At 42.4% G+C, this 72,089-nt stretch overlaps 2 protein-coding genes across 2 annotated transcripts in view; both read right to left on the bottom strand.

Annotated features, from left to right (window-relative positions):
• Window positions 1-26,691, bottom strand: part of BCL2 (BCL2 apoptosis regulator) — a 97,228-nt gene extending 70,537 nt beyond the window's left edge. The window contains exon 1 of the mRNA XM_071553406.1: window positions 24,702-26,691. Coding sequence (XP_071409507.1) covers window positions 24,702-25,289 — 588 coding nt within the window. The 5' untranslated portion in view covers window positions 25,290-26,691. The remainder of the gene's footprint in view (window positions 1-24,701) is intronic.
• Window positions 26,692-33,582: 6,891 nt separating this feature from the next.
• On the bottom strand, window positions 33,583-60,176 carry KDSR (3-ketodihydrosphingosine reductase). Its single transcript, XM_071553405.1, has 10 exons — window positions 59,876-60,176; window positions 51,415-51,504; window positions 50,266-50,322; window positions 45,027-45,092; window positions 44,775-44,870; window positions 43,525-43,716; window positions 41,713-41,796; window positions 39,095-39,178; window positions 37,324-37,425; window positions 33,583-36,961 (listed from the first exon to the last, which is right to left on the bottom strand). The coding sequence occupies exons 1-10, from the start codon at window positions 59,981-59,983 to the stop codon at window positions 36,842-36,844; spliced, it is 999 nt and encodes a 332-aa protein (XP_071409506.1). The 5' UTR covers window positions 59,984-60,176; the 3' UTR covers window positions 33,583-36,841.
• Window positions 60,177-72,089: the final 11,913 nt, after the last annotated feature.

The raw sequence follows: 72,089 nt of genomic DNA, 5'->3' as shown, positions 1-72,089 counted from the left end.
AAAGATTTGAGAAGGGCTCTCCCCACGTCGGTGTGCCCTTCAAGCCTGTGCAGTGGAGGTTTTAGGTGAGGCACAGCGTGTGCAGAACTGGCCCCACCGTTTAAGTCCTAAGGTCCATCTGCCATGGCCAAGCAAGCTTGGAGACAGTGACAGTGAAGTCCTCGGGACTGTCTACAGCACCTGGTACTAACCAGGGCTGACCCTGCTGAGCATCCGAGATCTGATGGGATCGGATGGCAGGGAGGCTTGAACTGCCAGGGGATGGTCCCCACTGAGAGTTGAACTCAGGTCCTTGGGATTCGGAGTCCAGAGTGCTCTTCTTTACACCACGGGACCCCCAACCCCTAGAGGAAAAAGACTGACAACATCAACATGGGCTCCACCTGGTCCACACCACCAGGATCAAAACCTAAAACACAGCCACTGCATTTGCTGTGGCACTAAAGCTTTTCTGCTTGTACACCACAAGCTGCTTGAGTTGCAGAGTAACTGGGGAAAAAATGTCCCATGGAATTAATTTGATTTTGTTAAACAGCTAAAGGGAACACAAAAGACATGTAAGAGCAGCTTCAGACATAAACAAGGAGCGTATCCCATTCTGGACAGGCTCACGCGCTGTGTATGGCACAACACGTAGTTTTCTTCTTTTTGTTTGTTGTTTTCAGTTTAGGTTTTATCCAATTATATATCTATTGTGTGACAGGTCTGGCATGAGAGATCCCATTTACAGGAAATATTTCTGAGATCACAGGCCCTGCAGGCTAAATGCAAACACTGGAGCAGATGGTAACTGATCCAGTAGAGCTGTACCTAGGGGTGCTAGAAGGGGGAAAAGACTTGGAAAGTAAAGCCGCTAACAAAATAACCTCATGTTATTAAAACCTACAACCAAATCAGCCCAGCGAGCAGCTTGGGACCTCATTAGGGATGTCTCTGACCACTGCTGCAGACCTGCTCACGGCAAGCGGCCGGGGTAGGAGGGAGGATGGGCAAGAGACAATGCTTACAAAATGACTTGCTACCTGCCCAAGAGGAGAGCAAAGTGGGTCTTTTGCCCATTGAGTAGTCACCATTGGATAGCAGTGGAACTCTCTGAGGAGAAACAGGAGAGCTAACAGTCGTTCCCAGGCTCTCCCTTTGGCACTGCAGGAGGATGTTGAGGTTAGCCCTGAGAGACGAGCTCCCTCCTGTTTCCAACAGACTCCTCTGTGTGTGGTCAGGCCCACTGATGCTCCCACTAAAGCAGGTACCCCCTAATCTGCAACACCTCTTGTGTTGAGGCTGGGTCTGCACAAGAAATAGCTGACCACGGTAACCAGCAGCTTCACTGCACAGGTGAGCTCAGGTGGTGCAACACGATTACCCCAGTGAAGCGTGTGGATTAAGGAAGGAAACTTCCATCACTATGCTCCCTCTAGCACTTTCTTGCAGCAAAACCCACCCTTTTGATGACAAATCTGCATTTATACTGGGGTTATAAAAGTGCTGTGACAAGAAATCACAGTCCTAAGGAACCATACTATAGCAGAAAAACAATTCAACTGCAGACCTGGAAAGGCAGGTAACTCTGCCTCCCCATGTATTTAACCAGCATCTGTCACAGTGCATTTCCAACCTCAATACCATGACAGTATCCCAGTATAATAACAGTAACTTTGGTTTTGAACACATGAGGGGACGTTCAGAGGGACAGGATGATAAAAGTGAGATTCCAGACCAGTAAATGGGAACAGCTGACCAAAGCACTTGAGAAACACTGACTCATTCACAATCAGTATTTTAAAGGTTGGTAAAAGTTACATCATTTCATAAGGCAGAGTGAAAAATATCAGCTTAAGTTACTTTACCTACTTTATTTGCTGGAGAGGGACTAAGTATGACCACTTAACACACATTAATTGTAGTGTTTCATCTTTACTAAGTAAAGTTTCATTAAGCTAGTGGTGATTTCTCAACTATGCCTATGTATGTTTTTTGACAATTCTGCTCTTTCCCTTTGCTCTGTGTCTGTTTCTCACTCATTTGATGACTTATTTTTCCAACCTTTGTCTTTCTGCTCTCTTTCACAAAGCAAACAAGCAGATTTGCTCTGATTTCCCCTGAGGGTAATGCTCCCCAAGCCACAGGGGAGCCCCTTAGACTCCCTCTGACTGGTCAACTGCTTTTTTGTTTGAAGTGGGCACAGCATCCAGCTAAGGCTTCCCCAGTGTGGAGTTGCTGTATAAAGGTTTCTTCACACATCTTGCATCTCACTCCCCTTGTGTGACTTTTTCACCCTTTGGAATGCAGAAATAAGCTTTGATTTACATGAGCAGTCCAATTTTACCAGGATCCTCTAACACAAAGCTCCCTGCTATTGTTGAGCCCTGTTTAAATCAAGAGGCCTTCACATGGGTGAAGACATCTTAAAGAAAGATCGGGATGTAACTCTGTCACAATTATTATGATTTGGTAACATTTAGCAGCTGTGGTTTTTTGCTGTAGCCATCAGTTTTACAGCTGAAACTGTTCCTTTATTTTTTTTTTTTTTTGCAAGACTGTTTCACTATTTTTTTAATTGTTGTTTCCTGGACTCCTAAATATAGCCAAGTGGAATAACTAGCACCTCCGTAAACTGTTGGTTAAATGCCACACTGAGTTTCATTTTGCGCTCTGGAAGGCCATTTAAAATACATCAGACTTGTACAGCTCAAAATTTAGGAAATTATTTACATTCTGGGAATAACTTCTAACCATTTCCTCAGGCTTTTCTGCCTTTAATACACATTAATGCTATTCCCACCAAATAAAAGCATGGCCTGAAAAATACCAGGTGTCAAAATAAATGGCACTTCAAAGTTTAAAAAACGCAACTGAGAAATAAAAAACTGTAAAGGTTGCTTTGCTGTCACAAGGTGTTTTGTCACCAGGATGTTAAACAGCAAACAGTCTGCTTCAGGCTTCATGGGAAATTTCAGGGAAAACCAGAGTGTCAAACTCACTGGTGCCAAATGAAGCCACTGCTGCTCTTAACCCTATGGAGCTGAGTTAATTAATGTCATTGTTTAGTATAAAGATACACTACTTCAAAACTAAAAACACCATGGAATTGAGTGCCACATTTCTGCCTGACAGGGAAGTTAGACATCCATCCAGGTAGTGCCTACACACCACAAGGTGTAAGATGGTGAATGACACCGCCCCTCGAGGCAAGGCATAAAGCCATAGAATCACAGGTTGGAAAAGGTGTCCAAGATCACCCAGCCCAACCATCATGGATCCCTCACTCCATCCTGAAACACAACCACACACACACACAGATGTAACAGAAAGCTGAGGTATGGGGATTGACACTGGAAAACATGCTAAATCCTCAGTGACCCAGACGCTTGTGCTACATCCCTTTACTCCGAAGTCATTTGAAAGAATGGAAGCTCTGAAGTCCCTTTGAAAATAAAGACTGCTTGACCCACAGAGAGTAAAACTTGTTTATTTACTCAACTTTCTGTCAACATTTCAAAGGAATTATCATCCCCATTTTGCAGCAACTAAGCTGTTTGTCTAAGGTCAAAGAGCGAATAAATGCTAAACTAGATTACAGAGTATCGTGGTTCCCATTCCTGTGGTCAACCAGCTACCATCTGATTAGGTCACCTCAGCACATTTAATTTAAAAAGAATGTTCAATCTAACACTCTGCTGAAGAAGTACTCGGGTCTTCAATAAAAAGTCATGTGCAAGTGAGGGAGGGAACAATAAACAAGAAAGCTTCCTACGTCTCAGTAACTTGCAAGCCCGAAAAGACAAAGAGTAATTCAAAGTACTGTACTGAAAGACTGTAATTTGCTGCAGAAGAAGTCACATAAATACTCTTGGCTTTTGGGGCAGAAATGCAGCCCGCAGGGTCTGACCATTGCTGCAGCCCAGGGCCAAGGCGAGCAGCTCTGGGGAAGCTCAGCAGTTACTCTCCCATAGCCCCAGTACTCTGTGTCAGTAAAGGCATTGCAGCCTGGCCAGAGGGAGAGGATAATGAAAATTAGGTAGAATAAGTACCCCTCAAAATGACTTCTTGAATTTTTCAGCTTTAAAACAAGCAGATGGGCTGCAGGACTTGTCTAGATATCCACATGAAGAGAGCCTTTTTCAGAAACATCAACCAGTGTGTGCTGGAAGGGAGACCAGAGAGGTTTTAAATCATGAACTGCATTCCTCTTCCAGGTGCCGATGAAATCCATAACAACAAAACAATGAGGATGTTTTCTAATTTTTTTTTTGTATTTGTTGAAAGGGCTGGAGATTCTCAGAAGAGAAACACATGTTTTTGAAGACCCAGCTATTGCTCCTGTTACCACTGGCAAGCCAGCAAATAGCTGTCTGCCCAAACAAAACTACAGCACTTCACATATGACCATTTGCACCCCTGTACTTTCAATATTCTCAAACCGACGCCAATTTCTGAATTTGTACTTTGAAGCAGCAGGAAACCTAAAAAGATTTTGTGGAAAATATCTATTCAACATAATTTGCTAACAAATCCAAACATCAAATAGCCTTCTGTACCTGTTTGGTTATTTAAACAAAGCTTGTTCAGTTTACATGCCAAGCTAAATGTTTCTGAAATCACCATTCAGACAACCACTATGGAACATAAACTGTGAAGACAGGTCTTCAGCAGCCTCAATCCAAGCCCTGCAGCACATCCACAGAGCCCTCTGAAAGAACAGAGCTCAGCTTCATGTGGAGTTACTGACGAGCAGCTATTTGTGAATTCTTCCATGAGTTGCCACTCTGCTCTGCAATAGGAGTGCTCTGTTCCTCTTTAGCCAAAACCAATGCTGCAATACCCTAAAGACTGCTCAGGAGCAATTCAATCTCTTTCCAAAACCCCAAAAACGCCCTACTGGTTCATGGACTCATTCAGGAACAGCTGCTCCTCCATACCTATTTCTGAATAACATGTGAGTAGAGAACTCATGGGAAATCTGCATTATCAAAAATGTCAAGCTGCAGATTAATGAGATATGTTAGCCACCTATGTACAGGTCACTGGGTGTCAAACATGAATGGCAGAGGTTAACTAACTCTCCTGGATGAGCTGTATAAAAAGCTGTTAAGAAATCAGACCAGTCACCACAAAACCTTAAAGATCAAAGACCAGAGTCTCTGCTGGCAGAACCACCATGCATTTCCCAAAGGGTTTCTGTGAAGCTCTCCCTGTGGTATCACCTTCCATCATTGGTAGTATATATACATGTATAGGCTTGTGTTTCCAGCAAAGGAACAATAATTGTGTACTAAAGAAGCTTTTCTAAATGGGCAGGCAGCAATGAAAAAGAATGTATTCATGCATCTGTGCAACATGGTCTCTGTCCATGAAAATCAGAGGTTTTGTAGTTGCATGAGGAGGATGTGGGATGGCTTTCCTCCTGCCCACTTCCCCTGGCTCACACACTCTAAAAGGTCCTACCTTCACCACTCTACAGCTCTGGTGGTAATTTTGCTGACCAGTTTAATCAAGACTCTCCTCCAAACTCCCACACAGCAGAAGTATCCAGCTTGCACTCGCATCTTGTATGCTCGCATGGAGGAGAGCTTGAGAGCTGCTGCTACACCCACAGCTGTTTTCCGTGAATCTGAAGAACACAATCAGCTTAAATGTTTCTTTGAAGATAGACCATTCTTTTCCTGTGTCCTAATTTAGATTCAACATTAAAAGCATATAAAGCTAAAACTGGAAAATCAGTCATAATTATACTTGTAAAATATTGAATCTATTTTTCATGAAACAATTTCAAATTCTACTTTTTTTTTTCCCCTCATTCAGACAGTTTCCTACTTCAAATGGAAAACATTATAGCAATGACCTACTCAGTTATGAACTCCAGCACTTCTGATCTGCAGCAAGTAGGACACAACCCGAGGTGAAAAAAGATGGCTTCGAATCTGACTGAAATTGTACCAAGGTCAAGTGAGAGCCTGCTGGGACTGGGATCACACCCACAAGGACTGCAGACCTTCTGAGACAAAAGCAGTACATGACAGAAGAGTGCAGAGGCAATAGCAGGAGGACAATAAACATTGCCCTTTGCATGAAAATGAGCAGCTGTTGGGTGTTATGATAAGTCGCTAAAATAACGCTGCTTTACCGCCAGTGAGTAAGCAGTTTCAGAGCATGCTTAGTGGAGGAAATGTTATACTAGCAACGGGCACAATTTTGAAACATGCAACATCTTCGATGTAGCAGGAGAAACCAAAGTTGTGATGTACTCCATAACCTGTCTGACTCGGACCTCATGGCCCAAGTTGTGCCCAGATGATGACACCCCTCCACACAAGGGCCGCTGTGCAAGGAGCTGGCAAAATGCCCCCAAGCAAGAAGCCTTAAAGGGTCCTTGCAAAACCTGGGAACTGTGCTATCCATTCTTCAGCACCATCTGCTGGTACCGTACCTTGCATCAAACTAGTTATTTGCCTGCAGGCCATGGCCAGCTGCCACTTGGCCATTCCTCCAAGAAAATCATGGACCCCACTGGTCCACTGGGGCCAAGGTCCCTCTGTCATTAACAACAGCCCTTCATACATGGTGGATACATCCCAATGACACTTCTGGAACTTAGGAAACTCTGTCCCATGCTGAGACATCTAAAGTTTAGACTTGAACCATCTGTGGTACCAGGGGCTTGGATTAAGGCTGTTCCAGCTCAAGAGATGAGATGATGTACTCCCATGACCAAGGCATTCCTGATCAGATGTGCGACACTGACCTATTAATATCCTTGGCTCTGCTGACCAGAGTGCTACCCGACAAGTGCTATCTCTCTTCCTCTTCACACCTTCATTGCCTTTTGGACTTCACTTGCATCTAAGTGGCACTATCACACTTGAGTGACTTGGATGCCACTGCTCCACTCATTCATTCAAGAATGGCTTCAGGAGGACAAGAGACCAAGCGCAAGCCACGGCAGCATCTCCAAGGATAGTGCCCATGCTAACCACATGCAAACATACCAGACTTGCCTGGGGTAAGTACAGACCACCCCAGGTGAGCCTCCCGGAAATGGAAAAGTGCGTGTTTCTCACCAAGTCTCACCATTCTCTGAGCAGCACTTGTAAAACTAGCCCCCAGCAAATACTGGAAATGCGGGTCACAGCTGGTTAGGTTGCTACTGGAAAGCAAAGCAGTTGAAGGAAATATTCTCGTTAATAAAAAGAGGCTTTCTGAGGCCACATGGATAGTTCTGGAGAGCGGAGTCAATGCAATGCACAGGCTCTCATCTCTGCTTCAATGTCCCCATGCTCTGTTGTTTCACTGCTTTAGCTAAGGTTGGGAAAGTGCTGACAGGAATTTCAAAGAGAAATTTCTGGTCTAAACACATTGTTGAATTCAGGCCCTTGGTAGTTGTTTTGTTGCACAAGAGAAAGGAGGGAAAACATTAAATAAAAAAACCACTGCAAACACTTTCCCAGAGCACAGGCACAATCCCCAAAGGGCTGAAGCCTGGCTGGTCCTGCACCCTGCCACCCCACCCACCAATTCTCACCATCCCTCTACTCCTACTGCACTCCCTGCCAGCCTCAGGGATACTCTGGGTTACTTTGTAGAGCATAGTCTGAAGAGAAGATGAGAATTACCACTGGCAAAATTGATTCCAACTGGGATTTTTCAGCCTGTTTTGGGAAGACACAGTATATGTTGAGACCAAAAGAAAAAAATCATCTTTCTTATCTTACTGCCTAAGAAAGCACCTTTGAAGATTCAGAACAAACAAAGTTTTCCCAAATGGGGGATAAAGGAGGACCCAGATAAATAACTACAGACATTCTACTTTAAGCCGTATTGTTAGATCTGAACATGGAATTTAAATATGCCATACATAATCCAGGCAGAAGTGAACTTCAGCCTCTGTTACCCGTGCTTTTTTCCTGTTTGGTTCAGTCATTTAAAGGACAACTTTCCCCTTGAACTCTAATCATTTTTGAATGAATTATTAAAAAGCCTGACTTTACAAGCAGATTTCCTTTAATATACAACAGTGCACAAATAGAAGAGGAAACTGATTAAACAGGGAACATGACAGTATTCACTTGACAGCATACTTTTAAAAACCAAATTGGGCATGTGTGGTGCATGTGTGCAGAGCTGCGGGTGAGGAGGGGTGGGTTTTCCTCCAGTCTTCCTTCTTGTTTTAAAGAACTGTGTGCTGTTGTGGCACTTTCAATTTTAACATATCCAGCTAATTATGATCTTCTTTTTAAAAGCTGGTAGTGCCTCTTGAAAGAGATAAAATATTTTAGCTTGCATTTATATTAATTTCTATAATTTTATTTTGAAGTAATGGAGCTTAAGTTGCATTCCTGAATGGCTTGCATTTCATCTAAAAAAAACCCCTAATAACTCTGGAATATATAACTTATTCCTTCTTGTTGCAAACAGACTCTATTATATCCATAATAAAAACTGAGGGATGCTGCCAGTTCTCTTTTGGAAAGTCATGGCAATAAGAAGCATAGGTTCTACAACTTCATGTACTCACTCAAGATAGATGAATACTCCTTTTGAAGTCAATTATTAGTGTGCAGTACCTTGAAGGGGTTAAAAAGGAGTAAAACAGCTAAATACAACTATTTTTTGTGTGAAAGCAACCACATCTATGACAGCAAGGACATAACAGGAATGGGAAGAGTTTTCCTCTATCTCCACACACTAAAACAAAGCTGCTTTTAAAGTGGGTGGGCACATGGAACCAAGCATGGTTTCATGTTCAGCCACTGCTTATGTTGAGGCTTTCAATGATGCCCAAGGAGCCACAGACATCCGACCACTTGCATCCATCATTGTGGCATTTCTCACCTGTGTTACCTTTGCAACACGGACTTTGCCTTCAAAGACTCAAAACATAACAGGCAGAGTTCCCTTAGCTCTGCCCTTCCTCCACAACACATCTCTTTTTTTCAGGTCCTTTCTGTACATTTCTGCAGGGGGTATACCTATCCAATAAGTTCCATGTTTGTCTGTAGTAGATACTATTAGCTTCCCACATGACTCTCATTAAAAAAAAAAAAAAGTTTAGTGAGGAACATGAACATAACAGCCAGATTACTTTCAGAAAATTACAAATCCATGCAAGAACATGATGACAAGATGATTTTGAATGAAAATAACACCAGTATAATCCAAGCCTAGTAAATTAGCCCTCTGAAATCATGTTCACAAAAAAATAAGTCTGATGTTTTGGGTACAAATTGGACTGTGAATCTCAGCCTGCATGGCTAGCCAGAATGACATCAATTATCTCTGTGAAACCCTCCTGCATTTCCCAGGACCAGCACAAGCCCACTCATCACCTAATGCCAGCTGAGGCACACTGGCAGAAGAAGCATCTCAATGTCGATGCCTTGCTCTGACTCTCTGCCCACAGTGAGGAGGGGACCTGCTGCCGTACACACGACACCAGGCAGCCAGATCACATACCCAGTTACTGGCTCCCAGCACAGAGTACACGGCGTGAATCCTCTCCAGCGCGCAACCCTGCAGCCTCGAGTGACGCTGACGTCCAAGGACTGTTTGCCAAGATACTGACTGCTGCACTGGGCCCTGGGGTCATACATCAAATGTTCACATGCACTGACAGATGTTTATGTTGGTCATCCTGATTTAACTCCCATTACATCATTTACCAAGCTACTGATGTTATCATAAACGATTAAACAAGCCGGCAAAGGAGACTCGAATACAAATTTGATTCCCTCGTGGTATGAGGGCATTACACTCCAGACTGCATCTTGTTCTTAAATCACATTGAACTGCACAGATTGTTTAATTCATTTGAATTCTGTATGAAAAAGTACCCTTCTTTTTTCAGGAGACTTATCTCATTCATCATTTGACCATCATGGGATGAATGAAAGGTATTAAAAGGTAATGGGGGGGTCAGACTTTGAATCACAAATTACTGGTATAAAACTAAAAACCGTTTTGTCCTTTAATTAAGGAGCCATTCAGGCTGGGATTCATTTCAACTACCCTAATTCTTGAAAATCTCCTGCATTATTTAGAGCTTCCAGGCACTTCTGGTTTGTGTCTGGACTATTTTAATATACTGAAAATAACTTAAAATTCTGAGGGAGCAAAATTAATAAGCAGAGGAAGTTCTTGATCTAGTGTGTATATAACATGCTTGTTGCCTGCCACTGAAATAGTCTTATTATCAAATACAAAGGGTTAAATTTAAACTCCATGACCACCTCCCTGCTTGCTTGGAGTGTGGGGAGGGAATAGGAAGCACTTCACACATCTTGTTTTCCGCTTCTAATATATTTTTTGAGTTTTCTAGTGCAGGCTTTGCTTGGATGTGTAATCGCTGTGGAATGGCTACTATACCCTTGTTACACTGCATAATACTTTCCCTTCCTCCTTCTGTAGGATTTCTCATGAAAATAGGCACTTTGTGTTTTTGGCCCTAAGGACAGAACATAATGTACTGTCTCTAGGAAAAAATAATAAAAAACCCCCTAATCATTAAAACATTTTCCACCACTTTAAAAAAAAACCCCAACATATGAAGTACTACTGTATTTCTTTTAGACACATGACCTCATAGATAGATGTGTGCATCCACACACACAAATGCATTCAGTTTTCAATTTAGCTATTTATAGTTCTGTAATTTTTCCTGGCTCAAGTTTTAGCAAGCCTTCCCTGATGGGGTTCAGTTCACACGGTTTCACAGCCCTTCATTTTGTCTCAAGTTCATATCCACAGAACACCCCTCCCCGTCCCTGCCTCCTCCTAGAATCCCATTTAATGTTTTGCTGATTAAATTGGCCTACTGCTTTACTGAACTCACCACAAAAAACAGTAGGGCTTTTCTTTCCTAGGGATCTGTGTGTGTTTTTCTTGCAATCTCCTGGTGGCAAAGCTCAGGGATGTAGTTGCTTCCACCTACAACCATTCTTTTCTTGATGATGTAACATTTGATGCACATCTAGGAGGTCTTGGCAGAGAGCCACTCAAAGGTCTTCCAGCCATGCTGTTGCTCCCTCAAGTAGGAACAAGGGAGGTTTGGGGAATGTTTGAGAGTCATGAAGCCTTTGTGTAAGCTGGCAGCAGTTCTGGAAGACGAGCATCCATATGATGCTGTTTGCTTGCTCTGCTTCCAGTGAGAGGAACAAGAACAAAGTGCTCAGAGACCTCAAGGCTGGGAAAACTTTCTCTCCCCTTGGAGTCAGTCTACAGTCTCCTCATATTTCAGCAAACTGGTCTGTCCCAGGGAAAGGATGCTTCATGCTGACCTAAGATAGCTGGGTCTGGTGGGACTTCCATCTCTTCCCATCCTCCTTTCAGCTCACCAGGCTGGAGGGCAAGGCTGAACTGCACTGAAACCCCATTGCCTGAATGCCCACTGAGAGCTAAATGCCCATTTGTGTAGCTTCCAGCTAAGCTCTGCTTTGTTTTGGTAAGAAATCACCCTCCTGCTGTGTCAAGGTGCAGTGCTGGAGCACACAGGCACACAAGAACAAGGGGGAAGCAAATAATTGCCCCCTCTCTCCACTCTCCAGAGCTCAGCTTACTTGGACAAGGGGCATCCAGTCTGCATAAAGGACAGAGAGGTAGAGCTCAGAAAGTAGTCATTAAAGTGAAAACCCATGAGGCAGATAACAGCTTGCTGCCAGACTTCTCAAAATTTAAGTGTTGATTGTTCAGAATTTATGTCTAAATTTTTCTTAAGAATGCAATTTCCTGGCACATGGTACAAGTTGCTCTAGACCTGCATGTCAGCACAGCAGGCATCCTGTTGCAAAGGTTATTATGGAACTATTGAATGTTTTCATGCCAAATTTGTCCAAATTAAGCCAAGGGGAATGGAAATACTTTCCCTGGATAGGTGGTGGTTGCATTAGGTGGGTTTGTTTATAAGGAGAATAGAAGTTATAGCTAAATATAAAAGCAGATATATCATAATATTGTCCGAGAACTTGAATAACATGCCATTCAGCCTGTGTGCCGTGGAAAGAACACGAAGGTCAAGTCTAAAATAAGATCAGTGACTGTTTGACAATAGAAACATGTAGGAGGTAGAGCAGGAGAATTTTCCACATTTTTTCAAATGGCATTTTTCTTTCAAAAACTATTCTTGCCTACCTTGCCACGAGTCTGATGCAAAAAACCTGTTGAACTTCGTGCAAAACATACTGTTGAATTCGGTATGTTTTTGATCAGCCTCCTGGCAAACCTGCATTAGTCATTTGTGCCAACTGTTTACTTTTTGCATTATGCTCACTCGGGAAAATGAAAGGAGGCTGCTCTGCTGCATTTTTGTTTTTCAAGAGTTTCACTTTCTGCTTCAGCCCTCTCATTCTGCTTCCCTGGAAGTCAGAGATGTGAGCAAGTCCATTGTTACCTCTTAAAGGTAAGCACTTCTGAGTTTGCAGCACTGGGAAGTGCACAGAACCCCTGGCAAGGTCAAACAGAGAGGTGGAGGGGGAAAAACCTTAAACAAACCACTACTTGAAGTACTTTATAAAATCTAATGTGTTCCTTTTTCATTTTGTTCAGCCACCAAAAGCCAGGGTGAAGACATGATGCCAAGAACTTGCCACTTCCAAAAGTGTAACTGAGGCAGAGATTTCAGCCCCTGCCCTGCAGCAGGAATAACCACCCCTCAGCAAACCTTGGAGGAGAAAGGGATCTTGCAATCCCAGTCTTGACAGAGGCATCCAATGTACTCTATTTTTACTTGAGTCAGTGATGTCAGAAGTATATTTCTCTTTTCTCCCCTACATTCACTTTTAAATATAGTTCCAACCACTTCCCTGTAAAATGTGTTACAAAAGGACCTTTGCAAATGCCCTAATCCCTCTCCCAACAGCTCCAGTGACAAAATCCCATGACTTTAAAGCAAAGGCAAGTGACAAAAACCAGCCCAAGGCCAAGGCCTGAAGGCAGCTGCTCTTCCTTTCCCTCTGAACTGTGGCACACAGTCCATACAGTCTATAAAGGTAAGGTTAAAACATTCATTGCCAGCATGTCCCTTCATGGAAGAACTTTCAGGGTTCCTGCAAGAAAGGGTCTGAGACAGAGGAGGGACATATGGGGGTAAAGCATCCTCTCCTCAGCTCCCCCAGCCTGCCTGCAGCAAAGCTCAGGGTGGATGTGGGCTGCAGGCTGCCCTTCAGTGAGTGCAGCCCCACAGCCACTCTTTTGCTGCCAGGCCATATTTCAAGTGGAAGCCCACATCAAAACCAGCCATGTGGTGCCTTCTTATTTCTCAAGAACGAAGATGTGGAGCAGCAGAGAAGGGGAGACAGGAAAGAGGTTGGCAAGGTCCCTGTGCAGGGGAGGACTCGGCTCCTCTGAGGGACCTCCAGTGAGGCTGCAGGAAAGGTGGAGTGAGAAGCCCATGGCTTGCAGCACATCAGCCTTGCCAGGGGGTCAGGAGAGCCCCCAGGCACAGCCTGGCCAGAGCCTGCTGTAGGGCAGGGGGCTGCAGGGACAGGTTCTTTTGGGTCTGTGCTTCACAGCCCCCTTCCACTTGCCCTCCAAACCCTGGAGCAGACACAGCCAAAATTCGTATCCCACTGAGGGCCCTGGCATGTGATGGCTTTTACCCTAACAATCCCACTGGGAATGCAGTATTGTTCTGTCCCTATTAACAATAATTTGCATGTTGTCTAATGGCCCCGGGAGTTAAAAAAATAAAAATAAAAAGGGTGGCAGGCCCGGAGGGAGGAGAAGAGGAAATGGGACTGCTGCCATTTTCTTCTGAGAACTGGCAAAATAAGAAGGCTGACTTTCTTAAGGAGCCAGAGGTAAAACCATTCACTGCAGAATTATTTAATATCTAACTTAATCATCTAGCCTTCATTGCTTCAAGGCAGGGTTTTGAGAACCCAGCCATTTAGCTGTTCCAAAGAGCTCTTGTCAAACAAGCCTCATAGGGACCTTGATCATGGGAAACTGATTTTAGCAGGACTCTGAGTCTCTCCCAAGGCAGTGGTGAAAGTGGCCTTTCAGAATGAGGAGTTGCTCTCAGCAGAGAGGTCTGAACTAGAGAGACATGAGACGTCTGCACACAGCATTTCCCCATCACACTTGGAGCCTTACATACAAAGAGCAGTCAGGAACACTGAGCTGCCACAGTTCCAGTCATTATTTTTTTTGTTGAGAGGAGTTTCTTTAGGGATCAAAGTGTCCTCAAAACCAAACAAGCTGCCTGTCCATCCCTTCCAAAAGAACAGGTAGTTTATTCCAGCTGTCAGCGACTGCAAACCAAACAGCTCCTCTCCCACTGTCAGTTTTAGCTCTAGGCCGGTTATTAAAATTAAACAGTTGTGTTTGCAAGAATGATGTATTTGTGTCTGCAGGGGGGAAGAGAAGGGAGCAGAGAGAGGGAAAAAAAGGAAAGCAAGTTTTCTAAAACAAACCCTAGGCCAGTTTACACAGCCTAACAGTGTGCCAGTGTTGCCATTAAACTCCCACAGAAGTCCCAGCCTGCAGGATGTACTAACATGTCACAAGCATCCTTCTCACTGCGCTGGGGAAAACAAAATAGTTTTTTTTAAAAACACAGGAAAATTCCAATTGCTTGCAAAATAAATACACTATTCCCTTGTGAAACAATCAACTACAATAGATATGAAAAAAGGTACAAAGGGATGGCCTTGGCAGGTTTCCCCACCATTTCTGCACCCCAGGCTGGAGAGCAGAGTGGGCAGCTCCCCCTCTCATGGTCCTGAAGCACCAGAGACTCACCAGCTCACCCCTGGGGCTGAGTCATAGCTTTACTGGCCAAAGCTGGACAGAACCAATTTCCAGGAAACTGCTGTGGTCCTGGTGGGACACTACCATTCCTGGCTCACATAGGCACAGTCAGAAGGACATGTTTAGCATCCTGGGCTCCGCTTACAGTGAGGATGTCTGGGGAGGCTGAAAAGCGCTCTCAAGACAAAACCCAAGGCAACTTAGCTCCAGTTTTCCACCACTGCACAGACCTGCCCAACCATCCGCTACAACCAAGGCTTTACAGACCCCTTTCTGGGTCTGTCCACATGCTCACCACTATGCCAGGCTAGATACCACTGGTTTTAGCATCCACACTAATTGACTCCAACTGGGCAAGGATTTCACACATTCAGTCCAGAGCCAAATATATGAATTTTCTACTGCAGGAAGTTTTTGCAGACAGCCATGAGCTACTGCAGAAGCCTGAACATACTCCAGACTGGCTCATTTACTTGCAGACTTGATTGCCACCTGACATTTCATGAGGCTGGTTTATTTTCTTCCTTGCCCTGCTATAGCACTCTGGCCCAAAGAGGAGTAAAGCTTTACCCTCAGCCAAGCAGGAACCCAGAAATTACATGGGCATTTGGCCTCCTTTTCAGCTGTATTTGGGACCTTTTGCATCCAGCAGCAGACTCAGGATTAGATATTTAGACAGTGATGTGCCAGATGACTTCAGGTGAGGGACTTCAGATCTGCTCAGCTTGAACACAAATTTGTGGACACTTTGAGTACAATGTAGAATTTGATTCTGTTATGAATGAGGGAGTCATTACTTCAGTTTTTTTAATTTTTTTTTAACTTAAGCTGGGTGTACATTCTTGAGTATTATTCTTGAGTATTATTCTTGAGGTTTATTGATCTACACCTTATTCTGCTAAGGGAAATACCAACTCATTTACTATTGCTTTTGCCTTTATTTCTGACACTTTTTTTCTCTATAAAAAATAAGAGATTAAAAATAGAGTCCTCTACTACATTTTATAATACACAGTTTGAACATGTGAAGAATATTCTTATGAAAGGAGTTCTTTCCTTCAGAGACAAAGCTGGCAATAGTTATTCTGTCACAAAGACAGGCTACAGGACTGTCCCACAGGTTTCTCTGGCCTCCTATCTGTGGTCCTATCCCAACTTTCTAGTGACTCATGCAAGCTTCTGCAGAGCACGCAACAAGAATTTTGTCTCCTAAGCCTCAGTTCAGTAAAATAGTTTAAAGTAATTCCAAGCTGATGGTTAAGGCAAAAGGTTTGATTATTAGTCATTTTTTTCAATGTTTTAAAATTGCTTTTTCTGCCTGCATCTGAACGCTTAATGAAGCTCATGTATGGAAGCAAAAAAACCCAAGTGTATGAAGATACTTCTTACAGCTCCATGTGATACACCTATGCTGTTCCTTCCCCTAAGTGCCAGACAGCTTTTATATATGGTGGGAACGGAAAAGGAAAGACAAATTCCTTCTTGAAACACCCAATGGACTGTGCTGATACATAAAGGCAAACACTAAGACTGTCAGTTGCCATTTCTCACGCTCCTCAGCCGTTCCCTATATAAAAACCAGAAATCAACACCTGAACCTGATCTCTTTAATCTGTTTCCATCACAAGCATTGCTAAACACATCCAAACAGTGGAGCTGAAAAGTTTAAGCTTAATTTCCATTTAACTTTTATGTTTTCTTTCTTCTACCTTCTCTCTCCACTCAAATCTAACCCCAAGATAGTTTCACAATCTGACTCACTTTGCTCTTTCCCAGGCTAGCAAGCTCCAGCAATGACAAAATGTAATGCTACATATTTTGAACTTTATTCTAAGCTCCAAATTACTACAATGGACATTTTGTACCACTCCTTTTTTAATGACAGAACATCAGCTCAACTTATGACAGCATGAGGGGCAACAATAAATTTCCCAGACCTGGTATGCCGTATAGTTACCAAGAATATCTATTTTGTAGCTGGGTTAATTAAAAAGTATTACTGATTTGCCCCATATCCTATTGCGTACCCAGTAGTAGAGCCAAGAAGAGGAGGTCAGTTTTGACTCTTGGTTGCTTTCCTGAACAACTGTATGACAGTCTCTTTCAATGACCACGTAGGAAAAATGGGGCCTTTTCTTTTTAATTGTACCTGGCTCACATGCATAAATTACTCACTGAAGTAGCTTTTACAATCAACAAAGTGGAATCATTCTTTTTATGCTTTCTAAATAAAACAGCAATAAAATTATGTGTGCACTAAAAGATGCTGACTATTTTTTTCAACTAACTCAAAATCATAGAATCATTTAGTTGGAAAAGACCTTCAGGATCATTAAGTCCAACCATTACCCAGCACCTGCTTCTTTTCACAAAAGTTTGATGACAAATACAAGGAGGATGGGCTTGAAACATCAAATTCGAAGTTAGGTACTTGTGTGGCAATTCATAACAGATCTCCAGTCAGCACAGGAGTAAATTCAGTGATGTGGGTGCTCTTAGAAACACAGCTAGTGCATTAACAGTTACCTTTACAAAACATATGCAGGAATAAGTGGTTTTCCCTGGATGGATGAGATTGGCAGCACATGCACCCCAGTGTGCCCAGACACCAACCAGCAGCAGCTGCTCTGGGGTAGAAGCAGTGGAAGAGATAATTTTGAAACAGCATTACCTGGAGAAAGGTCTACCCTCAGCACTTGCTGATCTAATTTCAGCAGCTGAAGTTAAATTTACCCCAAGGTGTATGACTGCCCTTTCAAACAATTTGATTCAAACATAAGCATAGATGTTTTCCTTACCCTTATGAATACCTAACCTTTCCTGAATCCAACTGAGTACTTCCACTCACAGTTCTCCCATGAAAACAGCTCCCGAAGGTTAATCATGTGTTGCAGGAAAGGCTGTTTTTCTCTATTAGCTGAAAATCTGTGGCTTTTTCATTTGATCTTATTTTTCCTGCTGCATATACAAAGTAAATATAACTACAATTGTCCAATTAAGTTCCTCTTCCTGTTCCTATTGAAGTCAATGGCAACACTTTCTAATATCAGATTTGTTTTCTTACTTGTTAACTGTAAAATCCAGAAACCCACAAGGAACTTAGCAAGGGGGAATTTAGTCAAGTCTATCAATATACAGTAATTATGACAGCAAACTAGCATTAAGATAAAATAAGAAAAAGTAAATTGCAAACTTCTAAATGCCTTTGGAAAAGTTACCCATTTTCATAAAGCCAAAAAAAAAACCCAAAGAAAAAAAAGCCATCAGATTTTAATGAGACTGAAAACCAGACTAAAATGAAAATCCCTCAAGTCTGTCATCAGCCTTCATGTTTGCCAAGAAGGCCTAGATGTTATCCTGCTGGGGAAGAGAAGATTTATGGCCCTGCACACCTACATCCATCCTATTATTATATATGAAATGGAAAATAAAACAGGTCAGTAGTGCCCTTAGAAATAATCAGTATTTTGCTGCCACTGGGTAACAAATGTTGCTATTATTATTCCTAAATCAGCAGGAGAGCAGCCACGAGGTGCTCATAAATAAATTATTTTTAAAAAACCAACAAACCAAACAGGGCTGGGCTCCGCCCTTCCAAGGGTGTGAAGGAAAATAAAACAGGGATGGTGGTGGGAAGGGCCAGACCTGGCACGCACAGTGCCCAGTGGCCATGTGGCAGCACCCAGAAGCCTGGCTGGCACCCAGTGCCTGGTGGTGATGGAAAGGGACAGTCAGAAAGCTGGGGACTGCCAGCCCACCACAAAGCAGAATGAGGAAAGAGGCAAAGAACTAGAACCCCTCATCAGAACCCTGATCACCAAAAGCGATGGAAATGAATAGCTGAAAAGTAAAAATTCTCTCTGCTACAGGAGAGTCATTATTCAATCAGTTCTATTACACTGTTTTTTAGTTATGGCTCCTCAACTGCTCAGGCTGCTGACCCACTTTGGGACTACCTAGACCCCAGGCTACTGCCTTGCCAGCAGCCCCGGGGTAGGACCATGGTGCTAAAAGGCTTTGGGATAGGTTGGCATGGCAGCTGCAGGGCACGGTGGGAGACAAGGACACAAAAGTATTGCTGGCAGCTGGCATCAGCGGGCAGAGAGACACCACTTCAGCCATTCTTGCCCTGAGACCCTGACCCAGCACCCCTTGGTGGCAACAGCAGAGCACAAGGCTGGCTTTCCGTGCACCAGGCACAAACCATCGCATGAGACCAAAAACCACAGCAGAAGTTGCACAGCGATACCTGAGAGCTGCTCCTGCTTCTACATCCACTTCCCACCACCATCCCAGGTCCAACCCACTGAAAGATGACCCTCTCATCGAGGACGCCTGTATTGAGCACAAGGGCTTAATGTTTGCTGGTGACGCAGTGCAAAGTTCCCGTGCTGCCTTAGGAAGCCCAGGCCCTGGGATCTGCCCGCTGGGAAAATGCTTCTGCTCCACATGCAATTTCACACATCATTGCATAGGTCTTGTGATTCTTGTGCTAGAGCCATGCTTTGCCATCGCAGAAACGCTTGTGCCTCGGCAGAAAAATTCAGCTGGATTTTCTTCATGGATTACCAACTCTGAATTTCAAGCTACATACTCAAAAATACTAAGCTCCTTAATGTCCAGCAGAGCTAACACAGCAGCTGGAGAGGCCTATGTTAGTGCAGGCACAGAACAAACTTCTTTCTCAATACTGAAAGTAAAGTAAAACGTTTTAATAGGATTGCTGTTTGAACTTTACAGTTCTTTGCAAGATCAAGGCAAATGACATCATCTCCACAAGTGAGACCCCTGGTTCTGAAATTTTAAAGGTCACAGTCAATATATTTTTTTTTATTTTTTTAGAAAAAAAAGACCAGACTTCTGAGAATATACACAGCCTAACATTGCTACAAGTTACAGAGAAAGCTATTATAAATGAAAAGGACTAGAGCACCACAATCATTTTCTCTTTCTGCCCTAGCTCTTCTCCTCCTTGCTTCGGCACAGATCCTCCACAGAATGGATTTCTTGCTTTTCAGCAACAGCAAAAAGAAAAATATTTAGATAATATTTTGAGAATTCGATTATAAACCCACAAAGCCACAAAAACTGGCAAAGGACCTAGAAGGTGCTACACTTGAAACTGCCAATTCATTTATTTAAGTGAGTGGATTTCAGACAGTTTCCTTTCACCAGTCAAACAGTGACTTGGGGTTAGCCCCACTGGGGATTGAGTCGTTATAAGGCCACACATCGCCGGTAAAGAAAGTCAAAGCGCCTGTGCTGCAGCAAATGGCATCGCTCTCCAAGCAAGGTGAAGTCCCACATTGAATGAGCACAACGCTTTGGCTTGCGACTTGCAACAAGAAGCAACGTGCTGTGCAGGTGGGTGCCTGGCAGAGCTGCTGGGAAACAGCTCCAGAGCCCCAAAGGGGTGAGATTTCGGTCAGTGGCCCACACACAAGCTCAGGAAGAGCCCTGCACCACACTGATATCCACTGTACCCGGCTCTGTCCTGGAGGCAGATGCCTCTGCCATCCCTCACCTTCATGAAAGGGCCATGGACCACTACAGGGCACGGGACATCCTCCAAACTTCCTTTCCAAGGCATGCCACCAAGCAAAGAAAGGTAATGACTTTCTAGGCACAAAAGAAAAAAAGCTCAGTGATGAGGACAGTCAGCTTAGGAGAAGGGAAACCTGGGGTCTACTTGTTGGTCCAAGAAGCATTTACTCATTTGGCTGCAGACAGCCACCTGAGAAACCACATTGGTCGGCAGGAATTAAGACACCCCAGTTCTTCCTCCTCCACCAAATGAAATCTCACCCCTGCAGACGGAGGAGGAGCCCTGTTGCCAAAGTGGAGGACACCTCAGCAAAATCTGCAGCCATCTGGTAGGTGAAATGTTGGAGATGTGGGTGTACACTCCCTGGCCAGGCTGAATAAAGTCTTGTCAGCAAAGCTCAGGAGAGGCCTTAACTAGGGAGCCACCAGGAAAAGCGAGGGCTTCTCCTCAGATGTGTGTGAGGATGGCACCTGAGTGAGAGCAGCTGGGCCAGAGGGTGCCTGTCCACTTTGGGACACAGAATAAGATAAAAACACATGACCATTGCATTCACGGTTCAAATGCAAATATGGTCATTAAAAATTACATGTTCTTGGCTGAATTTTCAACACAATGCTGCTTCTCTCACCTGGGCTTCTTCATTCTTTACATCAAAAATGTACTTGTCTATGCAAATAATGAAGGTGCCTGTGTCTCCTTCTGTAGTTCTCACGCTCATTTTTTCTTGAACAGCTTGGGGAACAAGCCATATGTTGGACTAGAATTGCCCAGAGCTAAGCATGGCTCCCACGTCTGTTAGGTTGTATGCCCAAAGAGGGAACCCATCACTGCAAGATAAACACAGTTACTTCCTCCCACTTCGACTGCATCACTTCAATGTTCCCTATGCCAGTGTCAAAAGTTGCCAAGTGCGACAGCTCACTGCCAAGCCACTCCTTCTGCAGCTCTGGAAATCAAAATGAAGCCATTAAGTTGTTAATCAGAAAGCATACATTATACCAAGTACCACAAAATTGCAGAGATGAGCTGGTTCTCCTCTTAATTCTTCTGTAATACAATTGAGATGTTATCAAGCCAAAGCACAGTATTGCGGTATCCTGGCCTAAGTGAAAATCTTTGAAAGCGGCATTTATTTGCCACCAGAACCACAAGCTAATAATACAGATTCCATGCAGTCCCCATCTGTTGCTTTTTCTAAGTTTCAAACAAACCCGTGGTGCCATGTATTGTAAAGGTATTATCAGTCCCTAGACACTATTATCAGTGATGTCTAGTGCCTAAAATTTATGGTCCACCAGCAATATTCCCTCTCCAACCTGCCCTTCAGTATTCTTCCTTCCTTTATTTCCTTGCAATCTGAAGAATTCAAATCCTGAAAACACACTGCCAACTGACACAACTGATTCAAATCAAACAAATAAGAAAAACATGTCAAACAAACTTCAGACCTGAGTTTAAGACACAGGTCCATACAACAGACATAAGGCACTTGCTGTCCAACTTAGCACTGCGTAACATACGCTCATGACTAACTCTCATGCTCTCCTCTCCAGCATATGCAGCCTCTAATAAACTTAACACTCTACAACATACCAGGAAGCCATAACATAAAGGAGAAGGCTACAGCAGCTGGAGCCCCTGGTTATTGTAGCAACCTGTGTGACAAGGAGATCTTGCAGGCAGCCGTGCTGAAGTCCTACCAAGCATCACCAACCTACCTACAAGGCTATTTCAGAAGAGCCATTTATGAGGCCTTAATAAGGTTCTTACATGGGGTATGTTGCAACAGGCAAGTTGAAGACTAAGTGCATGTATTAAAGCCTCCTTCTACATGACAGATCCTGAAAGTCAGAAGAAGTAAAAAAAAGAAAAATCCACTACCCTATGCTGTCCCTGATTTCTGCATAAACAGATGATCCCAAAAGCTGCATTTGCAACTTCATGTTAGTCTTTTACTCTTTGTAACCATCTAGAAGGCTTTCCCTGTGTTTAATACAATCCCATGGCTCAAAGTACCAGCCATGTACCAAACAGAGAGACAAAAGCCACCTTCAAGTAGTATTTTGCACATCGTCTCCCATGTGTACATTACAAATAACATGTGACAGTAAACAGCATCACATGCATCCAAATTCTGGAGCATTTGTTGATGGGAAACCTCAATAAAGAACTAAATGGCTATCGATAAGAAGTGTCCTTTCCTTTTAAAGGCAGTCATTGTCTGCAGTCTGAGTTGCTTATATTTCTAATTGTCAAGAAACAGCTCCAGAACTCACCTCAGCCTGGTAACACCTGTCTTTTCACATTCTCAGTTTTATTCGCTATTAATGTTTCTCTTTACACGATACACCCACAGGACAATACATCTCCAGCATTCTTACGATTTGATCCAAAGCTCACTGGAGTCAACAGAATGACTTCACTGGCTCTGGAGCAACTGAGGGCCCCAGCTCTGCTAACAGGCTCCCAGCCTGAGGAGGGACTTACGCACAAGTTAGGCATCCCAGCCCAGAAAGTGCAGTCACAAAATCCCTAACCCTTTAACTGCTCGTGTTTTAACCAGACAAGGTCTGCAAAAGCTTGAACTGTTTGCAGTTTGGTTTTTTTTCCAGTTACCTGTTTTGTGAAAAAAACCCATGCAACAGCAATAAACCCTGAGGGAATCAGGGGATAGACCTCCCTCTCCCAAGTCTGGTCCCAATCACTAAGTGCTGCAGTAATTTTATGTGTGTGTGTATATACATATGTGTGTGCCTGTGTATGTGTGCATATTTGTATATACATATGTATATATGTAAATAAATGCACAGACACACGCACACATTTTTTGCTCCCCCTTCTGGCCCCATGAATCTTGGATTTTTTTTCTTCTTGGTGGAAGCAGAGCAGAGCAGGAGAACAATTCTGCCTCTGATGTGACTCGTAGCCAGGGACCAGCAGCACTCCTCTGGAAGGTGCACAATGTGGATTCCTGCCAAGAAAAGGGCCCCAAAGCCTTGCTCCCTCCATTATGGCAGCAGGGAGATGTCCTCTGGGTCCCTGGACACATATCCCCTTTAGCCAGATGGATTCAACAGCAGGAAGGCAGCATCTTCATTTTTTAACAGAGATGATCAATGCAGGCAGGACATTATTTAGCATAACACTGACTTAGTAACGGACCCAGCGCTAAAAATTTCATGTGACAATGCTTCACAAACACCAGACTTGTGAAACATGTTAATTGGGAAACATATACTGTATTTTATACTCTTTTACACACACCTTTTGAAGGTGTGCTGTGCAATTGAGTCAGCTCTCTGTATTTCATAGGGGACTGGACCTGAAACTGATGGTGCTCTACCTAGCTGACCTCCATTTCCAGGTGACTTACACCAGCTCTCAGCCCAGACACAAGGTTTCTTCTTCAGTATAACTTGACATTTCTTCCTCCAATGCATTAGTATCATAAGCTTTACACATACAACAGGTTTGGTTTGTGGGAGAGCAGCTGGGACCATATTTTGTTCCAGTATATCAATTAATCCAGGGAAGAAGGGAACACCCTTCCAATTTCAACACAGTCAATCATTTTGGAAAGAGAGGGAGAGAGAAAAAGAAAAGGCTTTTGACTATCACTGTAAAAGCCATCCATTTTCCACAAGTTGACATATTCCCTTTCTATATGATGCTAAAGTCCACCCCAGACAGAGGCAATCTACCCCAGAAACACATTCAGATATCAGATATTAACAAATACTCACTTTCCAGAACAATCCCACAGACACAGCTCCCAGCACCTTTGTTTCATCTCAAGACAAAGAGAGATTTTTTACACTAGACATATCCTATACCATAAAACCCCACTCCAATCACTACCCCATGTAAATGCTGTCACTGATGGCCACCTCCTCACCAGTAACACTGGGATCCCATGTGTGTTGCATGCTAGTCCAGTGCCTCACCCCAACCAGGTGGGAATGCCCACATAAACACACACACACGTGGTTTCTGCTGCCCCATGTCTGGGACCTACCAAGATGTGACTCTCCTGGGCAGCTGGATGGGCACCTGTGCTGCCTCCTCCCACCCCGCTGCAGGACTCTTCCTTGTCCAGGAACCCATCCTGGTTCTGCCCATAGGCAAGGGTGGACAGGACCAGGAAAGCAGAGACTGCAGATGAAGCCAATGCCTCACTCATCCCTTTCACTCCTGAGCTGTAGCTGTTCCCCCATCTCAAACCATTTCACTCTACCCTGCAATGAGATGAAACTCAACAGCTGGCAAAAGGCCCTGTGCTCACGCCAGTGCAGACACCTCCCGGGCAAACCTTTTGTTTCCCACAACATAAGCACAACCTCCCTGGAACAGCCCAGCCAGGGGTCCCACCAGCCCTGGGCCGAAGCTGGGGGAGGAAGCGAGCAATCACTGGACGTACCCAGCCTCCGTTGTCCTGGATCCAGTTGTGCAGGTGCCGGTTCAGGTACTCGGTCATCCAGGCAGCGATGCTGTCTACCAGAGGAGACATCTCCCGGTTGACGCTCTCCACACACATCACACCGCCGAACTCGAAGAAGGCCACAATTCTGCCCCAGTTAACCCCGTCTCGGAAGAGCTCCTCCACCACCGCCACGAAGCGGCTCCTGGCCGTGAGGGGCGTCAGGTGCAGCTGGCCAGACATTTGGGCAAAGTCCCTCTGGTAGCGGCGGGAGAACTCGTCCCCCGCCTGGCGCAGCACGACGTGGACGAGCTGGGGTGCGGGGCGCAGCCACTCGGCCGGGGGTGCGTGGCTAGCAGCAGCCGAGCCAGGGGGCTCGGGGTGCGGAGACACCAGCCCAGTGCGATCAAAGGAAGTCCCAGCAGCAGCAACCGCAGCAGCAGCAGCAGCAGCAGGAGAGAGACCTGGAGGCAGAGGTGCCGGGTCCTCGCCGGCAGCCCAGTCGTATCCCCTCTGCGAGAGTTTATAGTGGATGTACTTCAGCACTATCTCCCGGTTATCGTAGCCTCTTCTCCCCGGATGAGCCATAATTCCCAAGAGGAAGCAGCAAGAGGAAGGGAGAGAGGAAGAAGAGGCGCAGGATGAACCCAAAAAAGTAAAGCAGCCAATAATAATAAAATTAATAATACCAAAAATTATAATCCAGTTACTGTATTGGACACGGTTTCATTCATGTTGTTGTGGGGGAGTTCTCGGGGTCTCGGAGGTACTTTTGTCTTCTCAGTGTTTCCTCCTCGGTTTGAGATGCACGTCATAAATAGGGATTTAAATGCCGTAAAGACTTTACTTCCAGGTGCACATTTATTACTTATTATAAATTTACTTTAGGACCATTTCCTCCTCGGTGTTGAAACACATCTTAAGAGATATTATACCGATTCAAAATCAGGTGCATTTTCCCCTAGGTGCTGGACTACCATGGACATGAAGGAGCAGACGAACACACACCGTAAAAAATGCAATTCAACACGATTTGCTAAGCAGCCTTGGATGGACGTTAATCCAACACACTTTATGCTAGAAACCTCAACACTAGGTTTTGGGGTTTTTTGTTAAGTAACACAAACTAAATTTCCTCTGTAAAGTACTTACTTGGACTATAAATATGTTCTTCTGTCAAGTTTCCTCTAAGAGAAAAATAGCAACAATAAAATCCAAACATCACAAGTCTTCAGAAAGGTTAAGTTCTGGCTGCTTTGATGCTTGAAGTCACCAAGGGGATAGGAAAGGGACAAAAAAATATTTCTACGATTTCAAATGTTTTTTCCCAGACTTCTGTTTAACAGACATCTCCAAAAATGTGTCAAAGCTCAGAAAATCGCGCCTTGCAGCCCGGGAAGGCGAACAACCCGAAAGAGACGGAAAATCCTGGAGACCAGATGAACCACATTTGAATCCAAGCTCTCGCAGAAGTGCTCTGTTTTTCCCTCCAGTGCAACGTACAGACATATGCATTTACGTAGTTTCATTCAGACACCGATCGCAGGAGCCCGGTGCTTCCACACACACGCACGCACACAGCAAAAAAAAAAAAAATTAAAAACTGTATGTATTTAGGAAATTAATTCTTTTTCACGAGAGAGCAGGAAAAATTAATTAAAAAATGAAAATAAAAATAACGAAGGAAAACAGCTTTTGACTGCTGCCATTTCCCGAGCAGCTTTGTATCGGCGGAGGAAGAGCCCCTGGCGCTGCCGAGGAGGGGCGCGAACGGGGCGTGTGTGCGGTGTGACTGGTGCCGATGGGGACCGCGGCCGCGGCGCCGCTGCCCGCCCGCCCGCCCGCCCGCGCAGCCCCGCGCACCCCGCCGGCTCCGGGCGGCTCCTCCGGGCGCTCCGCGCTGCTGCTGCCGGCGGCGGCGGCGGCTCCGGGCGGCGGCCGCGGCTCCGAGCGGCGGCGGGCGCGGGCGGGGAGCTCTCCCGGCGGCGGCGGGGGGAGCGGAGCGGAGCGGAGCGGCGGGGGCGGGGAGAGGCGGGGAGGAGCGCAGCCCGAGGGGGAGGCTCTGGCTTCGGCCCCGCGCGGCGTAGCCGGGCGCGGTGGTTTCCTAGAGCTCCGCCTCACGCTTCATTCAAGAAAAGGGGGAAATGAGGGGGGGGGGCAATCCAAAAGAAACAAGGCGGCGGCGGGAGGCGAACAGTCCCCCGCGGCCCGGCCCGCCTCCATCGTGGCGCGGAGCTGGGGCTGGGGCCGGGGCTGGCGGCGGGGCGCGGGGACGCCGAGCGGAGAGGGCGCAGGGCCGGTCCTCTGCGGAGGAAGCGGGCGGCGGGGGCGAGGGATGCCGGCCCTCCGCGGGGGAGCGCGCCCCGCTCCGCCCGGATTCATTTAGATAAATGAATATTTAAAAATAAAATGAAATGGAGAGTGAAGACGCGAGGAAAAAAAAAGAAAAAAAAGCCCGAGTGCCCCTTTTAAAACAGAAAAGTGGCCCGGAGCAGGCGGGCAGGGCTCTGTGCGAGGTGGGTCCGGCGCAGTGCGCTGGCCAAAGCCCCTGCGCGGCCGCGGAGCCCGTGCGGGGCCGGTACCGCTGCCCCGGTGCTCCCCTTGTCCCGCACAACTGCTCCACGCGTGCCTGTGGGACAGCCTGAGAGTTGGGGGTTATGACTTCTTGTAGAAACGGGGCTCAGGTTTGTCCCTGCGCCCAGCCTGAAGAATTTTTTTTAATATATTGAAGAGGGGCTATTGGAGCTCTTTGGAGGTGAGTGTGGACCTTAACCAAAGAAGAAGAGTTAACCTTCAAAGTAGGTTCAACCCACAGCGCTGGGAAATATCGATGGCTCAGCCCCCCTGTCGCCCCGACCAGCGACATCAGTGTGATGCTGGGACTGCCCCAGCTGAAAGGGTGAGCCATCCCAGGGAAATGCCAAGACGAACGGGACATTCTCGGCACCTTTCTCTGCTTAATACGGGAGAAAGAGACGGAGTGGATCAATTCTAATAATTTTTGTTGATATAAGGGTGATTGGGATGATAATCTCATCTGTACACTACCGCGAACCTAAAAGAAATAAATTGCATACATAAAGCCGTGACCGTGACTTTGTTCACACAGCGGGCACTCGGAATGAATGCGCCCTCCCCTTCAAGTCTCTGTTTTCAGGATCACGTTTCCTTCACCCACGGACCTCTCACGCGTAGTTCCCAGGTTGGCAGCTCCTCTGCTTGAGGAAATGCCACTGGTGGGGCGAGCGGGATCAGTTTTCCCTCCATCCAGAAGAGGAGGTCCCAGCATCCAAAGGGTAGGATTCCCCAGGCGCTAAACGGAACTCACCTGTGCCCTCGGTGATCCAGGGATTTGTTTCGAGGACGCACCGAGGAATTTATGTCTGACATGTACAAACCACCGCCTTTCCAGGTACCTGAAGAGGCGTTCAGGGTGCTTAATCCTTCTGTTTTCTTATATTTAGCGGGGCACGGGAAGGCACTCGGCACCATGTCTGGTGCCAGCATTCTCATCTCTCCTCAAACCCTCCTCTCCTTTCTTTCCTCTCTTCTCTCCCCCCTCTCGTCTGCTCTTTCTCTCATTCTCTCTCTTTTCCTGCGGGCAGCTGTTGCCACCCAGCGGCCGCCGCTCGCCCCCGGCTCCGGGCTCTGCCCCGGTAGTCGGGACCCCTTCCCGTCCCTCAGGCTGGCGGCAGCGAAGGGCTCACTCGCCTCAAACTGTCCTGTGTGCACTCCCGCCCGCTGGTGTGTGAAACGAGGCAGTTTGGGGCTGGTTGAGTTCTGGTTGGGTTAAGTGGGACAGAGGTTGCAGGACGGCAAGTGGAATGAGGTCAAAAGATTGATGATGCTCTGTGCAATCATGGGTCAAGGGCTGTACACCACCAGGACCTGCGTGCAACTCGGGCAGTGCAGGAACACAAACGCACCTCATCTGCATCCGTATGAAAGACTCTGGAAAGTAAGGTGCTTGCAGTGAGCTGAGGGATGGCTCCTGATGGCAAAAACGCAGACAAGGGATCTGTCAACCAAGTAACATCACCACCTTTATATTCTTGCATTGAAAGAGAACAAAGAAAAAAGGTCTCCTCTGAACACAGAAAGCAACCAGACATTTCCATGTAAAATGCTACGGTTTAAGTGGAACAAGTGATACAGAAAATCAGAACAGCCATAACCAGCCAGGCTGCTGACTTAGTCTGTCACTGTGCTGGCGACTGAGTCAAATGCACTTGGTCCCGCAACTGAAAATACATCAGACAAAGATGTTAAGTGCCACTGAAAAACTGACTAGGTAAGCTGCACAACAAATGTCTAGCAAGATTTGGTTTAAAGCTCAGAGGATAAATCGATGTGGGATTGATGCAAAAAAAAGAGATGCATATAAAATTAATGGGCTTTTGTAAGGAGGAATTGAAAATATCACTGGTTTTGCTTATGGTATTTAAAGGTATTTTGTATGCAAAAATCAAAGTAAGAACAACTAAATGTACAGAGGACATATAATCAGAAAAATAAAATAGTTTCAGAATTCATAACCATTTTATGATAAGGAACAGCAAAAATATATGACATACTCTGTTTGGAAGAGATTTAGTAATGGTGCTTTCCCCCCACCAGCTCTGCATTCAGATCTTTGCTGTAGCAATGATAGATCTCAGCTTTTCTAAAAGTTTAATAGGAAAACAGTGGTCATGGTTCACCAGAAAGTTTGCCAATACCAAACACAGCTGAGACTGTACCCAAAAAAATGAAAAACACGAGGGAAAATCCTAGGAACCATTTGCTTTAAGGAAGGGTATTAGGGATGAGTCATGGGAAACAAAAACTATGCCTTGAAGAATGGCAAATTGGGACTCCGTCAAAAAACAAAATTAAATTACATGCATTTCAATAGTCTTGTTCCTAACATGTAAGTGTCAAATGCATTGCATTTGACCTGTATGGCTCTAATTGAAGGGAGCGGCATCTTAAAAGCAATTATCATGCTACCTGAGTGGGTGATGAGCATCTATTATAGTGTCACAAGTTTGCATCACAGCACTGCTTTTCATCTTGCTTGTTTATTTGAGCTCAGCAGGACAGAACAACTGTTAAAAAGACATCCAAAATAAAGGCAATATGGTTTGGGGGGCAGATGGAAGAAATGGCAAGAGAGGATTAGGATTTATCAAGAAACATGAAATCAGTACATCAAGTCAGCCAAGAAATCATTATGGTGCTTGTAGGTAGCAGAACAACATGCTGACTGCTCGAGATCTGATCCTGCAAATCCTTCCGCACATTTACCTTTATATGAGCTGGCCCACCAAACTCAATCAGACTAAGAAGAATTAACTCTACAAAGAATTGGAACTCGATTAGGAATATAAGCAGCTGCTTACCTAAAAAAAGCTCCCTTGACAATTAGAGAGGCAGAAGCATTGACAACAGGCATCAGTCAGGTCTGGCAGCATAAAGCTCAAGTATTTTCTTGGGATGACTTTCTTATCTGTGCTTGGGCAACAGACCAGACAGGATCCTGCAAAGCTGTTTCTTCAATGGCTTCCCAGATGCCCACTGTACAGTAGATGTATTATTAACAAATGATCTAGAAATTTTGTAATGCCTGGCAACACCAAACTTCCCGACAATCTGAAAGCGGACACCTTTTCCCTGTACCTTTGTGTTAACATGAACAGGCTTTCAGCAGCAATCCTGGTTCCTGGTGACCTGCCCACCCTTTTATTTCCTTGGCTCACGCACAGGCAAGTTGGAGAGAAGCAAACGATTGTTTAAGCCCTGCCTGAGCAGGCATGAAACAAATGGGATGTATGTTTGCACTCACAGTGAACAAGGATGTTGCCACATTTGTTTTTAAAAATCTGCAGAGGTTTTCTATTCTAGAAAAAATCAAAACCAGCAACAACTGAAAACCAACAACAGTAAACTAAATTTGAGTAATTGAAAAGTAGTATTTAGAGCAATACAGGTAAATATAAATACAATTACAACAACTAAAGAGGTCCATTGCCTTGTGATGTTCTAACACAGCTTAAATACAGGTTTTATTGAAACAGTCCACTAAGACTGTGCCCGTGGGTGAGGAATTTGCACATATGCAAATTAGAAAGCCGCTCCTCACACAGCCAACGGCTCTATAAAAACTTTTTGAGGCATTTGTGTTGTCCACAGCCATGCTTCCCTGTTCCAGGCATTCAGTACTGCTCCTTTCCATGCCACCATGCATTTACTCTGCATGTCCTTGTACCTGCAAGAGCTTTTTAACTCACCCTGACTAAAACTAACCACCAACCACATGGTCTTTCACATTTGTTTCTGTCCATGAGACCACAATTCCCACGGATCTGTGGTATCTCTGTCAAGCTGGATGAAATGCCTTTAAAGCAATTCTCTTGTAGAGACTTGCATGCATGCACATAATTCTGTGCTATCAGCTGCATGCCACCTGATTTATTGCTCAGACTGTCTCATCTGGTTTGCTCAACCACACGGCCCAACATTGCTGCCTAGGCTGCAGCAAGCATCTGTTGTATAGGATGCCTGAAAAAACAGTTTTCTGCTTGTAAAAGTATAGGGAAGGGTAGCACCCATGACACCTGGAGGCATATTTTCCTCATTTTTAACCAGGATGGTGGCAGGTTAACCTGAACCAACTTCTTCACTTCTTCAGAGTGCATTCCTGAAATGGGAGATTGCCTTTCATCCTGCTGGTGTTGCAAGTGCTGCAGGTGTGGAGTGGATCCTTTTTGGCTGGAAGCGCTTGCAGAGCAGATAATGCTACTGTAAAACACTTAAAGCACGCCCAACCTGCAATTATGGTTTATTTCACAGGCTTTAATTATGCTCATCAGGAAAGGCAGCTGGATGAGATACTTGGAGAATATCCTTAGGGTCCAACATAGGAAACAGGTCCTGACTACTGGGCCTTATACTGTGCTCATCCCTCAGTCATCTTCAGTTCTTGTCAAGATCCATTGGCGCTGTGGTTTGGATTGGAAGGAAGCAAAACAGCTGCATCCAGCTCTGGATATCCTTTTCTTTGACATCTCCACTATAGGGTGTCATCTTTACAAGAGCCGAGCTGTCTTGCCACCTTTTGCAACCTACCATCCTGTGTTTGTGATTCAGGCATTTGAGTAAATGCTTTAAAATAAAGACTAAGATGCCTCATTTTAACCACTTTCTTTGAAGCACCTGTTAGCTTTGAAAAGAGCATTCCCTTTAGCTGCAGGTTACTTAAAACATTAAAATTTGGGTTTAGACTTAATTTTATACATATTATTTATAGCTGGTACTTGTACAGATTTAACACTATTTTGGTCGAGGGAGTTGGTTCTTGGTGGTTGGTAGAATGATTGTGTCAGTCATGTATGTTTTGCTTTCGGCCCTTATATTTATTTACATTGCTCTAGCAGCACTACTACAGAACCAACTTCATAGTTAGAACTGGAAAGGTTTAAAATTAACATGGGGATTCCCCTCCAAGCTGAAAACAAACTTGTTTTCAACTTTAAAAAAAAAAATAAAATTTCAGACTGACTTGGTGGTGTTCTGCCAGAGAGGAGAATTGGTATTATATCCATCAAGGTTTCCCCAAACAGCAAACCTTCACAACAACTTTATGAAATGCATCACCCATATGAAAGTAGATGCCCGCTCCCTGCCAAAAAAAAAATTAGACATGTATCTTTTGGGGTTTAAAAAAAAAAGTATTTGCAGTTTCCACTTCCTTCAGTGCGAGTTTCACCCAAAAGCTTACCAGCATTATTTCCCCCCCACCAGAGACCATCACCATCAGAAGATTAACAGTGTCATCATTCTCACCAATTCAGAGCATCTAGACTGAAAGGTGTAAAAGAAAGAGGATGGGGAGCATGGCAACACACCTCATTAAAGTCTCTCCCCAGTGATAGAGGAAAGGAAATGACTTCATGAGGTTTTTACTAGTTTTGACAGACAAACACACACACAGCTACTCTTCAGTGTGCCTGGTACTGGCTAGGCAGGGAAAAACTCAATTAAATGGAAGTATCAGATGATTTAGCCTTGTAGCTGCAATACAATTATGAAAAGGATTGAGGAGCAATCTCCTTTGGCCTGGTACTTTTACCAAAGGGGAAAAATCAGGAGCTCTAGTTGCAACATGACCTTATCCCATTTCAAAACTTAGAATGTTAGAGAATTAAAAGATTAATATCAGCCCTGTAGCTTTAAAGCACATTTTAGATAGCATATGCTTTCCTCAATCCATCTTTGATTTTTGGCTCTCTGGTAATTTTATACAAATGTCTTTTAAAAAGATTGAACATGTGAGATTTTGAATTTACTTTGAGAATAAGTATTTTGGTGCTACTCCTCCCCTCCTGTTATGCTGGGGCAAGCTACACTCTCAAGCCTTCCTACTACAGAGCTCAAACCTAACACAGGGATTTTCTATACAGCTGCATGCTCAGTGCTGGTACAGAAAGACATCTACCCTATTACTTCTATTGTTTTCCACTAGGAACAATGAGCATTGCTTGGCTCCTCAGGATTCACAAGCACTTCAGAGAGCATAAGCACTAGTTATATACCGGCACTACCTCCAGCAATAAAGGAAGGTTTTGTCAGTTTAATCTCACTTTCATTATGCTTTGGGGATACCAGGTCTGCTGACAATACCCAGTTGAAATTTTTACATCCTTTCTTACCTCTGCCCTAAGCTGCTAAAATGGAGGGATATATGGCCCCCTCTGCTGTCCTAGAGAATTAACAGAATCCTGCTGGACTAATCTCAGATTTAAAAAAAACCCAACAAAATAAACCCCCCCACCACATCACAACCTGCAAATGAATCTATCCATTCCTCTTCATCCTCTAAAAGAACTTAAAAGTTACAGGCTATGTTGATTCTCCATTTATTTTGAGAAATATAAAATATGAAAACTAGTTTACAGTTCTGGCACAAAAAATGATGACGCAATAAGCACAAAGTTTCTTTTTACAAATAATGCTATATATCTTTACCATTTAAAAGTGCCTAGAGTTTTTCACAGCAAATCAAGTTTTTTCCTATATCTTTTTTCCTTAGTAAAATATTAAATCTATTTAAATTGCACATGAACACCTTGGTGAAGTAAACTATAAGTAAAGTTATAATGAATCAGTATGTAAAGCAGACAGTCATTAGAAACTACATGGAATGGAAAAGACTACCAAGCCTAAATGGAATCCTAATGATTGATCAAGAAAACAAGACAAGACACCAACTGATATGGCACAAGTGATTAAATCATTGACAATTTGACAAAAAGTTATAAAGCATATTTGAAGATCTTCACGGATCTAATACACTGCTAAAACATTTCAATGCAGAGGTTTTGTAACATTTAAACTGGCAAAATAGTTTTTCAACTGCTAAACTTTTTTTTTCACAAGATTACAAGGCATCTCCTTCACTTTATATTGGACCTTAAATTGAGTACACTGGTAGATAGAGAATGTGCATAAGAAAACAAAATTTACACCAAAGGTTGCTGTAGTTTACAATTTACCTTGTTTTGACAGTAAAACAGTTGAGAAGTTTATCAGTTAAAGTTAACATCATTAACTTGCAACAGCAGAAACTAGAACATTTAAAAAGACTATTCTTGATTCAAAAAACTTGCCTTGTTCCAATTTCCACAATTGCTGAGGGGGTTCAACTTACAGTTTCACTGTCAACACAACAATTTACACTATGCAAAACTAGGTGTGAACTGACGTCTCCTTAGATCAGGGCCATAACTTTCACCCAGTAGTCTTACTTCTCCTTCACAGACACTTGCACTGAATTATATCAGTCATTACTGGGAGGACTCTTCAGTCAAGAAGTAGTGAGTGGTGATCAAAGATGTCCTGCCTGACACCTTTAGAGCCCCAGCTGCCATGGTGCTGTGTGTGCTCTGACCTTCTGGATTATGTTTCTTAAATGCAAACCCTTTAACATTCCACATTGAAGATCCAAAAAATTCAAGTATCCAAAGGCTTACTGGTTTTAAGTCCTGACTTTCAAGCTTGTGCTGATACCAAGTCATTTACAGAAGCATTTCTTTCAAACTACAGCACAACCAACTCATTCATTTTGGTATATTTTTTGCAGGTGGTCCAAAGAGTATTTGATTTGCATCAAAACAAGAATTAACATGGATCATAGGGTCTGAGTAGCATTGTTATGTTGCTTTAAGAAAGACAGGGATGTTGACAGTGGATGTATGATAAATGCTCCCTTATGTCATTCACATTAAGCAGCACAGGAAATATAGATGCACACTAGATTTCTTTGCACTGAAGCTGAGCTGTTAAAAAAATGCAGGAATATACTCTATTCTCAAAATTAGTATTACATTATAGGCATGCACAACTTCACGTATCTAAACAAAATCAGGAGGCAGGACCTAAACACAGGCTTCATGAAGAATTCAGTTGTGCCTCAACATTTGCAATCTAATGAAATTCTAACCAATTAAAATGAGAGTCCCAATGTGACCCTCTGCAAAAAATGTTTGTAAACCAGGTATTAAAGCAAGTTTAGTCTATGTGAAGAAAATGTGAAAAGTGATCAGCCAAATTCGGAGAGGGAAAATAAATAGCCTCAATAAATTACATTCTAAGGTTTTCCAGTTACCACCTATTATTTTTGATCCCAGTTTAATTGAATATCTCTTCTTAAATAGATACAGAGAATGTCTTAACAAAAGCAATCAAATTTTGCTTATTTTGGTTGTTAAATACTACTTTCTAGGAAGTGAAAGTGCTCGGATTTACACGTAATTTTAGATTCAGAGTACTGAATGAAAATGGAAAATACAACATTGAAAACAGCAGTGCTAACGAATACAAAATATGCAGCTTTTGAAAAAAAAAGCAGCTCACAAGGCACTTCCTATAGTGGTCCATTAAATAAACAATATATATAGTGCACCCTTAAAACATCATTGCTATGCATCAAGCTTTTTCAGTGTTGAATGAGATTTATTAGAAGCAACCACTGGGTTCTGTGTATTCTGAAGCAGTTACTGAGCAGCCTTGTTTCATATGTAAATGAAACAAATTAGAAGTGGGTCATACAAGGAGAGTGTTTTAAATAATTTCTCATGTGAAAGCTTTTCCATGTAGTGATAAAATGAAGTGTGGAAGGCCATTCTGACACACACCTCTCCCCTCCTCCTGACCCCTCTGCCCTAAAAAGCTACATTCCTGCTACTGGAAGAGCCTGGCATTTTAATCACAATTGATTCTATCATCAACTACTGGTTTGGCTCATGATTTGCAGCTTTGAAATCAATATTCCTAACAGTAGCATTAAGCTACTTTCCAGAGCAAAAACTGGCAGATTAAGTTCCTGTAAAAATTGTACATTGTTTCAATGGCTTAAAATGCTGAGTCATAATTGACACAGTTGATACTGGTTTGATTTTTTTTTGTTCACAACATACTTCAAAAGGCCAGAAGAGCTACAGACCCGATCATATTTCCTAGCATTTCTCTGTGGGAATGGGTTCTTCATCTCCCTTTAGAAAGTATGCATATATTAAATCATACTTTTTAATTACTCCCAGACTGAGAAAGCTTGGATCATACAAATGTATTTGCCATCTTAGGGTTTCCACAGTCACATGTTGGATAGAATAAGGAAAGCTGTCATTGACAGAGGGATCTGTAGATTGGCCAAAGGAAAAGCTAACATTCCCAATTAAAAGCTGTCCCAAAATATTAGCAAAAGGTATCAACTTGTCCAGGGGACTTCCATCTATTTCAGCCTGGTCTGTCACGGTACTTATTTTGTCCATAAGCACCGAAGTGAGAAAACGTAAGTATTTGTCCAGAATTACCACACATAGTCCATTCTCAAATTCTATTCTGTAGATCACTTACAAGCTCTCCAAATTCTCTCCAACTCAAATCATCCAAAAAAAAAATCTAATCCTCATTCACACTTTTGCATAGTTTGGCATTTTCTGGAATTGTACTTTTGCTTTCTTTCATAGCTTTTGAGGGGACTCCTCTGTCACACATGCAAATACTTCCAGTCTAAATCCTTCAGGAGCAAAACTGAGTCCCACTTAAGCAGCAAGCTGTCCAGGACTGTTTGACACTCTTCTTACCACTCAAAGGAAAGATTATTCAGTCTTATCTGCACTTTCAGATTTTTCCCTTTGCATCATGCAGCGACGAACTATGCTGTCAAAACTTCCCAGGTAGAACAGGCCAACAATGCGAAAAATGCCCATGCAAACAACCTGGAAACAGAGAGGACCATCTTTCAATTCATTTAGGATCTTGTATTGAAGCATATTCTTTAGTCATGAAATTAAAAAAAAGCAGTCTAGGCAGGTATGTTGTATAATCCCCAGAAAACAAACTCATGAAAACCAACTTAACTATGTAACAGTTCAGGACTGAGTAGCAGGGGGCAATGGGGCAATCTTAGCTCACCCTCCAACTTGCTGCTTCAGCTTGAAAATACTGCTGAAGTTTCCCAAACCTGTCAGTATTAACAGCCATTTGATGAAAAAAATAATAAATGTTCACATACTGTTCTGCATTTTAAAGTATTTTAAACTGTAGGAAATTGTGACAACAGGGCCTTCCCAAGTCTTACCTGCTGAAGACCTTCAGTAATAGAAGTGACTGGTGACATTCCACTTGTCAATATTGACAGCATGTAACCATCTGATCCAACTGAGCTGTTAAAGTTCCCTTGCTGGATGGAAGAATTAGGAAAACAAAGAGTAATTTACCCAAGTTGTGGCAAATCATGATGTGTCTTATTTCAACAGCTACTCTTGATGGACACAGATGACTGATATCACTAACAACTAATATATTTTTATGTAAAAAAATATTACCACAATTAAGAATCAAAATATTAAAAAATATTTTGGGCTGTACAGCAACATTCCCCAAAGCATTCACTTAAAAATGGACAAGGAAGCTAACTTCTCTCTTTAGGGAGAGATGTGCTAAATTACTGCAGATTTTTACAAGATATGAAAGCTCTAAATTTCTTCTTGAGGCATGTTTACTGGGGGAGAAAATGCAGAATGGTCTTCACAGCTGTAAGCATATTTCAGAGACAGAATTATACCCTGTCAGGTCACCAATCACTACCATAATTGTAGAACAAAATACAGCTTGCCTTTTGTTAAAATTAGTTTGCTTATGACATGAGAGTTGCAAGGGAGTGTGTTTCACATATTAGGTAACAGGTCCTCCTTCATCTACATTGAAGATTTTTAACTTGCCCTCCTCAAAACGGTGAGAGACAGCCTGCTAAGCACTTCAGCTAGCAGGAAAAGGGGGACTCACACCAGGAAAAAGTTGTCTGCTTTTCAAATACCCAGCAGTAAAATTGCAGTTCTCTGACTCCCAGGCTTCTCCCATTTATGCTGGAAAATAGACTTCCTGAAACACTGTGGGAGGAGAACTATGGAGGATGGAAGTGAAAGGAAAAGGTGGTGTTCCTGCATCTATGCAAAGCAGTAGAGTTTATTAGATCTTGTTATTTCCCAACACACACCTGAGAGGCTTGTGAGTACACAGATACTTTCTCATTTCTATTTGAGTCTCTCAGCTGATGGCTTGAGTGCATAAAGACCATGTCTGAACACTACATGATACAAAGTGCTGGCAAGGATGGTTTAGAAATACCAGAGGTTTAAGGTCAGAAAGGAGATCAGCTTTCCTTAAACACTGAAGAAAAATACTGTGTAGAGGTAGCACTTGCTTTTAAAAATCACCATCCCAAAATCAGATATGATTTTGTGTTTCTGTGCTGTATTTGCGAAAATACTGAAAAAACTTCAGAATTGAACACCTGCTGTAGATGTAAGTCATACTGAAGATCAAGAGTGTTTGGAACTGCAAAGTAATTGCAGATTTTAGGATTAAATGGGTGTGGTTTATGATTTTAATCGCTCATAAATCACCTACTTTAGACATTACAAGCCAGAAAAGGTCGACTGCCATCCTTTATTGTAAAATTACTTTTATGTGAACTCATCCTCAAGAAAAATAAGATAGCACAACAAGCTTTTGAGGTCAGACAAATGGTATTTGATACATAAAAAGTCAATAGTTTAGTGCTTTCAAGTCACTCATAATCTGCCTTTGAGACACTGATTCAGACTGATGCATCATTTTATCCTGTCTCTGTACAGCTTCAGATACCTTTTACTTCCGAGAGATTGTATAAAGTCATTTGTGGGCACAGTGGAAAAAGAAGAATGAAGAAAACACTTCCTGTTCAAACTAACCAATGAGCACTGCTTTGTGTAAATTGGTTTTGCTTTTATCTTAGCCATTTAGCAATCATGACATGTGATCCCAGTCTCTTCAACATAGGACATACTTTAGAAACAGAATTTACTTACTATGGCATCTTTGACTATAACTCTGGCGACTTGTTCTGCTTGGCAAACAGATGAGGTTTCAGAAATCAGCTTCGTCTCTAAGGGCTTTAGTAGAAAAACACCAATATAAGTTTGACTAACAACACCCAGGAGAGAAAAATATGCATGACAAATTTTGGTTTTGAGTCTTTTCTCATGGATGACATCACTGTTAGCAAGTGGTATCACACTGTCACCTAAAACATCCATGTAAACATATCAGCACCTTCATAAATAAGTCTAATTTTACAAAGAGAAATGACAACTTGCCGCTGAGTAGTATTTTTCCTGTATATAGTTTATTGCTACTATTAACTGGCTTTTTCCCCCTGAATATTTTATTTTCAGTAGAAGCTATCAAAATGCTTTAACTATTTTCCTTAACACCTGTATGTATTAATTTATGTTTTTTTGCCAGAAATGGAGCAAAAGATAGGCCTGAAATATTTTAAGATCCTACAGACCAGCTTGGCTTTTTTTTTTGTTAAATTTCTCAATCTCCACACACTGGTATCCACCAAAATCTATCACTGAAATATGCTTTAAAGTATTTAGAAGTGTGTTTGTAATTTGTGTCCTTTTAACAAATAAAACAATTACAGAGATAACTGCACAGCAAGCTATTTAGATGCTCAATATATGTTAAAGATAGATGGTTCCACTGATGAACTAAAAACAACTCTAAATTAGGGAGCAAGAAGTATTGGTTGCAAGCTGACTTGTAATGGCTAATTCAGTTACATTTGATAACAACATTTAATTGAAGCATTCAGGCCTACTCAAATATTTGGACTAGTTTAATTCTGAGATTAATACTTTAAAGGAGAACATCCAGGAAAGAGCTGAGCAACTACAGCTTTCTCACTATCAATTTAAAGTATTATGGTAATTAAATTTCATGGAAATAGGCTTATTTCCAAGTAGCTGTAGAATTACAAGTTCTGATTTCACCAGTCAGGCTCACTGAAACTTTTTTTGAGTATGTGTATTTCAGGGGGGTCATCAGTGTCTTTGCCAGCAGAAATCACATACAAACACCTTTTACATGTTTTCCTGTATCAACAGTAATTGAGATGCTGTAAGTTTGGGGAAAAAACCAGCTGTTCAGGAGCAACAGCTGAAGTTAGTGACATGTTAAGAATAATCTGTATCCTAGTTCTTGATGTTTTCTTTTACCATATTCAATGGACCAAGGGTTGGACTTGATGATCTCGGAGGTCTTTTCCAACCCAACTGATTCGATGATTCTGTGATTACAGAGAAAAATGGCCCAGCCCTAAGGAAATGCAAACTACACTGACCGATGTTCTAAGCTAAGCAATATTAAATAAGTGAAACAATAAATGAGTATCTGAAATGTCAGAGCAATGCAACGTTGCAGAGATTTAAGGTACACTATCATGACAGGAACAAGTAACCTAGAAAGTTCATGTAGGTTAAACCAAAGCATAATTCTCTCCTTAAAAGACTTTTTTGACAAATAAGATAAATCTCTCTGAATCGCTTTTAAAGATAAATCTCAGATGAACAATGCATTCTGCTGGTGACTGTAATTCCCTGAAATAGGCTATTGTGAAGAAAAACCAATCCCAGAGAACATGCAAGCTGTACAAGTATCTGCAGATGTCTAATTCTGCCACTTTATGCGGATGTGTGGGAGTATACATTTAATACAGAATATCTGTATCAAGAAATTATGAAGTAAGAGCTGTGTTATACAACCCCTACCGATTCCTATTCAAAGGGTGAAAGGCAAAATGGAATTCAAACACAATTTCCAATTATACATGATGGTGCATGTTGAAAAGATGCTTGAAAGGATAATATCCTTAGATATCAGATTTCTAGTTCACAGTATGCAAATAAAAAAATATGATTTTTCTCTGGTTACCTGACGCTTTGGTCTAAACAGAAGGCCTGAATGTGTTGTTTTTGGTTTTTTTTTTTAATTAAAACTTCGTGTGTATAGATACAGCAAATGACAAGAGTTGACTAAAGATCAAAACTTGCACTTTTAAGGGAAGGTAATCAAATGAAAAAGGCCTACTGCTGACACAGCCTTCTGAAAAGTGATCCTGTCATTTCCACTACAAACACACTGCAAGAGAGTTTCCTTTCTCCTTTAATATTAGAGAACAGCCATTACTGAACTGGGTCATTACATACATTCATACAGAATAGTTAAGTTGCAAACTTCACTGAACAAACTGAAGTGTATTTTGATCTGTCACAGCTATAACAACAACTGCATATTATCAAAGATGCAAAATAGGAATTCTATTTTTGGTTCATTATGCTTTAATATCAAAACAAAGTGATTTTACAGTTTACATGCAGGAAGACTCTGTAGTGTTTCAGATATTAAAGGCGGGTGGTTCTTCCATTTAAAGCCAGAACAATAAACCACATGAAATTATCCTACAAGCTATATAACTCTGAGTAGTTAAAAACTGATAAAATTGAAGTGTTCATAAGTACTTCTTAAAATCTTAATATGCCCTGATTTCAAAAATCCTATAGAAATAAATGAAATACAAAATGCATTGCCTTATAATGAAATGAAGCTTTAAAAACTTCAGTATTACTGAAGGACAATTTACCTTTGTTTTACTCTCTTCTGCAAATCCAGGTGTGTCGGTATCTGGAGGATAGGCCACTGTTATGTAGACATTATAAGGTTTTACCTGTGTTTTACAAAAGCATTGAGTGTTATCTTAATACCAACAACCTTTACATGTCCCTTATAAGGAAATTCAGCAAGCTTGAATTCAAATTGCCTCTAGTGATACGTATTCAGCACTTGCAAAACTTGCAGCTTTGTCAAGTGAGAAAACAAAAGAGCAAAGATTTTGAAAAGGTAGTTGTGATGCTATTTTTAATAAAAGTCTCTAAAAATTTTGCAAAATATTTGATTACTCTAAGTGTATTTTTAAAGACATTCAGGAGGATTATGAAAGTAGTTTAGGTCTATGATTTTACAAATTTCAGTTTTAAAAAGAATTTGGCTAAACCATTGCCAAACATCAGTACCAACAATTACAATTACAAGGCCAAAAAGGCTTTCACTGGGGCACATTAACATGTTTTTTTGTTGTTGTTTACATCAACATATTTTCATTGCTGGACAAATGAAATAAAAAACAAAAAATGTAAAATTTAATTTTGTTATCTTTAAGAGGTATACTCAAGTCACAAGGTTTTTCAACTCATGGTATAAACTTGCAAGAGGTCAAAGTCTAAGGAGACAAAAAATAAAGAAAATGTGAGGGAAAATGGAAGGTCTTAAGGCACAGATTGCATTTAGTTAATCTGTAGGTAAGTGTCATAGAATTACATCACCTACTGCACTGCTATTCAAAAACCTAATAAAATGCATGTCTGCACTCCAATACAAATAATTATGTTTTCTAAAATATTCAGAGGGCTATGATAAAGCAAAGTAGTGTAAAATGCTTAGCATTTTTATAATATTATGAAACATTCTATACTGAAAACACTTACTGGAATGCCACATCACAGGCCCATAAACATCCTATTTTTAGTTTTGAATAATTCAGTCTTTACAAAAATATCTGTCACCAGCCTGAACAAAGACCCTGCATTCATATTGTTCTATTCGGCAGACCAGAAGTGACTAGAGGCAGTTTTACCCATTCTTATCCTGATCAAGGCATACAACAGGGACTATGCAAGGGTCTAGAACCAAACACAGGCACTTTTTATATAAATACTTAACTCAAATAGACATGCTTAACAGAAGGATAAAGAAAGTAATTTTCAAATCAGTTTTATCTGTGTACCTACAATGTATTTACCAACCTCACTCCATTAAATAATGAAAATGGTGTTTGGTTTATGTCAGAACTTAAGAATAAGCTTAGGTCATTGCACTATAAAAAGCTCGTATGTATTGAAATTTAAAAGGGTGAACCACTGTCAACACAATCTTTTTTTGTGGACAATCATCAAATTCTATCTTGCAAGTATTACTGTTTCATATGGTTCACATACCACTCACCCTGGCCTGACAAACAAGCTGGGAATCACTGGCCTATCCTTCCTGCATCCATGTGATCTTCAATATCATCCTGCATTTAGGACCTTGAAGAAGACTTTATTCAAAAAGTCTTAAAAATAAATCCTTTTAATGAAAAGATTAAAAAAAATGTTCTGCACATGTGGTCGTCTTCAGGTCTAGGAACAGATTCAACCTATTCCCTCTAATGCAATGAAAATCATCTTAGTTTCTGCAACCCTGTGCAGAGCAATGGGATTACACTGCTGCCAAAAAAGGGCCAATAGCACGTAGATTTTAGTAGTGCTGCACAATAAAAAACCCAAACCAAACAAACCTATTTAAATGTCCTGTGCTGACAGTTAAAAATAATCTTTGTAATCAAAATTCCACATACCTCCATTTGCAGGGCTTCAGCCAACCCTCGAAGAGCAAACTTTGTTGGAGAATAAGCTGTATAACCAAACAGGCCTAATTGCCCAGCCTGAGATGAGACAAATACAATCCTTCCCATTCTTCGCTCCTTCATGGTAGCGATTACTGCTCGACTCGGGTAAACACTGCCCAGATAATTGACTGCCATTAATCTCTGTACGAACGACATTAATATGGTGTTTGAGCCACAGATACAGCATTTTGGTCTTATTTATCAACCCCCCCATTTCAGTTTGCTTTAACAATTAAGTTCACTAGATCTGTAGTTCTATCAGCTGGCAAAAGAAACAACTGTTTTCTATTCTACAGCTTCATGAAGTTTTATAACTAAAAATCTCACTTCAAGCTGTAAGAAATCCTGTCTATCTGTAAGCCTTAACATCCAGAATACTGATAACGCTGTGAACGACTATGTCCTTAAAGAAAAAAAAAAGAACATTTGAGGGAAAATCTAAACCTGAACAGTGTCCAGGAAGCAATCCATTTATGCATTATGTATGAAAACATAATGAAAGTTTAAAGAGTTTCTAAAACAGAAACAGGAAAAAATGCTACATATTTATGCATTTCAGAGATTTTAATCTTTGCCAGGATAGGGAGAAGTCTTTAATTTCACTCTCTAGAAGACCCAAAACACAACTGGTAGCCTATGCAAACAATAGGATGATTCAGATTTATTATAAAATTAAGCCTATTTAGTATTTTCAAATGATTCAATGTTATCTGTAGATGAAAGGAAGTCTGAGGGCTGGAGGCATAAAGTAACCAAAATACAGGCATTTTGGGGTTGCTTTGTGTCTTTTTATCAGAGCAGCAGCTTCTCAAGCTGAAACAACTTGTGCACCTCCATACTGAACATTGACAACAGCTGAATTTTTCTTAAACAGGTTAAAAATACTTTTTAAAATCTTCAGCAGACAAAAAAAATGAAAGTATGTGGAATTCCACAGTGCGTGCAACTACAAAAATACATGCTGGGCTTTTCTGCTCTGTCCCAGAGGGAGAATTCGCTCTTCTGACTCATCAATGGACCAATAGATAGGTGAGAAATTAGAGGCAACCTTTGCTAATCTAAAGATATTTTCACAGCCAGCACAAATTGAGTGTATTACTACTAGAAAGTCTGCAAAGGCACAGGAATGCAATCTAATTGTTAGAATGGTTAAATAAGAAATTATCATATGATGAAATAAAAAAAGTTTGCTCACTCACTTCAAAAGAATTCACTTCAATATCCTCAAATTTTCCTGTAACTGATGTTCCTGCACAGTTTACAAGCATGTCAACTGGCCCCAGCTTCTCCTGAGCCTGGAAGAGGGGAGAGAGGTTAAGATACTCTTTATCAGGAAAAAAAAAACCCCTTCCTATGTCACAGTATCATTGTAAGAAACTATTTCCAGTAGAAATACAACACAGAAGGACAAGCTTCGTAAGATACATAGAGTGAAACAGTTATTTCCTCACCTGTTTTAGTACATTCTCCACCTGTTCATAGTCTTTGGACACATCAACAGAAATACAAAGTACAACCTAAAAAAAGGAAAGGGAAAGAACATTTTCACAACACACCAAGTCCAGTAACAATTGACTCCAAGCCGTATCTTTTCCAGAAGCAAAGTCTTTTTGACAGGACAGTCTGCACCTCTGCCACCCTGGAGAAAGCGATCCTTGCGCCCTCCAAATTCCTCCCCCTCACATACATCCCAGTACAATAAAGATTACATTAAGAACAAATTAAGCACTTCATGATCTGCAAAGCAGCAACTCATTGCAAAGTATCATTTCTAATTTAGTGGACTAAGACACACTATTGCCTGAGTTATTTACATGAAGTTTGGTAAAACCTATTTTAGCTAAGGCAATCAAAATTCTACAGTGATACATTTGACTTTCATCAGTCCTAAACACAAGCCAAACCATGTGTGGCTTAGGCTCATCTTTAAGAAAAGAACTTCTTTCCCTCCTCATCACAGAAATTGGTGGTTACAGAGTGTTGCCTTGAAACTCCAGCAACAGCAGTTCTGTTCCAAATTCTAGAAAGCAAGTGTTAAGAACCTGCTAACTTTAGTACCTGCAATGCATGCGACCTTCTTATTTCATAAAATGTCTTTTTTAAGAATAGTAGTAAACCTAGTCGCATAGTGGTTCATTGGGACACATCTAGGATGAAACTAAAATAAAAAATCTACGAGAAACTGACTCACTGCACAGTGCTGTAAAGATCTAAAAAGTGAAGTGATGAAGAGCAACAAGGCTGGTGAAGGGACTGGAGCATAAGCCCTATAGGGAGAGGCTGAGGGAGCTGGGGTTGTTTAGCCTGGAGAAGAGGAGGCTCAGAGGTGACCTCATCACTGCCTAGAACTACCTGAAGGGAAGTTCTAGTCAGGTTTGGGCTGGTCTCTTCTCCCAGGCACTCAGCAATAGGACAAAGGGGCACGGGCTTAAGGTCTGCCAGGGGAAATTTAAGTTGGAGATCAGAAAAAAATTCTTTCCAGAGAGAGTAATCAGGCATTGGAATGGCCTGCCCAGAGAGGTGGTGGATTCACCATCCCTGGAGGTTTTTAAACTGAGATTGGCCGTGGCACTGAGTGCCATGATCTAGTAAAGGGACTGGAGTTGGACCAAGGGTTGGACTTGATGATCTCGGAGGTCTTTTCCAACCCAATCCATTCTATGATTCTGTGATGTGTACATATTTACTCCTTGTCTGGAAATCGGACATTAAGGGGTTTGGTTTGAAAGATACAGAAAAATTAAAATAACCACTAGCTAGGCATGAAGAGGCGGGGAGGGTCAGGCAGGACAACAGAAAACAGATGACAGTGATATATCTAAATTTTCTTGTCAGCTAAAAGTCAGGCCACTTTGCTTGAAAGCTGATGACTACTTGCAGAAAGATGGTCTCACAATCTATCTTGTGAAGCATCTTTAAATGAACCAGCGAAAGAACACACTGCTTCTTTTGGGTTACCACTTAAGGGTTACCACTTAAAAACCGTAAGACTGCTGCAAATGCCAGGCATTGACAAATCAGTTACCTTCCCTGCTAAGCCATAAACAGAGCTTCAGGGCAATTGCTCATCTTGAAAAGAAATCTCCCATTGCAATAAAAGGAGGGATTCCTGTATTCTTGTTCCAACTTCTAACCTTTCTGTTACTTTGATCAATTATGTAAACTCGGAGGTCAAATAAAACAAACTCATCAATAGTTTGTAAAAAGTATCCATCCTCATCACCACTTGTCATGGAGCACGTGGGCACAACACACACACAAAAAAAACCCAGCTTACCACAGTGTAACTGCTTTGGCAGCCAGTCATCTGTCAGTCCTGCCCCTGGCCAGACTGCAACACTTCTTAGCTGCATAAACAGAATCTGCCTGCCATTCCTGTACAGCAGGTTGGCTATTCCTGCCTCCCAGCACTGTGTGTAGTTGGACATCAGAGTAAACTTGTGGCACAAGTTATTGGAGGGACTGTCTGCATCTCCCCTTAAGGCATTTACTACATTTTGGAAACATTTATCTTTTCCTTAAGTTTAAGAACAAAACAACAGTTGAATGAAAACGACATCAGTTTATTATCTGGATGTTTTTGCAAGATCAGTGAGGAGGTTAAATAAATCACAGTTCTGTGTAAAAACTGGAGCCATTTGTTAATATAGTGGATTGCATAATTAGTTATACCATGAACAACACACTTGGGAACTGCCACAGCTTTTGTTTACTATCACATTATACAATTCACCTCTTTGCTTCTATTATCAAACGTTCTTTCTGCTACAATATATTAATTCCCTTCATTCCAAAGGATGGACTACAGATCCACACCTGGAACACAGAACATGCTACCACAAATAGTCTAATATTCCCAACCTTCTTCCTTACCATGTGTTTGAAACACTGCATGGTGTTGGATCATTAATAAAGCTTTCCCAATAAATATCAATTCAATTCCCAGTGAAATAACTGGGAATATTGTATATTAGAAAAAGGATTTTAAAAACACTGAAAAATCCCTCAGTGCAAGGATTTTGTTCCACTGCACACCTATACCCATAAAGGCTGCAGTGTCAGTACTCTAAATCACGTGCAAACATCAAACACTGAAATGTATGTATATGAACATTGCTTGTCAGTGCAACAGACAACAGACATTGGTTGTCAGTGCAACTTGGTTTCATATCCAGGAGCTGAACAGTGACAGGGCATAATCAAGTAAAAAGTAATTACATACATTCACTTACATCCTGAGGATCTTTGCTTCTTAGCTTGACATGGGTCTATTCAATGTCTTCATCAATGACACAGACAAAGGGATCTGCAGCAAGTTTACAGATGACATCAAGCTGAGTGGTGCAGTTGACACACTTGAGGGATGGGATGCTATCCAGAGGGACACAGACAAACTCAAGAAGTGGGCCCATAGGAATGTCATGTGGTTTAACAAGACCAAGTGCAAGATGCTGTACCTGGCTTGGAGTAACTCCTGATATCAATACAGGCTGTGGGATGAAGAGATGACAGCAGCTCTGCTGAGAAGGACTTAGGGGTGCTGGTGGATGAGAGGCAGTAATGACCCAGCAATGTGCACTTGTAGCCCAGAAAGTCAGTCCTACCCTGGGCTGCATCAAAAGAAATGTGGCCAGCAGGGTGAAGGAGGTGACCCTAACCCTCTGCTCCACGCTGGTGAGAGCCCACCTGGAGTGCTGCATCCAGCTCTGGGGTGCCCAGCACAGGAAGAACAGCAACCTGTTGGAGTCCAGAGGAGGGCCACCAAGATGACCAGATGGATGGAGCACCTCCCTTAGGAAGACAGGCTGAGAGAATGGAGGTTGTGCAGCATGGAGAAGAGAAGGCTCCAGGCAAACCTTACAACAGCCTTTCTGTACCTAAAGGGGCCTACCTGAAAGCTCAAGAGGGGCATGTAATAATATGACAAGGGGAAATGCTTTAATGGCAGTAGATTAGATAATAGGAATAAATTCTTTACTGTGAGGCACTGGAACAGGTTGCCCAGAGAAGCAGTGAATGCCCCATGCCTGGAAGTGCTCAAGGCCAGGCTGGATGGAACTCTGAACAACCTGGCCTAGTGGAAGGTGTCCCTGCCTATGGCAGCGGCATTGGAAGTAGCTGATCTTTAAGGTCCCTTCCAACCCAACCACTCTATGATTCTGTGATCTATGCATGTTATCCATTACCAGACAGCACCTTTCTCTACACTCTTTCAGCAGCCCTTTTGTAGAGCTGCCCTCAATTCAGCTGCAGTCACTTTGCACCTTTTGATCTGCTGCTCCACTGTGAGCTCTGCCCCAGACTCCCCACCTTCTCCAGTTGTTCTTTGCATTCAGATCAGGCAGAATTCCCTGAGACCATGTCCACAGCTCAACAACAGCTACAGAAGAGCCAGCCTACCTATGACCTCCACTGCCTACTGCTTAACTACCCTGCAAGTCTAAAGCTTCTCCTGAAAAAAGCAGTCCTGTGCAATCCACACTTCAGCCCTGAAGGGACTTTTGGAGATTTTCACTGAAACTCTTACAAACATGCACTGAATAATAACCTTTTAAAAAGTCTACATCTATCCAGCTTGGACAGATTTTGAGAAGAACATCCTGACACAGTGTTTGACAAGGGATTAGCTCTAATGCTAAGCTTGGGAAACTGCTAGAGTAGCTAAAAGAAAATCGTTACTGGGTTTTGCTTTTTTTTTTTTTTAACTGGGCAAAATACAGTTTCTCCTCACCTCAAATGGCTTAGATTTTCAAACAAAGTTGATCTGAGTAAGGCAGCATGCACAAAAAAAAATCAGCTTGAGCCATTTGGCAAAACTATAAGGAAGCAAAGATGGAATCTTATCTTGTAAATGGAGGTATTAAGAAAATTTTGTATCAGCCAGTACTAACATCATTGCCTGCAAATATTCAGCTTCTTTCACTGCTACTTTTCAACAGAAGATCTAATTTATCAATTCAAATCCCTTTTCATGGACTAATAAATTTCTTCCATTTGTAATCATAAAACTAACTTAGTTCTTAGTAACTAAGTTATTTTCATGATCAACAAAGTTCTGGAAGACAAGAAAGGAGAAGTCAGAGATGTTAACAGTTTCAGTACTGTTTCCCCTCTCCCCTTCCTTATTAGTACTGAGAAAAAATTATTTTAGCATTTCATCTCAAATTTGCATGTTTTGAACACAGCAAGCTTACCTATTCTAAGCTGGTACTTCTGCAAGGTCTGTATGCACGAGTGCATTATCTATTAAGCAAAGCAGCTTCTTGTTTGTAAGTTTCAGAACTTTATAAATTTGTTACAGTGCTTTGTCAAGAAAAGGAACACGAGCATGATGCAGTGAAATAAACCTGGGAACAAGTATCTAAACTTTTTTTCCAAAATAAATGCTGTATTTACGAAATGCAAAAAGTGAGGTATTTGAGGGGGAAAAAATTGTTCTTCTAAAGAGTAAAATGCTTATCAAGTGACAGTGAATTGTAGCTACACCTACAGCTGAATTCCCTAAGAAAAGCAGCCTAATGCACTACCTAGGCAACCTCAAACACAGCAGGAGCTCAGAACATCCCATACAAATACTCTGAATCTTGAACTCAAATACTGAGTCCTCTCTCATTTCTGTCACAGCTTTGTTTTAAAGACAGGACTATGGAACTATGTTGTAGTGACAACAACTTCTCTTAGTGATCTTACCTGCTTGTCATTAACAGAATACTTTTCTATTTCCTTCTTTGTCTGCAACAGCTTGTTCTGAAATGGATGTGAAAACAGGTAAATTGTTGTAGTTCTGAGAGCAATATTAGTGTTCACTGTTTCAGTGAGGCTTAAAAACAACCCTTAAAGCCCAAAGTTCTCCTCAACTAGTTACAACATGCTAGTATTGTCATTTTAAAGACTTGTGAATATATGACCAAAACATGAAATTTATCAAACTATCAGAACTTCCTTATCTGTTTTTCACTTTTCCTCAATAGCCAGTAATGATTTCTACAGATTTAATGCTTTTGTTTTATACTACAGTGAGCACCTATGACTGTAGGTATTAATTTTTCTCCTTTATTTTGGCTCTATTTTATTTTTATTACATAAACTTTTCTGAAGAAGAATCACTATTATGAAATCATCATAAAAAACCTAAAATTTGGTAAATTCAGATTGTCATAATCCTTTCAAGAAAAATTCTGTTAATCCTGACTACATTCAAAGTTACAAAAACTAAGTTCTCCAGTGTAAGGAAATTATCAAAGACAGCTGGGACTGAGGGCCCCAAAAAAGTTATGTGCTTTTATTTCCTGAACAATTAGTTTTTTCACTATAAATAATGAAAACAGTAATTTCATCTAAATTCTAAATAACTCTAAGTTAAAAAGAAAAAAGGAAAGAAAACAAAACACAACAAAGCAACACTTTTTCCTACAAAGTTGTCACTGAAGTTTTTCACTAGTAAAACATATGAAATAATGCTGACTAGACACCAATATATTCTATGAATTTCAGGAATTGTCTTTAATCCCCCAGTTGTCACTGCAGGCAAATTCTACAGTTTTAAAGAATATGGGGGTTTCCTGCTTTTGTCCTCTGGCACAGATCTAAGTGAAATAATGAAGGCCACTAACACAAGCAATAGCACTGGCCAAGTTTTAAGGCAAGCTAATCACAAATTCCACGCTGGGCCAGGTTTCTTAAGGGCAGCCACCTCTGCTATTCAAATGCATCAGTTTGGAATGCCTGGGGTCCCTTAAAATATACACTGAAGAAGTCTGAATAATTATCAATTCCAAAACTATTGCCCACCCATATAATTTTGTGAGTTTAGCCAGTAGAAGATACTCATGCACTTACCTCATCCCTTGCAATCAGGGTTATGAAAGCACCTTGCTTATAACATTCAATAGCAATGCATTTTCCAATTCCACTGGAGCCTCCAGTTACCTAAAAGTTATTTGAAAATGGCAGAGTTAGTCCACTCTTCTTGTTCCTTCTCCCACATGTTCAAGTCAAATCAAATGAAAATTCTAAAGACATACTGAGGTTAAAGTATCACAGGCTGCGACACAAATAAAGAAGATGCACTAAAGTTAAACTTACTTATTGAATATGAATGAAAATTAGGACCTAAAGAGATTGATGAGTGTTTGTTTCTACCCCAAAACCAGTTTTACCTCAGTGGCAATTTTTGCTCATTTCTTAAATCAGGCACATTTAGACCCACTCCCACACCAGTGCTCTCACATGCTTTTGACTAACTCTGCATGCTATTCCTAAAAGCATGTTGCCAGAAGCTCCAAATCACTATTAAAGCCACAATAATGCAATTACATACCACCCCTTCATACCTGGTCACAGTAGAAATTACTTGTAAAACTGGCAATTGCATATTGCCTTCTGAAGATACCATCATGTAAACATGATCAGAAAACACCTTTTTTATTAAAAAAAAATCCCATTAATTCAGCAGTTGGATCCCTGTAGTATGTTTCTTGGTCCCCCAGTCTGGACCTTCACCTGCCCCTGTGCTCTCTAGCAATTTCAGTTTAGTGGGGATCTAAACTTCCATAACCTTTTCTTCCTACTCCAAAACGCAACACTGAAGTTGTCTCATATGTAAACAGGAGGTTAATATTTTGCCTATAGACAAACAAGGACGACAACAGTCCTCCATCATACACTGCAGAGGATACAATGCCAAATGATACCAGGCACTCAGCAACAGGACAAGGGTGCACGTGCTCAAGCTCTGCCAGGGGAAATTTAAGTTGGAGATCAGAAAAAAATTCTTTCCAGAGAGAGTAATCAGGCATTGGAACGGGCTGCCCAGAGAGGGGGGTGGATTCACCATCCCTGGAGGTTTTTAAACTGAGATTGGCCGTGGCACTGAGTGCCATGATCTGGTAAAGGGACTGGAGTTGGACCAAGGGTTGGGCTTGATGATCTTGGAGGTCTTTTCCAACCCAATCGATTCTATGATTCTATGAATATACAGATTAACATCACCTTACCACCTCTCACTACCATGAAGAAACCTCCTTATGAACGGATGTGGAACAAGATGTAGATGACAACCCTGACCTCTCTTTCTCACTAAAATAAAAATATCTGCCTGACATGACTGGATCATTCTCAGTCTGCACGTGCCTTTGGTTCTCAAATAGACACTGGTATCTTCCTTATATACCCAAATTATTTGAATTTTACTTTAACAGCATATTAAGTCATACTGAGAAAATATTGGAACAAAATACCTAGAAGCAGTTATTGTAAAAAGCATGTTGACGAAATGAGATCTGAAATACAAGTCCTCTAATAACAAGAAAAAGAGGAAATTCAGATTTATCTGAAAATCGTCATCTTTTGCTTTTTATCAACACCTTTCCAAAGACTCCAGAGAAAGGCATCACCTCTGTTTTAAGAAAATGAAGGTATTGAGCTAATTAGTGCAAGATCAAAGATCCGATTCTCTAACTATACTCTATCAAAAGCCTTGTGTCATCTCCCTCTTTGGCAATGCCTTAGTTTTGTTTTCAGGGATGCACTATCTGCAAAATTCTTTTCACTCCTGGAGGCAGTGAAGTCAGAAGAGTCAGAAGTACATTCCTATGAGTCACTATACCCTTCTGTCATTTGACTGTTTTACCACTACTCCCAAATACAGCTTAGTGCAAATCAAGTAATCCCAGCGAAGATTTACAACACAATCCACGGTTTCTGACTGGTTCACCTTCAGCCACAAATGGGCCAGGAATGGGTGTAACACTCATAAAGACTAATTTCAGCTCTTTAGGCTTCCTCTGTTATTAGAGAGAACTGCTTCAGATTAATTTCTAACTGACTCTGCAGGATTACCTTCACACCACACTGTGGATGACTCCAGAATGTGTGTGCTGTTCTAGAAACCCAACCTGTAGATGATGAACCAAGGATGACAGCTCTCAGAGTAAATGAAGTCTGTAAGAGTTGCGAGTGTTAATTAATGATTTGCGACTTCAGCAGAGTCACAGAATTAACTTAATGCTTCATTATGGAAAGAAGTCACACATACACAAATTTTTAAAATAGATTTCAAGATTTCAATACACATTTGAAAAGATTAAAATGTACATATGGCCAAACTTCAAGAACAAAGATTTGGGAAGGGCTCTCCCCATGTGCCCTTCCAGCCTGCACAGTGGATTTTTTAGGTGAGGCTCAGCGTCTGCAGAACTGGGCCCACTGTTAAGTCCCAAGGTCCATCTGCCACGGCCGAGCGAGCTTGGCCAGTGACAGTGAAGTCCTCGGGACTGTCACAGCACCCGGTACTAACCAGGGCTGACCCTGCTGAGCATCTGAGACCTGACGGGATGGGATGGCAGGGAGGCTTGAACTGCCAGGGGACAGTCCCACTGAGACTCAAACTCAGGTCCTTGGGATTCAGAGCCCAGAGTGCTCTCCATTACACCACGGGACCGCCCAAAAAGGTTAAAATAGTTTGGTACATTCAGGAAGACTTCAGTTCCACAGCACTTGTGAGATACTTCCTACAGATTTTCAACAGCAGCAGATACAGCAGCACATGAACTAATCAGTGTGCACAGAATACTGCTCCAATTCCAGCTTTTGGCTCAGCACTGCAAGGCAGATGATTTCTACCTGAGCTGAGCATCATGACAGGTCAACTCCACCAGTGCTTGAGGAATCCTCTGCAGGTGAAGGTACTGGCACCAAGCCTCCAGTTTATCAAACAACACTAACATTTATTTCAGAAAGACAAGGTCTGAAGGATGCAAGAAAAAAGGAAGTTTTTATTTACAGTCACACCCAAGAACACTTGATAGGGCTCAGATTGGTAAATGACAAAATGCATATCAATTAGCTGGGAACTTTAGCATTTAGGTGGGAGGCTCTTACAAACACGTGGGAGGTTGTTACTAATACACTCATTTTTCAGGAACATTCAGTATGAATCCTAATGTAACAGAAAAAAAATCCCTAACACTAGTGAAAACAGTGAAGTTGGCCTAAGCAAATCAATGAAGTTTCTTAGGCAGGTAAGTTACTAACACAGATGCTCAGAACTAACAGAAGAGCCACATCTACTCCATTAAAGACAACATTGTTACTGTTACTTACCCTGTGGCCAACGGTCCTACCCTGCTACTATATCCCACTTGTTCCCAAAACTGGGATTGCCACTGATCTCCCATTTTTAAATTTCAGTGTAACCCAGCCTCAAAGGAGTTAGCAAAAATAAAACAATCTAGTCACTACAACTGAAACCACAGACTAATTTTTTGACACGAAGGAACAATTAAATCCTAGCATCAACCCAGATGTTCAGAATGCAGCAATACCAGCCCTTGAGCACTGCTATGGAGCCGTTTCTGTGTTTAAGAACAGGCACCAAACCACCTGGTTTGAAAAAGCACTTGGTTCCAGCTTCTGGAGCTGTGATCCTTGACAAGAGTTCAACTTTTGAGAACCACTAGGTTTATTTCCCCCTTGCCTCACCTAAAAAAAATCCACTGCTCAGGCTCGAAGGATTCACCCATACGGGGAGAGAGCCCTTCCCAAAATCTTTGTTTGAGAAGCGTAGCCATGATGGAATGGAAATAGAAGGGTGAGAGACAGAGAATCACTCAGAGTTTCAAATTTGAGATATTGGAAATTCACTTCAATTGAGCAGAGAATCATAGAATCGACTGGGTTGGAAAAGACCTCTGAGATCATTAAGTCCAACTCTAGTCTCTTTACCAGATCATGGCACTCAGTGCCATGTCCAGTCTCAGTTTAAAAACCTCCAAGGACAGTAAATCCACCACCTCTCTGGGCAGGCCATTCCAATGCCTGATTACTCTCTCTGGGAAGAATTTTTTTCTGATCTCCAACTTAAATTTCCCCTTGAGCCCGTGCCCCCTGGTCCTATTGCTGAGTGCCTGGGAGAAGAGACCAGCCCAAACCTGACTAGAACTTCCCTTCAGGTAGTTCTAGACAGTGATGAGGTCACCTCTGAGCCTCCTCTTCTCCAGGCTAAACAACCCCAGCTCCCTCAGCCTCTCCCCACAGCACTTGTGCTCCAGTCCCTTCACCAGCCTTGTTGCTCTTCTCTGAACCTGCTCCAGCCCCTCAAGCTCTTTCCTGAACTGAGGGGCCCAGAACTGAACACAACACTCAAGGTGTGGCCTCACCAACACAGAGTACAGGGGAAGGGTCACTGCCCTGGGCCTGCTGGCCACGCTATTCTTGATACAGGACACAGTCGAACTCCAAATTAACAGAACTGTCATCAGAAATGATCAAAATCAAAACTTGGTATTGTATCTCCAACAGAGTTTACTAACTTTCACTTTAAACTGGGTGCAGGGTACTCCATGCTTTCAGTGCTCTGGCAGAAGGTATTTAGTTCTACTGAAACAGAAGATCCCTTTAATCTGCTCTATGTAGTTCATATGCCTAACTAGACTCAAAATGACCTCTTGTCGAAGCACTCAGATGTATCCAAACCACAGATCACATCAGTCCCAACACAGGAGTTACAATGCTCAGACACCATGACTGGCCATCCTTACCCCAATCTGACATCCTGACTGCAGTTACCAAGTCAGGTTCTGTACAGAAATGGGGAAGCTACTCCTGGACTAGAGATGACCCATGTGCAGGATTTGGCATGATCATCCTGAACTATGTCCATGTGAAATGGCCCTTGTCAATCTCCATGGGAGACAGTCCCAAGCAGGCACCATCTTTACATTTCCTGCCATTGCTAATTCGCAAACATTGATAAACTGCATTCATAACACTGAGACCTCAGGGGTTTGTTTGGTTTTTTTAGTTTGTTTGTTTTTCTTTGGTTTTGTTTTTCAGAAATTTGGTTTTAGAAAGCTTAAGGCTGAAACAGAGGGATTAATATTTCAGTAAAGACAGTTTTCAAACATCACTCACAAAATTTGCAGACTGCTTTGGCACTAACATCTTAAGTTTTTGTTGCGTTCTTTTCCATCAAGCAATGTATCTTTGTAGAGAAATGAAAAGAAAGGACAGAAAGAATGTGTAGGAACAGGTGTAACATCCCTGACAAAGGGCAGCTAAATGTGATACAAGTGAGTGCAGTGCACAAGAAGCAGCGGTGACTGCCTTACCCTGTTTTTATATTCCTGCCTACAATTACAATCAGCTACCAAAATAACAGCTTACTCTTACAGAGTTGGTGACCTGTGCTCGTATGTAGCCTGAGACACAAGAATAAAGTCAAAGTCAAAGGCAAAGATGTATAAGTCTTCTCAATTTTGAAGCATAAAGAAGTTCAGCACAAGAAGCAGCAGCTCTACAGCACAAAAATAACTTTTATACCCTATATTCAAGAACATTTCCCTCGTCATGCTAGAAGTAAAAAGAAGGAAAAAAAAGTAGTATTAAATATCTAAAAAGCATTTTGTTTAAAATAAGCTAAACCTGATGCCTAACTTGAGAGCAGAGAAGTCCTTTTAATTTAATGGTGCTAACTGGGGTCACAAAAATACACAGCAGAGAAGGGCATGGGGGAACCCACAAGATTAGAGGATGAGTAATTCAGAGTTCTGTAGATTCTCACTCTGAATAGCAGTCCTGTTCTTCTCTAAGAATAGGAGACTCTTATAATTCTGTGATTTCTCCAGAAACCACATCTCGCCTAACACAGAAAGTGCTTTCATCATGCAAATTACTCTGGGAGAGGACAGAGTGACAAATCCCCACAAGTTTTCTGCTTCCAATTCCTATCCCAAAAGGCAGAGTGAGTCAGTTACTTAACCATAACTCAAACATCTATTAACCATATTAACCATAACTGTTAGGAGTGAAGGAAAACATTTTCCTAAAGGATTAAAAGTGAAAAGAACATGCTGATTTAAGTTGAAAACTCAATAATTGGTATGTAACAGCCTCTGAAGTTGCCCAATGACCTCTCTTTAGGAAAGTAACAGATGTATTTTCACTATACTTTCAACAGGTCCCCAGAAAGAAGAGTTTCTATATATGATTTTTTTCTGTTTCAGAAAAATAAATTATTGAGCTATATCTTAAAAAATTATATTTACTGTGCAATGGCAATCACTTTCAGGGCCTAACCAGCTAAATACACAATTTGCAGGTCTTTATTCTTTTATTTATGTCAAGACTGGGTTTAACTGAGGCCTGACACTTACACAGATTTTGCTGTTTCTCTGTGAAACGAGTTCATAGAAGTCCTTAGATCATGTCATGGTTCTTATATATTTTCATAAAGTCTCTCAGTCATTCCAGTAGCAGAGAACATTTACTCCCAGCATATGATGAAAGAACTCACTTTACACACCCAGAATGAACTTATTGACAGCATCTACAAATCCAAGAACTGTTCCACAGTTCATTAGTTTGCACCAACACTTTAGAGGTGTAACTGAAGTCAAAATCAAAACAAGTAGTTCTGCAAGTGGTGACACCAACAGAACTGTTTGCCCTCAGAATTTTATGTGTGACATCAAGTTAGATACATCTACAGCCTTTCTCACATCATATTCATATAGTTACATCTCTAGCTGAGCTCCTAATTTTATAAGACTTGCAGGAATCCTGTCCTTTGGAATTCCTCTTGTACCAAATTGAGCTTAACTGCCAATATAATGAGCAGCAATGGCTACAGAGAGGCTTCAGCAAGAACATTCTCATAATTTTCAATGTGAACTTTTTAAAATTAACTATTCTGATTAGAAGAATCAGCACAATAACATTTAAAGAATTTAATCACTCTGCAAAATAAACAAAATTTTGAATAATCACTGTATATATAAATAAAATGAACCAAAAAATCTAAAAAAGTCAATTTCACTTTTTATGTCTGCTATTGTTTCTTCATAAAAGTCACAGAAAGTCCTTAAGTCTCCTTCACCTTTGCTTTTGCACAGTACTGAAAGGTTCCTCCTTAATAATTACTCTTGTGGGGGAAGAGCCATAACCTGAGAACCTTAATGCAACCTCGAACACACCTCGCACAAAATCCGATGCTGTAAAGCCAGTTACAGCATCCAAGTAACACCTACTGCATAAAGCAACTTGGGAATACTGTTGCAACTTGGACAGGTCTGAATTATTCTGGGGACAGCTCCAAAGAGGAACTTCAAAAAGAATAATAAAAACCCTCAAACGTAACAAAAGACAACATACAGAGCTCAGAACCACCCCCTCAAATCAACAACACCCACACAAAAAAAAAAGCACACAAAAACCAGCAATCAACACCTTATAGTATCTGTAAACTCACTTGCACCTAAAAGGTCTCACTTCAGGATTATCCCAACCTCCCACTCTGATAAAGGGCATCTCCAAGTGCTACTCACCCTTTAAAGTACATCTAACCAGACAGTAAACTACATCATCTCTGCAGAGAACACACCTGGGGACTTAGTGCTAAATTCAAAAAGCTGATTGTAGGACCCTTAATGTTTGAACCGCTCGGCTCATTTATTCTCAAATTCGCTACTCTGTGATCCATCTGAAAGCCCCTGGGTAGTGTTTCCCTTTCTGTCCCCTTTCCCCAAGCCACATAATTACACAACTTCTAGTGGGGCACCATTTAGGGACTATTTCAACAGTACGTTCTTCTGAAGACCTCTTTCTAAAGGCTTGCCTTCTACCACCCTGTGAAAATAGTGCTCAAAGACATGGTTATCTACGTGCTTAAAGATGAAAAGGTGCACGAGTGTCATCTGACTACTTCCTTTGTATTTTTTTTCCGTTTCCTCATACCTGACTTGGTTTCTTAGACCAAGGAAACCATAGATTTTTTGCCTTTAGTTTAGGAGCGCATCCCTCCCGCCCCCACTTAAATACCGTGGGAGATGCTCAAAGTAAACAAAACTCGAGGCAACCGGTGACTTGGAGAATACAAAAGGAACGTATCAAAAAGTCAGCGCTGAGACTGGAAGATGGTGACTCAGACCATCGCCTAAAGCCAGCCGGGACACACAGCGGTTGTCAGTCATCGGGACAGATCATTCCCTTATCACCCGGCACTTGTGGCTTCCGCGTTTTGGTAGCTCGGGGTGGCACCGCCAGCTTTGCCAAGACTCCTGGCGCTCCCGGGGGCATCCCTGGCGCTGCCGGTGTCCGCCCGGGTACGCTGCTCCCCCAAACCTCCGCTCCCCGACGAGACGCTCCCGCAGCCACCCCCGGCTCGGCCCCCTGTGCTCGCCCTGCCCGGCGGGTTCGGGGCCGCGGGAGGGGAGAGCGGCTCGGCAGCCCCCGCGGCTGCCCCGGGGCCGGGGCCGAGCGGCCGCGCGCTCCCTGTCGGGACGGGAGGGCCCCCCTCACTCACCACGACGTGCGCGCCGGGCAGCTTGAGGGCCTTGGGGCTGATCAGCGGCGACACCATGTAGAGGAGGAGGACGAAGGCCACGATGAAGGCGGCGGCCAGGAGCAGCATGGCTCGGGCCGGAGGCGGCGCGGCGGTGCGAGCCCCTCGGGCGGGTGCTGCGGGGCCTCCTGCCTGCCTGCCTGCCTGCCTGCCTGCCTGTCTGCCGGTCTGTCCGCTCGTCCGTCCGTCCGTCCCTGCCCGAGCCGCGGCGGGAGCGGGAGCGGAGCCGGAGCTGCCGCGGCGGGGGCGGAGGCGGCGGCGAGAGGAGGGCGGGGCAGCGCGCGGCGGCCGCGCCGGCAGCTTATTGGCTGCGGGGGGAGGGCCCGCGCGGATCTGCGGACTCGGATTGGTCGCCAGGGAGAAGAGGGAGCCCGTGGATTGGTGGGGCGGCAGGGACGGGCCCGCGGATTGGCGGAGCCGAGGGGACGGGGCGCGCCGATTGGAGCCCCGGAGCGTTCGCGGGGTCATGGTTGGAGGCAAAGGGCGCCAGGCCGGGCCGCGCCCGCCCCGAGGGACGCCTTCCAACCCTGAGGGTGATCTGTGGAAAGAAGACTCTATATCCAGTAAGGTTATAGAGAAGTATGTTTATTCCAGGTCTGGGTTCATTGGGGACAGCTCCTCCAAAAAACATGCACACCTGGTCGAGTTAACAACTGGTTTATATGCAAGTCAGTCATACATATTCATTATTTCTTCATGCATAAACATTATTTCTTGGAGAAGGCAGGATTATTATAATGAGTTTCGAGAACTGATTTCCATTTTCTCCGCCCCGTGCCACTCCTCCTTGCGCCTGTGCTTTTCCTCCTGGTAATTCGGGGCAGGGGTGTCTGGTGGTCTTTGGGGATGAAGTCAGTACTCTTCCTCCCATGAACTTTCTATCTTTTGCTCAAAACTACTTCAGACCGGATCTGTTGGCAACTGTAACTGGTCTAATTGGCGAATTTCTCCACTTATCCTGTTCTTTTGACATACCTTCTGATTTATCTTTCTTTCATATGGTATCCGGGCTGCTTTAATTAGTACAAGAGGCTCTGGGGCCTCTTGGTATGGCATCTTCAAGGACAGATCTGCACCTTGTGATTTTTGCCATATGCTGTACAGTGATTTTTATAATAACTACTAAGCAAATTCTATGATAGGTATATCAGTTAATAACATTATCAATTAATAAGCATAAGTTCCCCAATCAAGGGAGACCTTCCACCAGACCGGGTTGCTCAAAGCCACATCCAGCCTGGCCTGAAACACCTCCAGGAATGGGAAATCTGTGACTTCTCCGGGCAACCTGTGGGCAGTGCCTCACCACCCTCACAGTAAAGAATTTCTTCTGTATATCTAACCTAATTTCCCCTCTTTCCATTTGTAGCCCTGTCACTACAACTCCTGATGAAGAGCCAGCCCCTCTCCATGTTCCCTGCAGTTCCCTTCAAGTACTGGGGGGCTGCAAGGAGGTCTCCATACTCCATACAAACTTCTCGTTTTCAGTCCCAACTTCCTCAGTTCCACCTTCTCAGGGTCCAGCAAAGGACCCCCAAGGTGACTGAGGGACTGGAGCATCGCTTTTATGAGGAGGGACTGTGGGAGCCAAACCTGTTCAGTCTGGAGAAGACTGAGAGGGGATCTCATCAATATATATATATATCTCAGAGGTGGGTGCCAAGAGGACAGTGCCAGACCCTTTCAGTGATGCCCAGCAACAGGACAGGGAGCCCAAGGCATAAACTAAACCACAGGAAATTCCACCTCAGTGTGAGGTGTTTTACATTCAGCGTGGCAGAGCACTAGAAGAGGCTGCCCAGGGAGGTCATGGAGTCTCATTTTCTGGAGACATTCCAAACCCACCTGGACACATTCCTGTGTCAGCTGCTGCAGGTGACTCTGCCCTGGCAAAGGGGTTGGACTGGATGATCTCCAGGGGTCTTTTCCAACTCTAACAACCTCTGTGATTCTGTGATTCTCAGCCTGTCAAAGTATACCAAAGTATGGCAATACCTCTTACATCAGCTTTCTCATGTGTTCACAAAAACATATTAAATATAAAGCACCAGTTTGTACGTAAAGTTTTTAATACGTTGCCTGAGGTTACCAATTGATGTGATGAAAAAAATTGTATGTTGGAACGTTCCTGTGATGTGCAATTGTAAAGGGGTGAGAGCAGAGAGCTCTCCCTTGTATGGGAAAACACTGTGTGTCAGTGAGGTAGAAAGCATGAAAGTTTTATGAAATATAATTAGCAGATTTTATCATGTTTTAAAGCCTATTTTACATCACTGCCCCCAGTAAAAACAGATGTAGATTCTGTGAGACTTGGTTTGCAGCACAGTCGAGCTCCACTGGGTTCTGGCTGCAGTTGGAGTTCGTGCTGCTTTCTTCTTCTAAATCCAATTTTTTTTCACCATGGTGTTCCCTGCTGGGTGAAACTACAGGTTTTTCATGTTATTCACATTACAAGAAGATAAAAGCATGGTTTTCAGCTTTAAGGCATAACAATAAAACAAATAAAAACCCCTTCCAGAGCAGCCTGAATAAAATAATTCCATATATTTGACTTAGATATTTAGATATTTGTTTAGTATAAATGCCTGCATTTGGTATGTTTTTAATTTAAGGGATAATGATTTGTAACTGAAAAACTCAATCAAATTACTTTTTCTCATTACTTAATATGCAGTCATTGACTTGTACAAAACAGTTAACCAAAAAAAAAAAAAGAAAATAAAAGAAAACCCAAAATCCCCTAGGCAAGAGGGTGTGCAGAAGGGTGTGAAAATAATATTGGAGAGGAGATTAGAAGTAGTGAGTAGGTGGAAATGGAAACAGAGTTGTGGGCAGGGATTGTGCAGTTTTCAGGGTGAGAACAAAGAACCTGAATTTGATGCAGTAAAAGGATGAGAAACCCAAGGATTAGTCTTTAAATGGGATTGACCTGAAATATGTCTTTGGTGGCATTTTGAGTCCAGTGCTACACAGGTGGAGGTACAAGGAAGTGAAAGTAAGAAATGGGGCATAATAAATTGTTAGCTGCTACAGTGACAACAATGGAAGTTGGTCAGTGATCCATCTAAGAAAAGTATGTTAAATTTGTTCTTAGCAGAAGTTAAAATAAGATGTGGGTAGGAAAAAGCAACAACCAGATACTTAATTTCCTCTTTGATGTTTAGGACAGTCTATATGTGTAGTCTTTCCAACACTATCAAATTGACACAAAAGAGGAGATTAATCAGATAATAACTATAGATTATTTATAGATTTCCACCACAAAAGACAACGAGACTTTCAAAGCTCAAATGTCAGCAGTATGGAGATAAAGCAAAGGAGACAGAGAGAAATCTCTTTCATAACATAACTCTCAAGACTGAGGTGAAGTGAGGACATGAGTGCAAAAAATCATCTGCACTTAACTCCTAGTGAAATGAAGGTTAAACATATTGGTAGGGGACCTTCAGAATCCTTGAACTCACGGAATGATCCTGTTCAGTCACAGTTACATTCACATCTTAGGAAACATTAAAAGACCACATACACTAAAGTGGAGTTCCCCTATAGTAGATTTTGTGGAGAAATCCATCCTGCTTTTTTTCTTTTGGTCACCTTAACAACCTTGGGATTGACAGTGCAGCTCTGATAATATTGGCTCTTGTTTTGTTCTCTGCATTTTAAAGTGTCCTCTATTTCTGGGTGAAAAGTGTATTCAAGACCTTACAAAGTGCATAAAATTCACCAATGAATTCCCCAGCGGATGTTTTTGATTCGTTTAAAGAATCCCAAGGGAAACGAGTGTTTGCCCTCCTGACTTACCTGGTTTGTGTTCATCTGACATGGCCTCATTCAGCTCCTGCATTCCTGGCACGAGGGGATTGTTTACAATAGAACTGTTTTCTCAGTGACTGTGGAAATGGAAACTGAACACTAACGTAAACATCACAGCACTACTCCAAAGGGCAGTTATGCATAAAGCAATACTTAATTGAGCTGACCTTCATAAATAACATCACAAAGAGTATAATTTTCAAGAGCAAGCTGACTGGTGTCTGTATATACCCTGAGGATGGGGAGGGAAAAAGAATGGATAAAACATGCTCATTACTTTGCTAATTAATCTGCAAAAGCTTCAATACAACAGTGATGTGTTTAGAGAAGGACAGGTAATACAAGTAAATGAAAGCAGACTATAAGAGCTGTTGCAGCTGTGGTTTTCTGCTTCCTCAGTTTTGTTAATTTAAATCTTTCAGCAGACTTTTTCAGTGACAATATTGTGGGTTGAGATATTGGTTATAAGCCAAAGTGTGGCAACTTAGAACCAAAGCTGTCATTTAAACATGGAAATAAATTTGTGAATTGCTAATACTACAGGACATTAGAAATGTCCTTTTGATCTTCTTGAAAGATAAATGCTCTAAAAACATGTCAGAAACATATCTTGTAAAAGAAACATGTCTTGCTTTAAGAGGCCTTCAGGAAAAGGAATGAAGTTTTGGAAGAGCAGGTAGCATGGCTGCAGCCTCCAGCCTCTGGAATCACTTGTATTGTGCCTAACTGCTCATCTCCTGAATTTGTTGGTTGTGTTGTCTGCATATTGGGAAGGGGGATGGGAGACCAGGATCCTTAGGCTTCTTGATGTGATTTCCATCCAGCCTGTCCTACTGCATTTAGAAAAAGAAATAACAGTGAAAAAGTAACTTCCATGGCCAAGGAAAATAACTTTTTTCATCTTTCCAAAACAACTTGCTTTCTTTTCTAGCCTTTGCCCCCCCAACCCACTCCCCTGCTTTTGGGTTTCTTTGTTTTTTTTGTAGCAAGCATAGGTGTGGTATCCAACAACCTTCTTAAGAAATTAGCATTGATGCTTACAAGAGATTAGACATGTTAATAATTCCAGCATTTCTGGGAAGCTCCAGGTTTTTGAATAATGGCAGCATAAATCGGTGGTTCCTGTCAACCAACTTGTTTGATCCTGTATCTTTTAGGAAGAATAGTTAATAGGAACATAAGGGTAGGTGATCAGAAAATGGTCAGCCCCAGTCAGTACCGGGTACTGTGACAGTTCCAAGGACTTCACTGTCACTGTCCAAGCTCACTCGGCCGTGGCAGATGGACCTTGGGACTTAAAAAAACTCGTGGGGCCAGTTCTGCACACGCTGTGCCTCACCTAAAAAATCCACTGCGCAGGCTGGAAGGGCACGTGGGGAGAAGCCCTTCCCAAATCTTCGTTTGCGAAGTCTTGGCCATACATACATACATGTGGGGAGAGATCATAGAATTGTCTTTGTATTGCAGGGCAACACAGCTCCCAGAAAATCCTGTCCAGGTACCCTCTCTGCTTGAAAAACGTTAACCTAATCTTGTGAGTTCTCTTAGAAGGAAATTTCCAGTGCTGCTGTACTCAGCATATCATCCAGAAGGTGCCTGCTCCAGCAGGGATTGATCCCAGTGCCCTCACAGCCACAAGGAGCCCTTGTCATGATGAACTTGGGCAAGGCTGATGGGCCAGGGGCTCTGCAGAAATACTGCCCAGGGTTGTGTGCCCACAGGCAGTGGTGCTTGTAGGCAGACAGGGCTCAGGTTGGACCGAGGCTGCCTGCTGGGAGCAGAGGAGTGAGACGTTCAGATCTGCTTAATTCTGATGCAGATTGAACTACAAGTTTGAATCATTCTCTTGAGCAAAATTAAAACTCAAACAAGTTATCCGTAAATACCAAAAACTGATTTTTATTAATTGATTGCGAGAGAGATGCGAAAAGAGGAAAAATAAGAAAAGTTAGGAAAACGCTTAAGATTATTTATAGAAGCAGAGAAAAGATACCACCGTGAAAAAACTACTTGAGTGCCTTATCGATGTAACTGAGAGGAGGGAGGGGGGAAACGCAGTTTCTCCTTCAGTATCTGTTGGCTGCAGGAGGATGGTGAGTCTTTGAAATGCAAAATGTCTGTTATTTCCCCTCACGACCGGACCGGCTGGCTTCTGGTTTAGTCCAGGCCAATGCCCTCCCCAGGCTGGCAAGCAGTCTCTCTCTCGAGGCAGATGACAGCTGGTGGTGTTGGAAGGAAGGTAAGACGAGCTGAGAGGAGAGATCAGAGAAAACCAGGCAAGGTTTCCTAGTTTCTCGTCTCTTGTTACTCCAACTTCTGAATTCATCTTCAGGTTTTTATAATGCTTTTTAACCTCTACACGTGTTTTTTGGCACATAGTCAAGTCCAGATGTGGGAAACCAATCACAAAGGCAGGATCTTCTGGCAGGAAATATTTCCTTGAGAAAGCTTTTCCACGAAAGCTGACATAGCAATGTTAGCAGAATGTATTGAGAGGCAGAAAACATTGGAGAAACATATTTTTGACTTGTTTGCATGTTACAAGGAGATGGTGGTGGCTGATCATGAGGTACAAAAGCAGGTGATGGGCACTTTTATAGCCCAGCCACCAGCCTGGTTCCCCAGGGCTTCTGCAGCTGTTTAGGGATGATCAGTCTAGGAACAAAAATGCTGAAAAACACTATATAAATCAGATTTTTGTCTTCACACTGTTCTTTGAATTTATTTAACTGCTTGAAGTGTTTGACAGAGTTGTAAAAAAAAAAATCCAAAATTAACTACTTGTAAATTCTAAGCCATTATATAATTTATTTATTTTTATTTTATGTTGAAGAAGTAACTGTACTGATATTTTGCATATTGAGCAGTAGATCTATTGAAATAAAATTAATGACAACCCAGTAGTAAAAGCAATCTTTACTGTCTGATTAAAAAAGGCATAAATTAAACTTGGGACCAATATGGTCTTGAACTTCATTTACTATCTGTGTTTCTTTTCATTTGGTACACCTACTTATACCAGACTTCATACTGGAACAATTTGCTGTTCACACTTGGACATGAGACTCCTTTAGCTTGCTAAACATTCCTAGGGATGCTGTGAATTGTGGGTTGGAGGAGAAGGCTGAGCAGCCTACCTCTCCTCAGGTGGCATGGAAAAGTACTGCTGAGAGCAAGAGGAACAAGCACAGGAGGAAACAGGCTATGACTGGTCTTTGCATTGAGAGGCTCAGTACTAAAACATACTTAAATATCTGCCAAAGTGCAGGCTTTTCAACAGGGACATCCCCTTGGTCTCTTGACATAAGAGCACTCATTCTCAATTGGTCTTATCATGTCAAAAATTATGTATATATGGCCAAACTTCATGAATGAAGATTTGGGAAGGGCTCTCCCCACGTAGTTGTGCCCTTCCAGCCTGCACAGTGGATTTTTTAGGTGAGGCACAGTGTGCACAGAACTGGCCCCACCGTTTAAGTCCCAAGGTCCATCTGCCACGGCCAAGCGAGCTTGGACAGTGACAGTGAAGTCCTCAGGACTGTCACAGCACCCGGTACTAACCGGGGCTGACCCTGCTGAGCATCCGAGATCTGATGGGATGGGATGGCAGGGAGGCATTGACCTGCCAGAGGACGGTCCCCACTGAGACTCAAACTCAGGTCCTTGGGATTCAGAGTCCAGAGTGCTCTCCATTACACCACGAGACCACCCTCAAAAATTATATTTAAGCAGATTATTACAATGGAAGTTCATGTTACAAGACAGCACAGGTGATATTATAGATAACAGCAGTTGTCTGGCTGGGTAAAACTATGGAGACACGAAGTGTGTGTTCACCTGACCCTGTAACAAATATACCCCAGTGCTTTGCTGCTCATCCCAGCTTATTGCATCCAGCCCCTGGGAACCCACTGCTGGCCACAATCATTCAAAAGGCACAGGAAAGTGCACTGTACACGTAGAAGTGATACACATAGAAGTCTGAGAATGTAGTTCCACCAAAACTGCCTTCTTCTCAGGTGTAGCAAGTATGATTTTCTTCACTACTTATTCTACCTTGAATGCTGGGTAAGAGGATTCTTTTATTCCTAATGAAAAGTGATAATTCTTCTAATAAGCAGATGTGCTGCAGTCTTTATTGGTGAAAGCTTTGTCCTTGCATTTTGAAGTTCATCCTAAAACTGATCTGTAAGAGCCATTATTACAATTATTTCAAGATGTGACATATGTCAGCCTTTTCTGGAGTTGCTCTGGCTTTCCACACCTTGCCCCTGCTGCCTTCCACTTCTCAGCGCTGCAGTACAGCCTTTCCTCCTTTGCCAATAAAATCAGTTGCAACTCCTATCGTGCCTCACAGTTCCCCATCTGGTGGCAACTGCCTCCTTTCCCGTGTCCTAAGGAGCAGCTGAACTGCAGAGTGCATAAAGCAAGGATCTGATGACCAGAGGGATCAAAGATTTGTGTTGACAGGGAATCTGTGCTTCAGGGGGATGGAAGAGGAGAAGATGCCAGTGCTGTGTTTGCTGTCGGGTGACAGAGACCTCCTGCTGGAAAACTGGATAACGAGAGAAAGGGAAGTCTTGTAGACCTGAAAAACCCCTCTGCCACTTTAACAAAATTAGGTAAGAGTAATGTGAGGGTTACCACAGCATCACCTGCCCTTGCCCACTACCTGTCTAGAAAAAGCTCTGCTACTGCAGCTACCATCTCTAAGCATATTATGATACTATGACAGAGAGCTTTAATACAGAATTTTATCCATGAAGAGATTAGCTCCTGGGTCACTGTACTTTTTCAGGTTTTCAGATAGAAATTCTAGGTGGACAGCTGATAGAGGAAGCCTTTCCTGGCTGTTTTCAACTGCATCCTTTAGGAATTTCCATTGAAGCTACCACATTGCTTGTGCAATGTTTGTATCTGGTTTTGTGTTCCCTCAGAGAGAGTCTTTACCTTCATTACTGTCATTATTACCTTCCTGGATATGTATTTTCATGAATGTTTTCACTTTTTAGCCAGATAGAGAAAATTTTTGTAGTTAGACTACCAGACTATCAACAACTTCTGGCCCATTTCACTTCACTTGATTTGTGCTGAGCAACTTGCAGATGAAGTTACTCCCACCCAAGCTGCTACTGCCATTTTTCCAAAATAGGCATAATTTTGTGCTTTATATAATGCCTTTGGGACCACATGATCTTTAAAGACTCACAGGTCCTAAACCTTCATGAGTTTTCTCTGCTTTGAGGTTAAGCTATCAGTTATAACACCCAAGTCATTCAGTCAAGCCATGTCTACTATGCTCACATTCATATGACTATATTATTACGAAAGGTTGAATTAAGGATTTGTAGTCTTGGTAGGCCTCTGGTTTCTTATAAACTTACATTTTGTAGGTGATCTTAAGTACTTGGAAATTACTGCATTGCTCTCCAGGTCTTCTGTGTGCCTCTCATTGACAACACTTTCTGTTTCTAGAGCTGCTTGCCCTATCCCACGTTGTTTCATGGGACGGCGTCGTACTCTCCCATTGCTCTTTGCTTGGTAGCTGCACTCTTAAAAATACTGGAAGAACTGAGGTTACATCCTCCAGGTTCATGCCAGGTTCTCTGTCAAAGCAATTCAGATAACTTTGTTTGCTCAATCTTTTAACCTGAATTAAGTCTGTTTCCAGTTACAGGTAACACACAGGATATTGCCAGAGTTGGCAAGAGGCTGGTGTTTATTTCTTGAAGGAAATTACACAACATCTGCCCTTGTCATGAGTCCCTGATAAATTAGCTTTGGCATTCACTACAGAGAAACTGCTACTGTGCAATGGAAATTTAGATGCCTTGTACATAGCTCAGTTCTCCTCCTTGAACCCAAGAGACAGGTACAAATTAGGCTGCTGAAAACAAGCAATTCAAGCACTTCCCCCCCCCCCCCCCCCGCCTTGCATTGCTATCAAATACCTCAGCATTACTTGTGCTCCTCCAAGTACAGCCCATTGCCTTCCTGCTGTCAGCCCAGGCAAGGACAGCGTGTATAGATGAGTCTGATGCTTTGAAGGAAAAACAGAAATCAGAGCTTTGTTCCATATAAGCTTGCTTTGCTATAAACACTGGAGAAATATCAGAACATGAAGAGCTTTGAAATAAGATTTAAAAAGAAATCAGTGCCTTATCTTCTGTCTGAGAAAAAAAATGGTGTGAAGGACAGAGGGTAAGTCAGGCAAAAAAAGAAAGAAACCGAAATTAGAGAGAATCACAAAAACCCAAGAAAATGAGTCAAAAGCAACAGGAAAGAGGCAGGCATAAATTGCCAATTAGCATTCACATCAAAGGAAAATTCTCATCAGAACCTTTTTCTTCATCTAAGAAGCATCATGTGTTTGCAGTATCTACCGCAGTGAAGCGAGCCTGCTTTACACAAAAGAAGGCCCAAGAGAATAAGCCAAAACGCCTCACAGCTTGTGGAAACCATTTTACACAGCTGACAACTAGGACAAAACCCCATAGGAGCCCAGAGCATCAGCACTGCTGCCCCTGTTCACTAATCAGTTTGCACCCTGGGCCAGCTACAGGTCTGAAGCACAGCCCCTGTACGTGTCTCTGGAGATTTCATCCACCCCATGCAGAGGCTCAAACTGCCCAGGAAGAACAACAGTGTGTCCCACCACCTCCAAAAAACCCAGGAAATTTGTTTCCAGCTGGACTGAGCCCATCTAAACCTGGAAACAGTGAGCCCATTGCCGTGCTACACATGCTGGATTAAGATAACTTTGCAGTGCCTACCATTGTGCATTTGGTAGGTCATCACATGGGTACCTGTATGTTTTTGAGGTGTTTGTTGCCAGGGTTTGTACCTCTGGGTGTGCACACGTATCACAGCCCTCTGTGTGAGTTTGGGCAATAGCGGTATCTATTTACATGGGCACCCCTTCTCTGTCTTGAAGCTGGTGAAGGGCAGGCAGAAGGTTTTAGTCTGTCAGCAGGTCCTGTGGCTCCTGTGGAAACCATTGCTATGCTGCAATTACACCAGGTTTGCTGTCAGACAGGCAGGGAGCCTGCTCATTTCCGTACTGACAGTGGACACGTGCACCATGGGCATGAGGCTTCTGGGCAGGTAAGAACAAATAAAAAACCCCATTTTTAAATTACAGAGACAGAACAAGGCTGGACATAAGCACACCACTTCAGAATGAGAGCGGGTGTAAAGATGAACACAACAGTAATTTCTTTGCTGTTCAGTTGTCTACAGAGCAATTAATAGCTGTGATTAATTAATTAAAACATCATTACACAACTCCAAGTGAGCTCACACATAGTCAGCCAAGAGCATGAGCATTTCAACTGGCAGTTTAAATGGAACATTTGAAAACATTTATCAGCTACTTTTCCAGATTTTCTAAAATCTTACCTAAAGATTTGATAGGTCAGAGCCTTCCAGCTACAGCCCATGCTCCAGCCTTCAAGGAGAGGAAGCAAAAATGACAATCTGAATTCGTGCAGTTTTAATTTTCATGTTTTCCTAATGTTCTATTGGGTAAACGATTCATTTGACTCTGCCAGAGCCTAAGTCACAGCTGCAAATAAGTCCTCATTTGCCATTATATTTCCTGTATGAGATGGTGATATTTATAGCAACTTTCTCAGTCCCTCTCCTAGCTGTCTTGTTATTGCTGAGACACGGACAGAGAAGCAGCAGAAGGCAAGTACTCCAGCTGAGATTTTTGTAACAAATTACCTGTGGATGGCCATCGGCTGACAACAGAGTGAGTCAGAGGAAATTACTGTTTATAGTTTACAGCACACATGTGACACTGAGCATGTTTGAAAGCAAAGTCCCTGCCTTGAATAGCTTGGATTTAAATGAGTTGAGGCAGCAGAGGAGGAGGAAGGGCAAACAAAAGCAGGTCTTGCTAATTCATATCACAGTGCCTGATAATAGGTCAACAGGCAGGAAACAAAATCCTGTCTTGAGCATCAACATCAGGCCTGTGCTCAGGTGTCTGTGACTTATTTCCTGGAGATGTCTCAAAACACAACCAAAGTGTATGTAGAAGGGAACTTAGCTCCTGCCATGATGCACATAGGACATCGTACTGTGTTTTCATGACTAATGGTTGAGCAGTTCAAATAAACGAGCCCAAAAATGTCAAGTATTTCTGCAAAAGACTAGCAGATTGTACATGTGGCAGGTACCAGGTACAGGTGGTACCAACAGATGAACTCCAGTGTCCCCAGACATGGAGCTGATGTGATGAAGAAGCATCCTTGAGCATTTATTCATCAAGTTGGAGCCTCTTGGGTAGGATAAGGGATGCAAGGGCGAGTAAACACAAAATGGCACGAAACAGTGACCTAGTCAAAAAGCCACTAAA

The sequence above is a fragment of the Pithys albifrons genome, chromosome 4 (assembly GCF_047495875.1).
Source record: "Pithys albifrons albifrons isolate INPA30051 chromosome 4, PitAlb_v1, whole genome shotgun sequence".
Classification (NCBI taxonomy): Eukaryota; Metazoa; Chordata; class Aves; order Passeriformes; family Thamnophilidae; genus Pithys; species Pithys albifrons.
The sequence above is the reverse complement of the archived record's forward strand: the minus strand, read 5'-3'. Positions and strand labels throughout refer to the sequence as shown.

Excerpts from the sequence above, each read along its gene's own strand:
- KDSR (XM_071553405.1), bottom strand. The coding sequence starts at position 59,983 with ATGCTGCTCCTGGCCGCCGCCTTCATCGTGGCCTTCGTCCTCCTCCTC. Across the intron at positions 43,717-44,774 it reads TTGAAGTGAATTCTTTTGAA|AGATTAATGGCAGTCAATTA; the intron begins GTGAGTGAGCAA and ends TCGTTCGTACAG. Across the intron at positions 37,426-39,094 it reads TTATAGTCAAAGATGCCATA|CAAGGGAACTTTAACAGCTC; the intron begins GTAAGTAAATTC and ends TCTTCCATCCAG.